General features: G+C 37.3%; 6 protein-coding genes and 2 long non-coding RNA genes across 11 annotated transcripts in view; 3 read left to right on the forward strand and 5 right to left on the reverse strand.

Annotated features, from left to right (window-relative positions):
• Nucleotides 1-231, reverse strand: part of LOC114253351 (uncharacterized) — a 22,309-nt gene extending 22,078 nt beyond the window's left edge. The window contains exon 1 of one of the 2 annotated variants that reach the window (XM_028188203.2): nucleotides 1-231. This exon is cut by the window's left edge and continues 197 nt beyond it. The gene's annotated coding sequence lies outside the window, so the exon portion shown is untranslated. The other variant, XM_028188204.2, reaches the window with a different exon arrangement.
• Nucleotides 232-20,136: 19,905 nt separating this feature from the next.
• On the forward strand, nucleotides 20,137-27,837 carry LOC114253342 (Golgi to ER traffic protein 4 homolog). The gene is made up of 4 exons (XM_028188188.2): nucleotides 20,137-20,412; nucleotides 20,495-20,777; nucleotides 25,449-25,759; nucleotides 27,103-27,837. Exons 1-4 carry the CDS (start codon nucleotides 20,300-20,302, stop codon nucleotides 27,344-27,346), a joined length of 951 nt encoding a protein of 316 aa, XP_028043989.2. The 5' UTR covers nucleotides 20,137-20,299; the 3' UTR covers nucleotides 27,347-27,837.
• Nucleotides 27,838-29,782: 1,945 nt separating this feature from the next.
• On the reverse strand, nucleotides 29,783-32,477 carry LOC114253380 (uncharacterized). Its single transcript, XM_028188246.2, has 4 exons — nucleotides 32,271-32,477; nucleotides 32,107-32,198; nucleotides 31,569-31,779; nucleotides 29,783-31,148 (listed from the first exon to the last, which is right to left on the reverse strand). The coding sequence occupies exons 1-4, from the start codon at nucleotides 32,371-32,373 to the stop codon at nucleotides 30,772-30,774; spliced, it is 783 nt and encodes a 260-aa protein (XP_028044047.1). The 5' UTR covers nucleotides 32,374-32,477; the 3' UTR covers nucleotides 29,783-30,771.
• Nucleotides 32,478-33,357: 880 nt separating this feature from the next.
• On the reverse strand, nucleotides 33,358-36,880 carry LOC149501121 (uncharacterized). The gene is made up of 3 exons (XM_089734457.1): nucleotides 36,791-36,880; nucleotides 34,382-35,452; nucleotides 33,358-33,519 (listed from the first exon to the last, which is right to left on the reverse strand). The coding sequence occupies exons 1-3, from the start codon at nucleotides 36,878-36,880 to the stop codon at nucleotides 33,358-33,360; spliced, it is 1,323 nt and encodes a 440-aa protein (XP_089590583.1).
• A 3,428-nt stretch (nucleotides 36,881-40,308) lies between these two features.
• On the forward strand, nucleotides 40,309-41,881 carry LOC149501122 (uncharacterized). The gene has a single exon (XM_089734458.1). The coding sequence runs from the start codon at nucleotides 40,376-40,378 to the stop codon at nucleotides 41,879-41,881; it is 1,506 nt and encodes a 501-aa protein (XP_089590584.1). The 5' UTR covers nucleotides 40,309-40,375.
• Nucleotides 41,882-41,892: 11 nt separating this feature from the next.
• Nucleotides 41,893-43,580, reverse strand: LOC149501123 (uncharacterized). The gene is made up of 2 exons (XR_016324537.1): nucleotides 42,920-43,580; nucleotides 41,893-42,475 (listed from the first exon to the last, which is right to left on the reverse strand). It is a non-coding gene; the product is annotated as an uncharacterized LOC149501123 (long non-coding RNA).
• A 2,140-nt stretch (nucleotides 43,581-45,720) lies between these two features.
• On the forward strand, nucleotides 45,721-50,566 carry LOC114253291 (uncharacterized). Of its 3 annotated transcripts, none has more exons than XM_028188108.2 (5): nucleotides 45,721-45,828; nucleotides 46,842-46,981; nucleotides 48,966-49,057; nucleotides 49,266-49,476; nucleotides 49,967-50,566. In XM_028188108.2, the coding sequence occupies exons 1-5, from the start codon at nucleotides 45,770-45,772 to the stop codon at nucleotides 50,344-50,346; spliced, it is 882 nt and encodes a 293-aa protein (XP_028043909.2). In that variant the 5' UTR covers nucleotides 45,721-45,769; the 3' UTR covers nucleotides 50,347-50,566. The 3 variants fall into 3 exon arrangements, with proteins under 3 accessions (XP_028043909.2, XP_089590631.1, XP_089590630.1); XM_089734504.1 differs by having other exon boundaries at nucleotides 45,733-45,828; nucleotides 46,845-46,981; XM_089734505.1 differs by lacking the exon at nucleotides 48,966-49,057 and having other exon boundaries at nucleotides 49,270-49,476.
• On the reverse strand, nucleotides 47,935-54,695 carry LOC149501124 (uncharacterized). The gene is made up of 2 exons (XR_016324536.1): nucleotides 53,895-54,695; nucleotides 47,935-50,637 (listed from the first exon to the last, which is right to left on the reverse strand). It is a non-coding gene; the product is annotated as an uncharacterized LOC149501124 (long non-coding RNA).
• Between the last annotated feature and the right edge of the window lie 1,351 nt (nucleotides 54,696-56,046).

Consider the following 56,046-nt stretch of genomic DNA (forward strand, 5'->3'; position numbering starts at 1 on the left):
GAGGCGGCTAGCGGGTCGAGGCGAGCTAGCAGGGAACGCGCAGGCGGCGGGCGTCGACGCCACCTGTCGCTGTCGGCGGGCCCAGTAGCGGCGTAAGGCGACAGCGGCGGCTCACTAGCGACTGAGTCCCGGGCACGTGGGGCTGCCGGCCTCCGCCCAGGTGCACCGGCACACTCGCGCAAGTCCCGCGCACACCCGCCCGAGCAGACGGAACTCACACAGCCATAAAGCCTAATGCATCTCGCCTGCAACTGTAAATGTAGACTTTAATTTAATAATATTATCTTTGAGATTATAGTAATACGTGCTTATTTAACCTCACCCAAATTTTAATTTAGTACATCTTAGCTTGTACTGAATTTATGTAAAACGATATTATATTTATCTTAAACCTTACAACGGTCGGGTTGAATTTATTTATCGAAATGACCGTAATATGTCTTCTAAGAAATGTGTGAGCTTCCTACGCTGTTGTACTTCAAATGTTAACACTTATTGAAATACTTTTACACTGAAAATTTGTCTTTTATACGTTTTCATTACTACGGTTGGCGATATTTACCTCCCACGAGACGGTGGAGCACAGGCTGGCGGTTTCGGTGGGTGCTTAAACAAGATTACAGCACACTTTTTGTTAAGTGGTTATCTATTAGAGCTTTCTGTGCCGATCATATTAGCTTTGGTATTCGATAGCGATGAGTCGTAGCTGAAGATGTTTAAATTCTGGATGTCGTAGGAAACGGTCGAGAGGACTGAGAGACAGAGATAGAAAGAGCTTTTCTCATTCAACACCGATTCGTCGCCGGCAGAATGAAAGATTTTTCGCGGAATTCCTCGTAGCTCGACTTGAACATCGAAGGGGGCTGGGAGGGTAGAAGGAAGAAATCTGCTCGTTATAATAGGTAGTAACAAGTGACAGAAAGCTTTCTTATTAAAAATGTTAGGGAACACAGCCGCTCTTCGTGACTACTGTTAGACGTATATTATTATTGTAATTGTTGTTGGCAGTAAGTACGTAGCTGTAACAAAAAAAAAAAAAACACTAATTGTCTACGTAATGTCAAAAATAATACGATTATTACTGACGATTAGGTATTATTATTAAATTTAAATCTATTAGTAAAGCTCAACTTACAGAGACGTATCATAAATACTTACCTACTACTAAGCTTATCATTGCTAAAACTCATTAATCTTACGGTTTCTAATTTTTTTATTGCTTAGATGGGTGGACGAGCTCACGGTCCACCTGGTGTTAAGTGGATACCGGAGGCCATACACGTAAATAATGTAAATGATGCCATCCATCTTGAGACATGAGTTCTAAGTCTCAGTTTTATGGAACTTTTTTTCCTACCTATTCGCTGATAGCCTAATAATAAAAGCTATGCGTGGACGGACAGGTGAGCTCACGGGCTCAACTTGAGAGGGTTTGGTAAGACTAGTCTTAGCAACAGTAGTGTCTCGCAGAATCTACCACCGGATCGCAATTGCGACCCACTGAGAATATCCAACGAGAACCACAGTGGGTTGTGTCGATGGGTTAAATTAAGGACGGTGATCGACGCTTGAGGTACCTAAAAGCACCGTTAATGGATCGGGAGGATCCGTAATGACGTGCTTAGGGCGACGTCGACTGTTTACCATTCGGTCCGCAGGATTGGGTATAATCGATTTCTGTACTCGCGGCATATTTACAGAACATATTATAGCATATATGGAGATTCAACTGTATCTATCCATGCATGTATCTTTGAACTCACAGACGTCCATTGCTGGACGTACTCGTAGGGCTACCCCAGGTGTCGCCACAACGATCAGTCCTACGCTGATTACTTACTTATATTTCGCATCTTTAGAATAGAAGTGGCTCCAATTCAGAATCCAAAATTCTTGTTTTTTTTATTATTGTAAACTCCAAAAATGTAAATGAGCTTTCGTTGAATTTTTTTCGGATTATATTTGGATATCGGATTAGTACGCTTGTCGAACGGTTCGCCGTTCGACGGTAACCGGTGCTTGGGAGCCTATAAGCGCCAAGAGTGGATCCGACAAGTCCTGTTTCAGGCAGCGGTGACTGGATCGGGCATGATTTATAGTACCTGCCACACTCTGCCATACCCTGCAAACTGAAACGCATTTCTGCTTACGGTAGAAGTAGGCAGGGTGGTGGTGCTACTCGTGCTACACACCCTACGACCATTACACGCCCTACCAACAGTTTTTAACGAAAATAAAATAGGATAAAACAAATTCATGAACTTTTATGAAAAATAAACAAATATAATAAAATTAATAATAATAAAAAATATAGTAGATATCTTCGTAGCGAAAATAAGGATAACAGATATTTTGTGAATGAAACTAATGAACTATAAAAATACGTCAAGTCTGTCAAACATTTTCCCATTAAATTATTCATGAGAGCAGTGATGAGAACACGATTGCACGTGGCGAGGCACGGCGATGAACAAACACAGAGCATTTAAATTTAACATTTATTCTACTTTCGAATAAAATAGAGAAATGAACAAATGGACTTTAAGTATTCTTCTAACGTTTTCACTTTTGCAAAGAAGGAATAACATAGAGTAATAACATTTAAATCCACAAAAATATTATTTTGCATAATTACTAGTGGTTGGTCGTCTTTTGACTTCGCATGGTTAGGAACCACCACACTGGCTGTTCGTGCAAAACAGGAATGCCTTTTGGTTTGAAGGGTGGGATAAGTATTGTTCAGGAATTACAGCGCAGTTGGCTTTAAAAAGAAAATTTGTATAAAATTCAGAACGTATATTTTTAACGTGTCACACAGCTCGTAACATATACTTAATAATAATAATAATAATCTTTTAATGTCACAGTGCTGAGTTTGAGCTGTAAAAACCACAGAATATGTTTAGGCACCTGAACAGGTATTATACAATACTATTGAGATTTAAATCTCATGTCTCAACGGATGCGGCGGATTTCACGTAGTGATGTCAATGGGCCCTGGTAATCACTTAACTCCAAAGCTGGCTATGAGCTCGATCCTTCTAAGTAATAAAAAATGCTCCTTATAATCGAGTCAATGAAGTCGTCGTGGCCTAAAAGATAAGACGTCCGATGCATTCGTGTTGAGCGATGCACCGATGTTCGAATCTCGGGCGGGTATCAATTTTTCTAATGAAATACGTACTCAACAAATGTTCACGATTGATTTCCACGGTGAAGGAATAACATCTATACTAATATTATAAAGAGGAAAGATTTGTTTGTTTGTTTGTTTCGAATAGGCTCCGAAACTACTGGACCGATTTGAAAAATTCTTTTTCCATTAGAAGCCGACACTGTCCCTGATGAACATAGGCTATTTTTTTTAATTTTTTTTTAATTTTTTTTTTTTGGTTTCATGTGTGTTTTAATGTTTCCGAAGCGAAGCGAGGGCGGATCGCTAGTCGTATAATAAAAAAAATCAAACCCGCAAAATTATATTATAATTGGCCGTAATTATTGGTGGTGGGACCTCTTGTGAGTCCGCGCGGGTAGGTACCACTACCCTACCTATTTCTGCCGTGAAGCAGTAATGCGTTTCGGTTCGAAGGGTGGGGCAGCCGTTGTAACTATACTTGAGACCTTAGAACTTATATCTCAAGGTCGGTGGCGTGTTTACGTTGTAGATTTCTATTGGCTCCAGTAACCATTTAACAGCAGGTGGGATGTGAGCTCGTCCACCCATCTAAGCAATAAAAAAAAAACATTTTACAAAATACATTGCGATTACGAACTCTGTGTTCGAGGTGCTAAACAAATCGGCTATTACACCGTTACTCACATTGGTTTGTAGAACACATGATAAAAACATATTATTATATATAAAGAATGAACGCTAAAAATGTATCCCTAAAACCCAAATATAGGTCAAACATTAAAATTTGTCCTTTTTTAGATGATTTTACTCACTGTAGCAACTTTGTTCACTGCGAACTGCGCGTATAATTTAAACGGGATCTTTAGATATTTTCATCAAATTTTGTCATTCTAAATGCGCTTAACAAAAATCTGATTACAAATTTACGACTACGATATTTACTGATTACGCATTTCAAGCCTATTATATTGATATTAAGTTTATTTTTGATAATTGAAAGCTAGTAGTATTTAATTCTTCTGAGCAACCCATTAAATCGCTGGCGCGAAGCGTCTACGTTGTGGTCTACGTGCACCGAATAATGTTTTAGATTAGCTGCGTACATTACTTTTATTATATCTCTAGTGGAAGGCAATATTATTTAAGTAGTAAGACCTGGCATAGTTACTTAAAATTGTTCAATATTATTTTTTCATTCGTATCTGATCGCATGCGTGCATTTCTAGGGAGATACGTGGTCATGAGTGTTATACCAGCGTCCAGTGTTTCTCTCAGAGCTTCTTTCTAGCAACCGCTAGAAATCTAGCCTGTGCGGCGTTGGCCTAGAATTGCACCACTCATCTCTTCCCGTGGGTATAAGAATATTAGAACATTATAGAATATTGCAATCGTTAACTACCATTTATTAGTGTTAGGGCCTATTGTAGCACCGCATGGGTAGATACCAAAATCCTGACTATTACTGCCACGACTAAGTTAAGGGTTCCGATTGAAAGAATGGGATTTGAATCACAATTTATCTCATTACACTAAGCTCCATTAAAATGCTTGTAGAATACTCATCTCTGTATACAAAAACATTTTGTGTTCTTTACTGTATACAATAAGCTAATAAAGTAATCCGTTCCAAAAAGGAATTTCTTCAATTACATTTACAACCCTTTGAATAGCAGTAGAGCTATGGGCAACAACAAACTCTACGACCGGGTCTGTGTTCATACGAAGGGGTGTGCAAAAGAATTTCATGATTATAAACAAACAAAAAAAATAGCTATATTCATATATACAATTTCACATTTACATAGATCGTAACTTTACGTTAACTTTGTAGAAACTTTATACCTTTGAATAGTTAGATAGATCTTTAGATGGAAGAAATATTAATATTTAATCGCTTTTGATCATCGCAGCTTATTTATAAATGAAATTACATGAATAATTATACATTTTCCAAAGAAAAAACATTTCGTAGGTACAAATTCTCTGGTAGTCTTTCTGAGAGTTTTTTTTTTGGAAAATTTATATAAAGATGTCTTTACTCTCGTTCTTAGAGTGGCGTGAACATAATATGTAGTCAATTTTGTTTCCACTTTTATATTGTCACTTTAGGGTGAAATGAAGAATTACGTGTTTTTGCCATTAGATTAGTTACATAATCTAGAATAGTTCGTGAAACTAATACAAATCTTAAATTTGAAAATAAAATTGAACAATGTAATAAGAATTAGAGCATTCCCAACAATTACTTTTCAAAACTACTGAGGTATATAAAATAGCGGTCGTAAATTTTGAGCGCCACGCTCTTTCTGTCTGCAGTTGGTAATAATGCTCTAAGGCTGTACTGTAAAATTTTCCAAGCGTACGTAGACTTTGGCCTTTGTTAGTCGTTTAAAGCTCTTCCACGTAAGAAAACTTAAGTACATTACTTATTTAATTCCATACAATTTTATTTCAGTCATTGTTAAATTTCATTCACTGTAATAGGATGTCGTATTGTGAACTTGCAATGGGCTGATCATTCTGCTATTTTTGCTGAGTCTACACTTCGTAGGCTAACCTCAAGCTTTTACAAAATACAATGTGAATGCCGCTACCGACTTTGGTACTTGCGACGGTACTTAAAAACCGCTTAAGATTTGCGGCAAAAATAGGCAAGATGTCAGTACCCTACCATGGCAAAGTCTTTAAGGGAGAATAACCTGCCTTACAGGCCTTATTCGTGTGCCATAGATGTCAATAATAATCTTAAAACTACGTCAAAATAATTAATTTATATATTGTAAGAAACTGACGAATTTAATTGATTCGGTAACTACTGTCAAAGTAAAAAAAAAATCTACTTATATAGAAAGATACAAAAAATTATCAATCTTACTAAGATTACTTTTATGATTTCCACACCAATAACAGATATTTTCTAGGATATAAATGAGAAAGGATAATAAGGTTGATTATTACGAATACGGATATAACTTGCGAACGCAAGGGTCCTGAATGTTCTGATTAATAATCTGATGAATTTTACGATATAAGATTCTCTTGCCCGGCTATTTTTGCGTCAAATAACTCATATATCATGTAACATGGTAGTACGTTCCCAAAACAATAGTTTTGACTATTACAGTTGCTCGCGGAACTATGTTTTTGAAAATACGCACTTTGATTCCAAAAACCAACGTTTGAAATTCTGTTACCATAACAAAATATAGTAGATGTTTGCTAAACTATAGCCGGTACCGAAATGTAAATAGCTACGAGAATATTGATCAGCTATGACTTACGCCATCCAAATTCGGAGAGCGTTGCTGAATTCCTTATTTATAAGTTCTGTAATAGTTATTTATACAAATTGTAGGAAGAAAATTATTATAGTACATACATTGTAATATGTTAGTCTGTTCACGTATTATATTATTATCATGTGATTGTTTATTGTTGCATATAGTTTCTTTATTAAATATAATTATATATTTTTTAGGTAGAAGAGTAACTAAATTGAATTTTAGGTTAGTTTTAGAAACATTGTTCTTAGCGTTAGCCAGTAACTAGGCTGTGCCTCTAAAATTACTGATCATAATGTGCGCCAGTAATCACTGTCCATCAAGTAGGCCATTAGTTTGTGATGGATGTTGGTAATTTCTTTTTGTTTTAGTAGTCATGCAAATTTATTTTATTATCTTCAAAGTATGCTCCTTCGGAAACGATACACTTACGCCAACGAATAATTCAATCATCAAAACATTTTTAAACGCTTTTTCCGGAACTGTGATCAGTTTTCGTTCGTTCCACGAAATAGTAAGTGAGGTGATTGCTCGATGGTATTTGTTGAGTTTTTGGTCAAAAATGGGACGGAATTGACTCGTTTTAGCTTCACCAACTCTTATGCGATTGATATTTTCGAGAAAGTTCAGGTCTTCTGGACTTTTTTAAAAAGGTAGGAATCTTCACTTTTGCGGACTTTGATTGCCTACCAGAGCGAAGAAAATCTTCCATCATATTCCGACCGCTTTTAAACGCTATGTACCACTCATAAGCACAATGACATGTTTATGATAAATTTGTTTCACCGTAAGCCTTCTGTAACATTTCCAGTGACTCCGAACACGAAATTCCATTGGCGATGAAAAATTGAAGACAAAATCTTTGTTCGATGTTTATCTATACTAATATTATAAAGAGGAAAGATTTGTTTGTTTGTTTGTTTCGAATAGGCTCCGAAACTACTGGACCGATTTGAAAAATTCTTTTTCCATTAGAAGCCGACATTGTCCCTAATGAACATAGGCTACTTTTTTTATTATTTATTTTATTTATTTTTTTGGTTTCATGTTTGTTTTAATGTTTCCGAAGCGAAGCGAGGGCGGGTCGCTAGTGCTCATTATAAAATTTTATAATACACACTAGATATGATACAACTAAAAATCGCACTGTATTTAATTTAAATAGGTATCGATGCTACTCAAACTCAACGTCAAAATTGGAAACACTTGTGCCAAATTTAATAACCAAAAAAAAAAGTTTTGAACCATAAACAGATTTATTTCCCGATGCATTCCCGAAAAAATTTGACTGAAAAAGTTATGATCTCTGAAATTTACAATTTTCATTTTTAAAACTTTTAAGGATGATATATTCTATGCCTGTACAAGAACACATCACATATAACATTTTTTTTTTAAATTAATTTAAAAACCTCATGATTGTTTGCTATTAACTGGACATCAGTCTTATTCAATTCTTTTAGTTTTTTTACACTATTCTATAGTAATTTATCCTTCCAAAGATTAAGCTTATTAGCTAAGCCCGTCAAGCGCTTTGTCTGATATTAATAACAATTTTTCAAAAGTTCATCACAAGTTCTTTCACAAGTTCCTAGTTACTTTTTTCAAATTAAAATTTCGGGCAAAACCCTAATATTTATTCTAAAACCAAATTTTCATCTATCTGCATAATATGAACTCTGGCATAGTCGCTTTGCTCAATCCGAGAACACCAGGCGTCTCTATTTAGTTTCTGAAACATGAAGAACTTTAATTTAAATCAAGAATCATATTGAAAAATGATCTATTCTTACAGGGTAAATTTTCATTCATATTATCCCATTTCCAACAAAAAAGAGGTTGTTTGTAGTAGCTTTTCCCGTACCTAGTTATTTTTTTCAGACAGCGACATCTTGGGACATAATTGTGAGCGGAGATTAACGATCCGAAAAATGTAAGGAGCTTGATTTATTTACACCATTCGTCAGCATTAGGGTATTTTTATATTCTACACCTCCAAGCTGTTAATAGCGCGGGGATCGACACTTTTCTTAAGGTTTTGTGAAACGATTCATTTAGGTATTTTTCTATGTAAAAGCTAGATTTGTTTTACGAGTCTTTTGCAATTTAAATGAGATTGGCTTAATGTCTACAAGTAAAAATTCTAAAAGAAATTTATTGAAGACTAGCGACCGCCCTCGCTTCGCTTCGGAAACATTAAAACACACATGAAACCAAAAAAAATAAATAAAAAAAAAAGAAAAAAAAGTAGCCTATGTTCATCAGGGACAATGTCGGCTTCTAATGGAAAAAGAATTTTTCAAATCGGTCCAGTAGTTTCGGAGCCTATTCGAAACAAACAAACAAACAAATCTTTCCTCTTTATAATATTAGTATAGATTAGTATAGATATACTTTAATATCATAATTAGAATAAAATAAGATATTTGCTTTAGTTCACAAGAACAATAGTGTTCATTGAATATGTATTTGGACGTCGCGATGGCACTCAACATTGTAATGAGGTGTTCACAAAAACGATGCCAACTTGCACCCACACTCTAGCACTTAAGCATAATTTAGTATGAGAGCTGTCGCTTAACTTACGTGAATTTATTATAGTAGAATTTCGAAGCGTTAAATTAAAACTCACAATTTAGACATGATAAGAGACAATAATTTATAAAATGACATACCATGCCGGAATTTTCATTTAATTCTACAACTACATAACTACTAGTACTAAGTGAAGCCTGTTATCGAAAAAATCTTTGTAGAAACAAAACACGAATCTAACATTAAATTCAGGCAATTCCAATTGAAATTTTTTTTAAATAAATTATTTAACAATAGTACTCATAGCTATGACTATTTGCTCTAAATTTTACAATAATTACAAACTATTTAATTTACAAAAATGTGATATTTTTGTTTAAAATGCTTTAAAAAGTTTTGGAAACAAAATCAACTATGCAAAACAGTTTTAGGCGGTATATTAACAATAAAATGTAAATACCATAATTACTTATTATTACTAATTTATTTATCTCGATGACTTAAATATTGTAGTTTGACGACAAAGCCAGCCTGAATGAATACCGACGTTTTTGCTACTGCGTATCTTAATACAAAGTTTGAAATCTCTATTACCCTCCCACGGCTACTACATTCAATCTAAGCGATTACTTTAAGATACGACCAATCAATAGCCTGCCAAAATCACCAAATTAAACCATTTAGGTTTTAAATTATGTTTTGTTTTAAAACGATTAATGACAAAATGAAATATATAAAAATATTAGTTTAAATTTAAAAGAAAACTTTTATTTCACAAAGCCATAATGACCTTCTTGTCGATAGGCATCTGAAGATGTGGACTATGTAATAATTGAATAAAATACATCCCATTCTCTTATTTTTGTAGTTCATTTTCGTCTAACAAAATTTCCGTTCATTCTTGGCCGTTCGAAGCGAAGCTGGGAGCCATATTTTATCATTCTGCGATTGTTGTTATCATGGTATAGCTGGTTGTTGACCAAATTCTATAAAAAAATTATATAACAGCCCCACAACCATAGCTTGTCACGTTTTCTGTATAGGTATTAACAGTTTTTGATTCGAAAACAACGTTTCTTGAAAAACGAACAAAAAGACTATAAGATATCTTACTTGTTTTTTTACATTACTGTGGGTCGAAAATGTGACTTTTTTAAGTAAAAACTCTCAGTTAATTAATACGACTTCCTGTTTATTTATTAAATTACCGACATTTAAGTGAATCACGTTTATCGTTAAATGAACCAAAATTTGTTGCCAAAACGTTTATCAATATGGATTTCGGTAAGCTATTTCAGTGCAGCATCGCAAAATTAAAATTCAATGTATTTTTTGTTCACACCAGAACCAATTGAATTTCTGTCTGAATATCGAACATATTCGACATCTGAATAATTACTTGTCAGCCGAAGTGAGTGCACAATACCAACAGGATTTCACTATCGGTAGGGATTTGCGATCAACAATGTGCGTTCATTAATGATTTTTTTAAAGTCTTAAATGTGTGCACGACTTTACGGCCAACCAGGTATTAACTGATCACCGGAGACCATAGATATCAATCACGTTTATGCCGTCGCCTATCTTAAGACATGAGTTAAACTTTTTACAGTACAACGACTGCCCACCCTTCAAAACGAAAACCATTAATTACTACTTCAGGGTAAAAATAAGTACCTAAATGTGAATTTTTATTTAATTTAATTTTCAAAGATTATCCTGTGTGTGCGAGTATTGTTAAGTTTTGTAAGTTTTTTTTTTTATCTTAAATTATATTGTGTTATTATTGTTATTATTAGTATTAGTATGGTTATTTCGAGAAAATTAGATGTACAAATTTACAATTAAATTAAAGTAAATGTAACATAATAAAATAATAAAGTCTAATTCATGCTGTTTTTAATGCTGTTTATAATTCAACACAAAACAGCAATCAGATGACGCCTGAAGAATGAGCCTGCACTCTTATACGAACCTGTCACCTTCTGCCTAAGATGCCGATTCAAACATTTCATACTTATTAAAATGACAGATATTTTCTTCGGTAAAAGTTACTAATATCACGTGGAAAAGAAAATAATAAAGATCCGCATTTAAGGGTAGGAGAGCCGTTATGTAATGTTTGAAATACGGCCTTGTGTTTCAAAGTCGGTGGAGACATTCAGGTCTTAATGTCTATAGGCTTCAATAACTACTTACAATGTTTGGGCCATTAACTCGTTGACCGATCTATGCAATAAAGTAAAGACTTTTTTTGATACATAGCTAGTAGAAATTCAAAGAGTTTTCTAGTATTCAGAATATTAAATATTGGTTTAGACATATTACAGTGATATGTAGTATCGAGCTTGCAACATTTTTGTCACACATTTTCCGATACTGGAACCGTGCCAAGATTCTGTAGGCAAATAAAGCTTTCATAAAACCACAAATACGATAAATAGATTTTGTATTTCTTATACGCTGTGATACGTGTATGAAATGCAAGATTATCTGGAGACGCGAAGCACGCTGCTTTAACTGATTAAAAAATTTGTGGCTTAAGATTAAAGTCTGTGCTAAACTTTCTTATTCATGATCACATGATCAATATGAACTACGGACTGTGTATTGATTAACTGTGTTTTACCAATGCATCAATCCCAGAATGCACCCTCAAGATGTCTGCTAAATGTCAGAATAGGGCCATCATGATTTAAATTAAATGTTCGTTAGGTTAGTTTAGGTATTAGTTGTGCATTAATTACAAAAAAAAAATTGTTTGAAATTAACAGACATTTGTGAAATATAACGAAACCTACTTAATACCAAATCCACACTGGTCTTGATGATTTTTTTTTTTGGTTAGGTGTGTCGACGACTTGAGGTGACCACTCAATACAAGGTGGGCACCTTGTATTGAGTGGTCACCGAACATCAACAACGTAAATGCCACTACCAAAAGCTTAAGTATAACTTAAGTATATTTTATAGTTTAACGGCTGCTCCACCCTTCAAAGCGAAACGCATTATTGTTTCGCGGCAGAAATGGGCAGGGTGATAGTACCTACTACTATACGTCATAAAACATACCAGTAATTAGCATTAGCAATAACGTATCAGTATTCTAACAAAGGAAAATTAAAATTTTTTGCAGTGTTAATTTTTACTACATGATATATTATTATGATGTATTAAGTATGTAATTTCATTATAAAAATTGATGTCTGACTGCAGGATTTAAACACCAGCACAGTCGCATTGTTGTATTTCTATTGTTGTCTTATCCTTTAGGCCAATTATTGGCATAATATAATCTGTGGTAATATATAACTTAACATACTTTTGCCTTATATAAACTTAACGTATTGTATCTGAAATACTCTTAACACTTAGCTCAGATGACAATTTTCAACAACAACTTACATATAAATCGGAATAATAAATGATGTTGATGCTTAACTTCCCATTGAAGTTCCTTCCTCCTAAGTCTGCTCTATATCATTTTAAGGGCTACTTGTTGCTGAGACTCGGTGGTATTCATTATAATTATCACTTTGATGCCAGTTAACGCAATTAAGACAACAGCGTGTAAGATTAAATGGATAACCGCTCGTAGACGGTACAATCTCAACACCACTGAGAAGAAACTAATTAATCACAATCAAAGTAATACCAATCCTTCTGTTATTATACCTGCAGGTATTATAGTGTGTGAAAGTTAGAATGGGTTAGAAGTGTGCAAGAACTTAGTATGTGAAATATAAATAGTTAAAGTTTTATTGACTTAGAAATATTTGCTTTTGTCGGCCCACGATCACGGCTTACTTGCTATTAAGCGATTACTGACCCATAAGCATCTTTTTTCATTCTAAAGATGGCTATTCAAATTTTCAAATTCAAATGCATAACTACTTTGCGGTAGATGTTAAATGAACGGTGGTACAGACTCAGACAGATTATTTCTTTACACTAGTGCCAGTAATGGGTTTAATTGATACAATAGGCTGAATGAAGATTATTATAATATAATACTAACAATGGTACTTAAACTATGCCTTTATGTCATTTTAACATAAAATTAAAACACTCATAGCTTATTCTTGAACATGTATCTGAACATATTATTATCGGCTTGCTATATTTCGTTATTTCTTATTTCCGCAACCAATTGTCAATTGTGGATATAGAATATTATCTATAACTATTTTTATAATTTTTTTATAATTTGGTATCTATGCAGAGTACAGGACCACATTTTAATTGAATCACTACAAATATTTAGCAATCATACTTGTGCTGGTATGTATTTCAAACTAAGCTAAAACATAAATCGCGCTTGCAATCAACACATCCACAAACTTCGATTGTACCTTATACGTTCTCAACGCCAACCGTCGGATTGTTTGATCTCAGTTGATTAGGGCGTAGTCTGCTGCGATAGTGTTTCGTTTTATTTATTTATTTATTGTATGTGCCGGTGAACGAGGTCACAACCGAAGCTTTTTGGAAAGCTGGATTTTGTACGCTTTAGATTACGAACCCGCAGAATTTCCAATTACTAAAACGTAACTTGGATTGAGGAGTATTGTTATCAGTTTAAGTTACATATTGTGATTTATTAAGATATTTTTGATTTTATTGATTTGACGATATTGATTTGGTAAGGTAACGTTAAGCCATGCCGGTAATTCGCGGGTAGTTTGACTCGGATCGGCTTCCACCATCTCTTTCAATTCATTGTCATTCAGATGTGTGGGCGGTCTTCCACGTGGTTAGTTCTTCAAATCAAAATTTCCATCACGAAAGCGTTTAAACCAAAATCGCACGGTGCGTTCATTAGCAGTCCCCTCTCCAAACGCAACATTGATATTGCGAGCTGTTTCTGCAGCGTTAGTTCCGCGTCGAAACTCGTATTAAAAATTTCCTCCAAAACTCCAATTTTCAAATTATTCATCTTTCTTGTCTAAGCTTTGAGAGTAGTAGATCCAAGTCTGCAGTTCGCTGTAGCACGTAGGTGGGCAGGATCGACCGGTGAAACACTACCCTCTCACAGAAAATCAGCGTGAAGTGGGGGCCTCCTAGAGGCCACCGCGTTTCGACTGGTGAGTGAGAGTCAAATTGTGAGGAGACGCAGATTTCCTCCCCGACTGACACTTCATATCTAAAGTACCCGGCCTATAGCCTGGAGCACTTTTTTGTGCCACGTGCCGGCGTGTGTGTGTACGTCAGGGAGGGAATTTGTTACCGTAGGCTCAGCAGTCTTGAAGGCAGAGACCTGTCGACCCTTTGGGTGCGCGTCGATTGTGAGGATCACATTCGCGTCTACGCGTGCCTTTACAGGTCTCATAGCGGAAATTCGGAAATTGACCGGCTCTTCCAGCACCTGCAGGTGTCCACTGACAGAATACTTGAGCATATTCCTACCGCAGAAATTGTGGTTTTGGGCGACTTTAATGCCAACCACTCTGACTGGCTTGGGTCAACACGTACTGACCATGCGGGAAGGTCTGCTCACGATTTTGCCATTGCCAATGGTCTGACGCAGATGGTACCTTCCCCCACACGTGTGCCGGATGTGGAAAACCATTCGCCTTCCTTATTGGAACTTCTGCTGACCTCTCGCCCCGAACCCATTCGGGTATGGGTCGATGCTCCTCTCGGGTCATCGGACCATTGCCTAGTTCGGAGCGTGGTGCCTCTCACCGTCTCGTCGCAACCACTTCCATCTGGTAGACGACGTGTTTGGCACTACAGGTCAGCAGACTGGGACGGGATGCGCTCTTTCTTTGCATCCTACCCATGGGGGCAGATTTGCTTCAAGTCAGAGGATCCTAGCACCTGCGCTGACTCGGCTGCCGGCGTCGTGCTGCAGGGCATGGAATTGTTTGTTCCTAGCTCAGCGGTGCCCGTCGGTGGCAGGTCTCGGCCCTGGTTTGGTGGGTCCTGCCATGACGCACATCGTCGCAAGCGGGAATGCTACCAGGCTTGGGCTAGGGCAAAGGCCGCTAAGGATTTAAACTCTGACTCACTCAAGAAGAAGTACAACTCTGCTTCCAGGTTCTTTAAGAGGCAAATTGCATTGGCAAAATCAAATTACGTTGGGAGAATTGGCGAGAGACTGGCACGCCTGCCATCTGGCTCTCGTGCGTTCTGGTCTCTCGCCAAGGCTGTCCAGGGTAATTTCTGTCGGTCGACGCTTCCACCTTTGCGCGGGGAGGATGGTTCATTGGCCTATTCCGCAAGGGAGAAAGCCGATCTTCTTGGCTCTATCTTTGCGGAAAACTCGACTCTGGACGACAGGGGGAACACTCCTCCTACCATCCCGAGGTGTGAAACCACAATGGCGGACGTCCGCTTCACACAGTGTGCTGTGCAGAAAGCACTATTCTCCCTGGGTGTCAACAAGTCGAGTGGGCCCGATGGAATATCTCCTATTGTGCTGAAGGTGTGTGCTCCAGAGCTGACACCGATTTTAACGCGCTTATTCAGACACTCTTATGTCCTCGGCGTTGTCCCACATTCATAGAAGACGACTCTAGTACACCCGATCCCTAAAAAAGGCGACCGCTCAGATCCGTCCAACTACAGGCCTATCGCTATCACCTCCTTACTCTCCAAAATTATGGAATCCATAATCAACCGCCAGCTCATGGGCTACCTGGAAGAGCACCGGCTGATCAGCGACCGCCAATATGGCTTCCGCAAAGGCCGATCAGCTGGTGATCTTCTGGCTTTACTAACTCACCGTTGGGCGCAGGCGGTTGAGAGTAGGGGTGAGGCACTAGGCGTTAGTTTGGACATTGCGAAAGCCTTCGATCGGATTTGGCATAAAGCCTTACTATCGAAGCTTCCTTCCTATGGGCTTCCTGAGAGACTTTGTAGGTGGATCGGCAGTTTCCTTGCGGAACGGAGAGTTAAAGTCGTCGTAGACGGCTCATGCTCGGACCCCCGGACCGTAAATGCTGGTGTTCCCCAAGGCTGCGGGTTATCCCCGACATTGTTCATTCTGCATATCAATGATTTGTTGCATACCAGTGGCATTCATTGCTATGCGGATGACAGTACCGTGGATGCACTGTATTTCGGCCACAGCAATATCTCTCGGGATCACGTCGATGAGTGTCGGAACAAACTTGTGTCTAAAATCGAATCATCCCTTGCGAAGATTTCCGATTGGGGGGGACTAAATCTAGTCCAGTTTAACCCTTCTAAGACTCAAGTTTGCGCGTTCACCGCTAAAAAAGCCCCCTTTGTCGCATCGCCACTCTTCGGAAACACTCACCTTTGTGCCGAGCCAAGCCGAACATTGGCATTCTGGGCGTAGACATTTCGAGTGTTGTCCAGTTTGGCGGTCATTTGGAGAGCAAGGCCAAAATGGCCTCCAAAAAACTCGAAGTGCTCAACAGGGCCAAACAGTACTTCAAGCCGGCTCACCGCCTTAAACTGTATAAGGCGCAGGTGCGGCCTCACATGGAGTATTGTTGCCACCTTTGGGCCGGGGCTCGGGTTATCAGCTATCTCCATTTGACCGAATCCAATGTAGGGCATCTCGGATTGTCGACGATCATGAACTTGCCGATCGGCTAGAACCTTTGGCACTGCGTAGGGATCTATCTTCCCTATGCATACTTTACAGAATTTACAATGGGGAGTGTTCCGAGGAGTTGTTCAATTCAATAGAAGCCGCTGATTTTCGCAACCGATCGTCTCGCCGGAACTATCATCCGCACCATCTGGATGGTTGGCGTTCCACTACAATGCGTTTTAAAAACAGTGGCAGACCACGCACAGTAAATCTCTGGAATTCGTTGCCAGCAGCGGTCTTCCCCAACAGCTGCGACATTGGGTTATTCAAGAAAAGAGCATATTATTACCTGAAGGGTAGGCAACGCACTGGCGTAAACGCTGGTGACCGTGGGCGGCGGTGAATCACTTACCATCAGGTGACCCGTCTTGCTCGTTCGTTTGCCTCTTAGTTGTTATAAAAAAAAAAAAAATCTAAATAAAAAACAACTGATATCTCAAACTATGAAGGTTCTATGTCAATTCGAAACACCTATTACAATAATACGGCAATTTCCTTCCTTATCCCCTAATAATAATATTTTGTTTAGAACTTGTGTAAATAGAATAAAAACTGAAATGATTAGGTAAAATAACAAATAATCGGCTGTCTAAAAACGTTGTTGATGATAAAATTATTATGTTCCGTACTTGTTGTTTTTTTATCATTACTTAATTTCATGATGCGAAATTATAATGAGTTGAAATAAATAAACAAATTACTCAACAAAATAAAGGATACCGTTCGTTACAAAAGCAAATTAATGCGGACTTTATTGTTTAATAAAAAGACCAAACAGCGATTTTTTAATTAGCGGCCTTGATTGAGAGAAGGCAAAAGCCTATATTTAAAAGTAATGAAACTGCTATTTTTAATAAAGATAATTTTATTTTATTTGCTGACGCAAAACCGCCTGCGTTACGAGCTGGTATTGTAAAAGAGATGAAGTTATACGCACAGCTGATCATAATTTTAAAGTATTATTCTGAGTCGTTTGCACTCTTGTCATCAGTTCGGGTGATGGTGCTTCATAAGACGTTCTTCTTCGCGTACCGCAGCCTTTTTGTGCACTCGTTGATGGGATCGTTTAGAGCTGCCTCTATTCGGTCGGTCTATCGTAACGGTAATCTGCCGCGCGGTCTTGTATCCTCAATCACGCCCTATCAAACGTATTATGGTCTAAATATTATAGAATAAAAATACTTTGGTTTTAAATCAGGGTTGTTACGGTAAGAGTATTAATACCGGTCTTAAAATGTGTTCTTATTACTAGCTTAGCTTAGAGTTGTTGACCCAGGCTAAAATACGCTTCGCCGGGACGTCTCCCTAGGACTTGGAAGCCGAGGCTATCGCTGCGGATTATGCGTTTTTTAATCTAAAATATCCCACTTGTCAAACGCTACATGTTAAAATGTTCAAGTAATTTTCGTGAAAATTTTTTTTTAAGGTCAATGATCGACGTTCTTTTATTATTGCAAAATGCTGTAAAAACAATTATAAAATTTAAACTTATTTAGTAATTACTTATAACATAACTAAAAAATTCGAATCATTTGAAATTGAAATACAGCTTCGGAGGTAACTTTATACTTAATATTCTTTCTTACCTTAAATTTACCTATATCTTGTAAATTTCCCTACCCATCTGCCCAGAGTTTACGACATGCAATGAATAAAATAAACACTTCATTGGGGACTGTGACTTCTCCCAGAACAATGTATTAAATTACTTTCCACCTATGTAAATCCTGACCGCATTTATTATTGACAAAGTTCACTATTACCTTCCTAGAATATTTTATTGTATCTACGTTTCAAATGGCAAACAATTATTGAAACCTGAAATGGTTTCGTAATAGTAAAAAAAATATTTCAAATGAAAAAAAATATTACAAAATCGACCTCTTCGTGTTAAACACCTAGCTTAGTGAAGGAATTTGAAAAAAATCAAAATCTTATCCGTTATGAATACTACTTAAACTTTTTAAATACTTTACTTTTATCCTCATGACGTATTTTAATTTTTTATAATACCACTACCAATGCCAATGTTTTAGCCTGTGACAGTGATAGCCGCGACAGCGAGACACTTTTTATACATAATGTACAAATGGTAAGGGAAATAAATCGTGTTAAATTTTTTTATTGCTTAAATGGGTGGACAAGCTCGCGGCCCACCTGGGGCTAAGTGCTTACTGAAGCCCATAGATATCTACAAACGTAAATGCTTCCACCAACATGAGACACGAGTTCTGAGACGGTATTCGAATCCCACAGGCTGGTACCAATTTTTCTAATGAAATATACTTAACAAATGTTCACGATTGACTTCCACGGTGAAGGATTAACATCGTGTAATAACAATGAAACCCACAAAATTATAATTTGCGTAATTACTGGTGGTAGGACCTCTTGTGAGTCCGCACGGGTAGGTACCACCACCCTGCCGATTCCTGCCGTGAAGCAGTAATGCGTTTCGGTTTGAAGGGTGGGGCAGCCGTTGTAGCCATATATCGTAAGTAGGTAGTTATTGTAGTAAGTTAGGAAATTACCAAGCAAAACATATTAAGCCGTGTACTACATAAGATACAATAGTGTTTATAAATGCTACTTTTGGAAAACTCGCCCAACTCGTTCACACAATAGTGCGGGCGCCCAGCGTCTCTCCCTGCGCAGCACCACATGTCTGCCTGTCCTACAAAGCGACTGACGACAACGGACGAATAAACGAATCAGCTGGAACAGCGCAGACTTTGAGTCCTGCAAAAGCTGAGACTGAAACTCTCCATTATTGGGGCGCCCAAGGTTGCCGCCTGTTTTGATGCAGGTTGTATGGGCACCATCAGCGATCTTTATCGAGCATCCATGTATAGCCGGGTCTCCAAGAGACACTCCATGTATAGCCGAGTCTCCACCACCGCAAAAAAAAACGCGTTCTACTGACAAATTAAAATTAAAAAAAATACAAGACAAATCACATGGTATGCTATAAAATTTTTTAAACATTCATTAAAGGGAACAGGCTCGGAGTACTTACTTATATGGACTGATTCTACTATTCCAAAGCTCAAATTTTCTTGCCGGCAGCGGGACCTGACAGAGTGCGCTTTCTGAGCTGCAGTCGGGCTAGGGATCTCACCCGAATCCTGCCCTCCAACGTGTTTCGGGCCCCCTTTGTATGCTGGCTTAAAGACCGGTAAAGTAAAGAGCAACTAGGAGACGGCTCTCCTGGCCCACTTTAGTTTTAGCCTAGCCACACTAGCCTTATTTGGTATCTTGGGAGTACGAGTTGGGGATGCTGTCTAGGTGAGCTTCGAACAATTCACTGAAAGAGAGGCTTGGCGATCGCGGAACCGCTTCAACGCCAACTGGGGTACGTACTTACGCGTACAAAATATTTCTATAATGAAATAATCTTTTCAGATACGGAATAAAAACAAAACCATCAAAACTTTATAATTTCACATGGTTCCTTGAGTTCTTAAAAAACTATTGTATTCGAAGAAAATGTAAATTAATTGACCGATTAATTAAGTTAATTTATTCCACCTTTCACTCAATAAGTAGAAAATACTTGGCTGAATAGGCTGTTCTCTTTTTACCTCGCATTTTTCGCTCAATCCAAACAAAAAATAACTTGACAGTAGTGTGAGTGACAGTACCATAGATTATACACTTAATTACTATATAGGTCTATGACTTAATATGACAGTACCATTGTCATCTATTTTATTGGTAAATTGGTTGTGATCACGAAATCGGAAGAAAACAGAATAATCTGGAAATTGTAATAAAAATATCATGGCCACGCGTGGAGAAAGAGGAGTTGTTAGGGTATTAGATAAGTTAGAAGCTTCAATTAATTCTGGCCAGTATTATGAAGCACATCAAATGTACAGAACTCTTTATTTCAGGTACCTTTAATGTAAATCTGCAATATATATTTTTAATAGTGTCTTATAGTAATTTTTCAAAAGATTTCATATTTTATTCCAGATACCTAACTCAGAAAAAATATCCAGAATTGTTAACTTTATTGTATAAAGGGTCTACACTTCTTTTGGAACGCGATCAACAAGGTAGTGGAGCTGATCTCGCCATACTCTTCGTAGAAGTTTTAACAAAATCGGAAACCAAACCTAATGAAGAATGGGTCTCGAAATTGGCAAAATTATTTGAATTAATCAGCTCCAGTGTCCCAGAGCGAGAAACCTTTCTAACAAATTCAATAAAATGGTCAATGGATAACAACAAAAAAGGTGACCCACTCCTACACAAGGTACAGTACTAATTTGTAGAATAGTTCATTCTTAAATGATATTTTGACACTCTTATTCGAAAATATCATAGCCCATTTTTCTAATTAATATTTATGACAAATGAAATCAACTCGTAGGTAGTGTGTTTTTGTGTGTTTGTATACACTATGAAGCAATGGAACAGTGTTCATGGCTAAATCATACAGAGATAAATTTTTCAAGACTTCCAAGATGAATGAATAATATCTTATAATAAAAATCAAACCTGGAACACTTGCATAATTACTATTAGTAGGATGTATGTAAGCCTATATAGTTAGATATCATAATATTGCTTACTTTTGCTGTGAAACAGTCATGCATTCCAGTTTAAAAGGAGGAACAGCCATAAGATTGTTTATCAACCTTAGCAATAAAAATTGTTGCAATGCTGTTCATATTATTGACTAATATGAGGTTGAGGTTGGTTTGACAAGTTATCACGGTGTCCCTGCGTATCTCCGTCGGCTGATCGGGTCCTACCTCGAGGACAGGTCGGTCATGTGCACCGGGCACGGTGGGGCGGTGCTCCGCTTCCCCGTCGAGCGCGGTGTCCCACAGGGGTCGGTCCTTGGCCCGCTCTTGTGGAACATCGGCTACGACTGGGTCTTGCGGGGTGCCCTTAACGCTCCTCTCCCGGGTCTGAGCGTAGTTTGTTACGCGGACGACACCTTGGTCGTGGCCCGGGGTAGGGACTTGCGCGAGTCTGCCCGTCTTTCCTGCGCGGGGGTGGCCTTCGTCGTCGGCAGGATCCGAAGGCTGGGTCTGGAGGTGGCGTTCGATAAATCCCAGGCCCTGTTGTTCCACGGGGCCCGGAGAGCGCCGCCTCAGGGGGCTCACCTCGTGATCGGAGGCGTTCGCGTCGAGATCGAGGCGACTGGGTTGCGGTACCTCGGCCTCGTACTGGACAGTCGTTGGAGCTTCCGTGCTCACTTCGAAAGATTGGGTCCCCGACTGATGGCAGCCGCCGGCTCGCTGAGTCGGCTGTTGCCGAACGTCGGGGGTCCCGACATGGTGGTGCGCCGCCTCTACACGGGGGTGGTGCGGTCAATGGCACTGTACGGGGCTCCCGTATGGTGCCACGCCCTGACCCGTGACAACGTCGCAGCGTTGCGACGTCCGCAGCGCGCGATTGCGGTCAGGGCGGTTCGTGGGTACCGCACCGTCTCGTTCGAGGCGGCGTGCGTGCTCGCCGGGACGCCTCCCTGGGACCTGGAAGCGGAGGCGCTCGCTGCGTATTACGCGTGGCGATGTGATCTCCGCTCCAGGGGGGAGCCGCGTCCCGGCGCGGCGGAAGTTCGAGCGCGGAAGCTTCAATCTCGGCGTGCCGTGCTCGAGGCGTGGTCTCGCCGCCTGGCGGACCCCGCCTACGGGCGACGGACCGTCGAGGCGATCCGCCCGGTCCTCTCGGACTGGGTGAATCGCGACCGAGGACGTCTCACCTTCCGAGCGACGCAGGTGCTCACGGGACACGGCTGTTTCGGTCGCTACCTGCACCTCGTCGCCCGGAGGGAGCCGACGCCGAAGTGCCACCATTGCAGTGGCTGCAACGAGGACACGGCGGAGCACACGCTCGCGTGCTGCCCCGCTTTCGCGGAGCAGCGCCGCGTCCTCGTTGCAAAAATAGGACCGGACTTGTCGCTTCCGACCGTCGTGGCTGCGATGCTCGGCAGCGATGAGTCCTGGCAGGGGATGCTCGACTTTTGCGAGTCCACCATCTCGCAGAAGGAGGCGGCGGAATGGGAGAGGGAGAACTCTTCCTCCCTCTCGGCGCCGTGCCGCCGCCGTCGAGCCGGGGGTCGGAGGAGGGCGTTTGTCCAGCTCCGGCCCCTATGAGGAGGCAGTCTCCTCCCGGTGATGGTCACGGGGCGACCTAAGGGGGTTGAGACTGCGCCGCACGCTACCGTCACTCTAGCGCGCTGGCACCAGGAGGACGGGACGACGCGTCGGCGGCTGCGGACTACGATGCGGTCCGCATTTTCGTCGTCGCTGTCGTCGCCGAACATACTGTGGAAGAGCAACCCGGTCGGCGGTGTATCGCGTTCCGACCCGGCAGGCTGGTTCTGGCCCAGCGGGGTATCCCAGAACACCAGCGGCATCGCCCGGGCGGCCTGAAGGGCCGCCGTACCGCGGAGACTGACGTCGTTGGTCGTCGACTATCGCCTCGACGACCCGTCGGTCGGGCGTCCTCGGGGTGGCGCCGCGTGTCTGGTTGTAGTGTTGACCGCGGGAACCCCCCTACTCTGACCGGGTTTTGACCCCGGACGGAGATCGGACGCCGGGTGTAAGAGTGCAGGGGAGTCGTTTAGTGGGTGGGCCCTAAATTCCTTGGGCCCGCGGTCTGCTCTCAACACCTGCAGATCGTTGAGTCTCACATACCCCGCGCGCCCCCTAGGCGCGGGGACCTCGTAGGAGGATCGGCGCTCGGCCCGAAAAAAAAAAAAAAAAAAAAAATGGTTTGACAAGTTTCTGACCTTAACATAACCATTTTCAATCATGAAAATAGCAGAACTCATCAAAAAATGCTTGTGAATGTAGTTAACTGTCTGTCTTTTGGCCATTACTCACCAAAATTTCATCCATTTTGAACAGGTACTTGTTACTTAAGAGTTGTTGGAGTGAGTTGATGTAACACACATCAACTCACTTATTTAAGAAAATGGAAAAAATAAGTATTGAGCTATCAGTTGGCAATTATAATCTATAGTTAAAACATACTCTGTACTGGTATGATTCAGCAATTTTTTACTTTGTATGGTTAACCATATGAAGACAAATAATCATAATAATGAAAATATTTGTTTAATGATAGTAAAGATCTAACACCAATATTTGATTTAGAAGTGCTAAAAGATATTGCAAAAGACAACTTTGATTATAATTCGGTCACTTCAAGTCGTGGTTCTGAAATTATAATACCAAAGAGATCATTGATGAGATTTAGTGAAATTGAAAGCGCAGATTAGTTGGAAGACTTGATGAAGGGTGCAATGTCATAGAAGAATTTGATTTCTGGATAGAATACATGTTAGGGCATTGCCAAAGGTCACTGAAAATGTACCTGAGTTGCTGGTAAGAAGTGGTACAAAAAGTACAGAGCACTGTTAGTTAAAAGGCAATACACCTATGCCAAGATGAATTGGACTATGTGTATGGGAACTCTACACCATAATTAACTAATGAAATTTTGGGCCACTGAGTTTAAATGAATGATAATTGATTTCCATGAAAGCTTGGGACATGATGCACATTGGGGACATCCAAAAAGAGCAACTATATTAATAACATCGCTAAAATCATCAAATGGTGCTTGACCACCCCCTGAATTAAAGTGAGAGAACATACATAGTAGAGGCTATGAAAATGTCCATATGTTTTGTCCATATGAATTAGTGATGAGAAAAATAGCTGTCTGCACGTTGAGTGTCACATATAGTCACAAAAACAAAAAAAAGTGTTTGAATGTTTCCAATTCTGTTGGTGCAGTTTAGGTTTAGCAATAAATCAGAGTTTTGATGCCAATTAATTTAGTATAGATGAAACATGGATATACCATTATACATCCGAAAATACATACATCCATGTTCTGAGGAATTGTTCGAGATGATACCGGCATCTCGTTTTTACCATCGCACCGCCCGCCACCGGAGTAGAGTTCTTCCATACTACCTGGAGCCAGTGCGTTTCCAGAGGCCTTTTTTGCCACGTACCATCTGGCTATGGAATGAGCTCCCCTCCACGGTGTTTCCCGAGCGCTATGATATGTCCTTCTTCAAACGAGGCTTGTGGAGAGTATTAAACGGTAGGCAGCGGCCTGGATCTGCCCCTGGCATTGCTGAAGTCCATGGGCGACGGTAACCACTCAACTCACCATCAGGTGGGCCGTATGCTCGTCTGCCTACAAGGGCAATAAAAAAAAAAAAAAGACTGCAAAGGGAGAACCAGCTCAAAAAAAAGAATTTTTTTTTTTCCGTTGGGGAGTGATGATGACTGTTTTTTGGGATAGTCATAGAGTTATCTTCATTGATTTCATTAAAAAATGAAAACCATTACAGGAGCGTACTACGCATCAATACTTGACAAATCAAAAACAAAAAAATGGTTACTTGTGCAGAAAAAGAAAATCCTATTTCATCAAGACAATGCGCCATCTCAGACCTCTGTGGTTACCATAACAAAAATCCACGAATTACACTTTGAACTGCTGACCATCCTTATCTTGACTTTACTCACCAAATCTGGCCCCAAGCTACTTCTTTTTGTTTCCTCATCAAAAAATTGCGCTCGGAGGACAGTTTTTTGTTATAATTATGTGGAGACAATTACCTTCATGAATAATTATTTTGTAGAGAAAAACGGCGTATATTGTTTGGACGGGATAGAGATGTGGGAGCATCATTGGATGAAGAATTACAAGGCGACTTGTTGAGGCGAATATATAGAAAAATAAAAAACAAACATAAAAAAGTCTTGTGTCTGTGTTAGATCGGAAAGTTTTCAGACCCCACCCATAAAAAATCTAAACCTATTAATTTGTTAAAAGTGTTCATATATTTATTAGTCTAGAAAAATATGTTTATGAATTGCTAAAGATCATAGAATTAATTTTAACTAATGGACATAAATAATGGATAAATTGTAATTGATTTTAGAAAATAGCAGAAGTATTTTGGAAGGAAAAAAAGTACACAGCTGCTCATAGACACTTTTTACACTCATCGGATGGTTCAGCATATGCTAACATGCTTATAGAGCTACACACAACTAAAGGTCTCAAATCAGAAATAGATTTGTTCATAGCACAAGCTGTGTTGCAAATACTTTGTTTGAGAAATGTAAGGATGGCAACTGAAACATTTTTGAGGTATACAGAAACGCATCCCAAAATAAAGAATAGCAAAGGACCTCCATATATATTCCCACTATTGAATTTTTTGTGGTTCTTGCTGAGAGCTGTCGAACAGTAAGTTAATTTTCTTTTTATGTCATCCATAAACATAATCTTGTATAGTGTGCTTAGTGTGAATTTTTTAACGTTCTGGATAGCGTAAAAGCTAACTCAAATTTGTATGGAGGTGGAGCGTTTGCCTACATTTGCCGCTAGGGGCGCTGTTCCAACTGCATACAAATTTGAGTTAATTTTTACGCTATCGAGAACGTTAAAAAACTTGCACTAAGCACACTGATAGATGTAAGATAACTATTTCTGAAAACGCAGATAGTAGTAATTTTTGACTAAATAGAAATTTAATTATGATTTTGCACAGGAACGTAAAGTAAAAGTAAAAATCATATTATAATGCATGATGTCTATGTTTATGAATGCTGCGGGGGTTTCCACCATCTGCCTTTCATTTTTATTGCAGGTTTATCACCTAGTATTATGTAAAAAAACGATTAGGGGGCGTCCATTAATTACGTGAGGTGTTCTAGGGGAGATGGGTTCAAACTAAATCTCACTTAGGATGGAGGAGGGGGTCTTAGCAAATATCTCACTTTTTAGCAGAAAACGGTGTAAAATTGCCTGAACAATTATTTTTAGAATAAAATATGGCCAAATCAGACACCATTTTTTTTCTACCTGACACAATAGCGTTTCTCGTATTCGTCAGGACCTCACAGAGCAGGAAAGTACCGCTCGATTGTGCGCTGTCGACCAGCTGTATTGACACGTGCGACTTGACGAACGCTATTTAATTTTATGATTGTTATTTTAAATTACGGTAATATTCACAAATGCTAGTCTTTGGTAGTCTTCAATGAAAGTAATAGAACAAGTAGCTGTTTTTTTTCTCAATCCTATATATTTACAGCCAAAACATAAGTTTTGAAGAATCTCGTGTAAGATTAGGGGTGAGGGGAGGGAGTTGAGGAAAATCTTATGAAGTCTCACCAAGGTGGGAGGGAGGGTCGAAAGATTTACAAAAATACCTCACGTGATTAATGGACGTCCCTTTAGTAATATAGGTAGGTTATATAAAATAGTAATAATTTTATATCTATTACATTACAAAATAGCCGAAACACTCAAAATAGCACAATTCAATTCATTTATTTGCAGATAACCTTAAAAGTTTAATAATAAATCAAAGAATTCTTTGTTCACGATAATATGTAGATCTTATAAAATTACATATTGAAAAAAAAAAAGGTTTTTATCGTGGTAAACAATTTATTTGACGAATTTGGTGAATTTCATAATATATTTAGCCAGTCAAAATAGCAAAATAGGTACGACTAGAAATATTAAGTATTTTAAGTTAAATAATCAATACAGTTTTTTTTTTAATATGTATTTAATTTCAGGAGACATGTACGACAGTTTATGGTACTAAAGAATTGGTATGCAATTAGTATTAAAAGGGATCCAAACTACTCCATTTTTTTAGACAATATAGGCCGCATTTGGTTTGATATAGAAATACCTTCGGAAAATAGAAATCCAAACTCTATGTTCGGAGGTCTAATAAAATCTATTATTGGTGATATAGATAGTTCTGATGATGATGGTGAAAGCAAGACGTCGGCCACAGCTCCTGATTTGGACTAAGCTCTTAATTAACAGATTAATTATATTATTTTTTTACTGACATATCAGCTCAGTCAACATTTGATAATATATTTTTATTAATTTCTAATATAATTTTGTAATTTCGTAAGAAAGCTCTTTTATATTATTTTAAACTTAACTTGGAATTATTACCATTGATTTAAGAGATGGACTGTGTTTGTCATTTTATTTTTAATTAAGATGCCAATTAATTTTAATATTAATGGGGAAATTTCATAATCATTTAAGAATTTTGGTTGAGCTGCAGTAATCATGTTAGGAATAAAAAGTTGTAAAGGGTATGAAAAAAATTAAAAGTTTTGTGGTGTACCTATGTCAAGAGCGCAGTAATGTTTTAGCTACATAATTAAATTTATGGTGAATATAATTACATGTTTAGGATTTCAAATTGTTTTTCATAACGTTGCTTTTTAATTAAGTAATATATTTTGAACAGTGTTGTAAAATTAAATTTTAGATGTTGTTATGAAGTTTTATTCACATTAATTGGAATTGTATTTCACAAAGTACCCACATCTCCACAATCGATATAGGTAATGTTTAATCCTGATTATGTGGGTCCGTGAGAGAAGAGGTCTCTCTTCCTAGTGGTTTTCCTTCCCTATCCCTTGCTAGATGAAGGTAGATTCATAAGGGCCGAGTCACACCGGAATGGCAGCGGCCCACGGCGTCGCCGCTGGTGGCCTCGCGCGGCCTCCAGACTGCACGCGCCTAGTCTCCTCTTGACTAGTTTAGTTTCTTCATTCAGCAATGATCGTGTAATAAAAATGAAACCCGCAAAATTATAATTTGTGTAAATTACTGGTGGTAGGACCTCTTGTGAGCCCGCGCAGGTAGGTACCACCCTGCCTATTTCTGCCGTGAAGCAGTAATGCGTTTCGGTTCGAAGGGTGGGGCAGCCATTGTAACTATATTTGAGACCTTAGAACCTATATCTCAAGTTGGGTGGCGCATTTAGGTTGTGGATGTCTATGGGCTCCAGTAACCACTTAACACCAGGTGGACTGTGAGCTCGTCCACCCATATAAGCAATAAAAAACGTATGTTTAGAGTGAACATGATGGAATTGGTTATTATATATGACCGCGGTACCGCGAGCGGCCTCGTGTCGCCGCTGGCAGCCGCGGGCAGAACCACCGACAAGACGCACGTGGCGCGCGGCTGCTCGCTTCACGGCGGGCAGGCGGCGGCTGTGTCGCGACCTTTTCGAGCTTTGCAAGCGATACTGATCTTTTAAGTATATATAGATAAAGTTTAAAGGAATAAATAAGATAAGTTTAGGGAGAGATGGCGCGACATCGTGAGACGCATCAAGTCTGCCCCTTCCAACACTATATGACGATCACGACCACTCTGTCAAGAGTGACACGACTGAGAAGAAGAAAGATAAAGTTTAAAATTATTTCACACGGAAAGTGCTCGCCGCGACGCTGCCATTCCGGTGTAACTCGGCCCTAAAAGTCGATTGAGGACTTTCATGACTATCTCAGACTATAATGATAGTTGTGCATCATGCTTATGGTCGTCGAAGGCGGCCACATGTATTATTCATTTAGAGTATTTTCATGCGTTAATTTCCCAGAGTATAGACTAAGTATGGGTTTCCTTCCCTATCGTTTACTAGGTGAAGATAGATTCATAAAAGTCGATTGTAGACTTCCATGACTATCTCTGACTATAATGATAGGTGTGCATCATGTTTATGGTTGTCGAAGATGGCAACATATATTATGTATTCATTTAGAGTATTTTCATGCGTTAATTTCCCAGAATATAGCACACATGGTAATTTTCTATTCGATCGTTGGTAGCCTAAGTGCCTATTCCAACTACGCGCGGGTTTTTTTAGGTGAGCTCATGGGGCTCAACCTGGGAGGACTTGCTAACACTAGCTCTAGCAAGAGTAGTGCTTCACTGAATCTACCTCGCCAAGGTTTCAAACGATCCATAAAATCCAAAACTTTGAAAAAAAAGAGCTGTCTTTTGTATACAGTCAACTGAAAGGTAGGTATTTAGGAGCCGCAACTCAAAGATGGGCGCAGAATTATTTTTCTAGTAACTCTGCTCTATTGCTGACTCAGCGGCTAGATGCTAATTTGATATTACTTTCAAATGACTCCAGTAGGGGCGCCGCGAAATGCGAATATCATTACCAATCAGGATGCGTATGTGGTGCATACGGAAACGGCATCCAGCAGCATGGACCGCAGTTGCATCACTACTTTCCCTCCATGTAAGGCCTTTAAAACATTTCACAGAATCGACTGAGTAGTTTCTATTACAGTGACTCCAACAGGATGCTAAGATACTGCCAAATACGTCCCAAACCTGATTCATATACTGACAAAAAATATAAAGGTAATTTTCAGGTTATGAAAAAGTTATGAAAATTATTTATCAATTAAACAGCAGAACTCATGTGCACAATGGTTTATGGGATAGATCGAAATATAAAACAATTATTTACACCAAGTAAAATGGTTTACATATATACATTGTATATCACAGAAATATGTTTACATCTTGATATTTTTAGTACCCAGTAACTAATGCAAAGCGCTAAAAACACTATTTTTAGTATAGGTACCTACATATTTTGCTTCATATAGCAGAGGATTACATCCCACTAGCTGTATTGTCCATCTACATATTGTAGCTTATATTAATTACTTTTAAAAAATATATTTATAGTATAACCTGGTTGGGTACTCTTACTAAGAAATGAACATTCTAGCTACTTAAATATTTATTATACTCTATCGACTAATAGTCAAGTAATGACCACCGAATATTCTTTATATTCTCTATTATACATATTTATTTACACATTCTTAGTCTTTCACCATTAAATAATAGTAACGCCTTTCGATGGAACTGAGATGACCACAATGGTTTTATATGTTAAAAGAATTCAATAGCTTTATCAATAAAGTATAATGTAGCAATTCATTAAAGTTCATCTACCCTACACATTTTGGTTATGTAAAATTGAAATTTGATTGCTGCATTTGATCCTGCTGCATTGATTGCTGCGGATGATTGGTTCTATTGTTATTATCAATGGTACATTACAATTACAGCTTAGTAAGAGTTTTGCAACAATTCTAGGTACAGGTCTAAGTTACAAAATATATGTAGTCACAGAAAAGTTTAATAAAAATTTATCATTTGTCAATGTGGACATTGCAAGATCATGACTTAATATACTTTTACGTATATAATAATTGTGAGCTTCTTGTAAGCTAATATCTTCATTCTGTTTTTAAAAAACCTTATTGAATGTAGAGATCCTAAAATTGGCTGCTTATTTACACTATTTAAAAATAATTACAATCCTAAGAGGTAAACTTGTTGTTCTCTGGCCTTTTTGCTTTTGTTGTCAATATTTATTCTGACGAAATGTATTATTCCTCTGAATCTTCTAAAACTAGATTTGTTATTTCTTTCGACCAGTTTGAAAATTTAAGTGTTTTTGTGTACAGGTTTAGTTTTAGCTTCCTTTCACGGAGTTCCAGAGCTTGACTCACTATTGAACGGTTAAATTCGTGTACATTTGGATGATTAAGATACTCATCAACATCCATCCACTGACAGGCTGCTATTTCAATTTCTGATTTGTTGATAGTATCAGAAATCGCTTTTAGCATAACTACTATGTAAATATCCGAATTTCCAAACATAGAATTGTGACTGTGCCTCAAAGTTACAATTGAATCAAAAGATGCCTCAATTCCAGTTTCCTCCATCACTTCTCTTATAACAGCATCTTTGATGTCTTCACCTAAAACAATACACAAGTTTTTTAACTTTGGTAAAAAAAAAAGGATTAGCCTAGTTGAGAGCCTAAAACACAAAGTGAAGAATTCTTGACATGGCATATTTTAAGAGGTTTCCCCAGAGTTCTGACCAACTGATAGATTCGGTACCACCACTAGGAAAATGTCTATGTTATGTAGCATTTTTATTATTTTTTTATTATTTTAGTAATTGGAACATGGAATATCGTTGGATTTTCAAAAAGAGCCATTCAACAACAATAATCTATTCTTAAAACAAATATTAAAATTGTATACTTCTAAATTTACTAGAACAAATTGAAAAGTATGGTATCTTACTAAACAAATTTACAACAAATACCTCAAGATTTAATTTAATAAGTCAGGCCTAAAAAGCTGGATTCAGTATTTAGATTTTTTATTACCTCTTTCAACATAACCTCCTGGTAGTTTCCAATGAACAATATCGGTATGTTGTTCAACCACAACTAGTATTTGGTTTTGGCTATTAAAGACCATACCTCCTACACCAAGATTTGTATGGCATGCTGGTGGCAAATTGGCTTTGCTGTTTGTAGGCAACCATTTGTACATCATAACAAAACTGTCCCTGGAGTGATGGAAATCAAATCCAGCCTGTAAAAAAAGATTACTCTCCTTGTTTCAGAGCTATGTCTAATCTTTTTCTAATAATTCAATTCATAAAATTGAACAAGTATTTCATGTATACATTCATGAAAATTAACAATGCTTTTTACTTTGCCCTACGTAATACTTGATGGCCTAAGGGGCTATTTCAATTACACACGGTTTGGTGAGCTCATGAGGCACCTGGTAAGACTTGCCAGACCAGCCCTAGCTAGCGGTGAGCTTTTAACTATTACTTGAAGCCTTAATCAATTTTTTACAAAGTTTTCTAATTTACTATTTAAGCATCTAATACTTTAGTTAAATAATTATTACCTTGGCAAGTATGGGCACCCAGTCTGCATGTTTTATATTCACTTTAAACCATATGCAGCGCTTATTTTGCTCGGACCATTTTTTTAAAGAGTCTAAAATAGAAACAAAAATTACAGTAAAAATTTAAGCATTCAATAACCAAAATATTCTGTAGGTGTACTTACTATTTAAAATACTAAGAAAATCGTTCTCAGTATATTCTATTTGGGAATCAACTGTAATTCCATTGTATCTATCTCCTGCGCCCTTAAAGATTTCTTCAGTCATTTTAGGTGTTTTTTTCCTGAAATAATTTCACACACACTTAATAAATATGTGTGATTCACACATATTATTAAGTGTATAATCTATGATTATTATTTTTTAAAGGGATTTTGTGATCTGGTAACTAAGACTTTTAAGCCGTCTTATTTTAATTTATTTTCATAATTTTATGAAAAATGATGATATGGAGTGAAATGAAATCAAATGAAATGAAGATGATTAATTTAAGATATTAATCAATTGGGATTAAATGTGTTGGGGCGTGAATCGAAACATAGTGGAACGTGTATTTAAGACTTTTATTGGGTTTAATAACATATAGTTAAAGAAAACAGATTTCTACGTATATAGCACAGGAGTGATACGAGCCGGTGACGGCGTACGACTAACTTATGCAGTAATCATCAATCTCAACCAAACAACACTATACCAGCACGGCTCATGATCTTCGCCTATTTTAACACCTCCCCTCTAAGTCATAAGCCGATCAGTTATACATTACATACTCATCATGCCTAAGTTATGTATGCACTCATAATGTTTTGTTCCACTCAAACCTTTTGTTAAAACGTCAGCTGGCATTCTATTTGTACATAAATATTTCAGATCTATTACACCCTCTTCGCACATATCACGGATAAAGTGGTGCCTCACATCAATATGTTTTGTTCTTAAACGATAATTCCTGTTTTGAGCTAATTTCATTGCACTTTGGTTGTCATTAAACAACGCTACAGACTCACAATTTATACCAACACTATTCAAAATACCACTCAGATACATGGCTTTCTTAGTAGCTTTGGAGAGAACCATATATTCGGCCTCTGTGCTTGACATGGCAATAGTCCTCTGTTTTCGTGCCTCCCAACTAATAGGTGCGCCACCCAATATAAATGCGAAACCAGAATACGACTTTCTATCAATCACATTTGCACCTCAGTCAGCATCAACCACACCAAATAATGGTAAACCAGTCCTCTCATACATTTACCCATAGCTCAACGTACCTTTTAGATACCGCAGCACACGTTTTGCTGCTTTCCAATGTTCAACATCATAATTGGTATTGAATTGACTTAAGAAGTTCACTACATACGCAATGTCCGGTCGAGTAGACACTGCTAAAAACATCAGTGCTCCTATGAGACTCTGATACGGATATTGACGCATCACACTTCCATTAACACACTGAGGTTTCGCTAATTTTGCATTCACGTCAATAGGCGTTAGCGCTGACTTACACTCACTCATACCAAAGCGTTCAAGAACTTTTTCAATGTACATACCTACTCTGATTCATACATACTCTGTTCTCATCATCCCTAGTAAACTGGATTCCTAAACAATTTGTTATTTTTCCTTAGTCTTTCATCTCAAATGATTCAGTTAACTGTCTCTTTACATCACTCAACCACATACTATCATTAGTAGCAATGATTAAGTCGTCGACATAAATAGCAATCAACATAATTCGTTCACTCTTATGTGCTATCAACAAACACTGATCTTGAGGCAGAGCCTCAAAGCTTATGTTAGCTAATATTTTAATTAACTCTTTATGCCATTGTACCCCTGACTGACGTGAACCATACAAAGACTTTTTCAATAGACACGTACTATCATTACATTCATCCAATACTATTTCCTTCCAGCGTTTAGCTGTCTCAATTATTTTTTTATCTTTAACTATGCTTTTCGATGACCCAATCTTCTCGACATTAACTATTTTTTCTAAAGTCTCATATAATTGGTCAGGTACGTTCATGTACACTTCTTCTTCCAATTGACCGTTAAGATAAGCGGTAACGACATCCATTTGATGTATCTCTAACTCAAGTTCTGCTGCTATTGCAGCTAGTAATCTTACTGACGTTGAACGAACTACTGGAGAGTATGTTTCATGAAAATCCTCCCCTGGCCGCTGTGAGCTACCTTTTGCGACAAGCCTAACCTTTTTATGCTCATGTCCATTTATATTCTTCATACTAAATACGAATCGACTTCCAATCACTTTTCGATCATGGGGCCTAGACACTATCTGCCAAGTCCTGTTCTTTATTTGTGCTAAAAATTCATCTTCCATGGCACATCTCCGTTTATCAACATCGCTTGTCTTTTCTGCTTCGATCCATGACATTGGTTCAATAGTCACAACTCCGGCAACTATGTCACTGTCTTCCTTTGTCTCGTTCTCGTCATTACTTTCTTCTTTTGCATGTATAAATTCTTTTCGTGGTCTTCCCGGCATTCCAGTTCTAATAATTCTTGGTCTTCCTCTTCCTCTTTTAGGAGGTCCTATAAGTTTTTCCCACGATACAGTTGCATTTCGTTTTCTCGATATACTACATCTATCATCTTCTTCATTATCATTATTTAAGTTTTCGAGTGATTTTCTCATTCTCATTCCGTCTCTTCTTGCTCGTATAGGTGCTTTCCTAGTGTCTTCACGATCGTCACTTAGCTGATATAAATCTACTAGTATTTCATCATTTTCATAATTTCCTTCTTCATCAAGTATTTCTTTATATTCATTTCTAAAAGCTGTTTCATTCATAAACTTAACATCACGACTCACAACTATCCTTTTTGTTTTAGGATTGTGGATCCGATATGCCTTTGACTGCACATCATAGCCCATGAAAATACCTTCTTCACAGACTGACTCAAATTTTCCTTTCAATTTATTTGCACCTTTATCTTTGTAATATACCTTTGATCCGAATACTTGCATATATATAACGGTAGGCTTCTTCCCTTTCCATATTGTAAATGGAATATCTCCTTTTAATACGGCGGTTGGGCAACGGTTTCGTATATAATTTGCAGTATTTATGGCTTCAGCCCAAAACGATGGTGGGCTCCCAGCTTGACGCATCATGCATCGGGCCATCTCTACAAGAGTTCTGTTCTTTCTTTCAGCAATCCCGTTTTGTTGAGGTGTATGTGGTACAGACAATCTTCTAGCAATTCCATTCTTCTTTAAGAAATCTTCGAATTGATTATTTATATACTCTCGTCCATTATCTGATTGTAAAAACTTAATCTTCTTTCCAGTGAAATTTTCTACTTCATTTTTATAGTTCTTAAAAATATTTAATACATCACACTTGCTTTTTATAAAATAAACTTCACACCATCGAGATTTATCATCGATAAATGTAACGAAGTATCTTTTACCAGCATACGGTTCATGCCTCATTGGCCCACATATATCCGTATGGACGACTTCAAGAAAATCACTTGTTCTGTTCTCACTACCCGTAGGAAAAGGTTTGCAAGGATACTTCTCACTGATACATACCTCACACTCCACACGGATTTCCTCCCGGATTAGGAGGAGGAATCTCACACCCCCGATTACTCTCTTTAGACAACCCATACCCTGGGCCAGGAAGGTCAAGTACCTGGGCGTTACCCTGGATGCATCGATGACATTCCGCCCGCATATAAAATCAGTCCGTGACCGTGCCGCGTTTATTCTCGGTAGACTCTACCCCATGATCTGTAAGCGGAGTAAAATGTCCCTTCGGAACAAGGTGACACTTTACAAAACTTGCATAAGGCCCGTCATGACTTACGCGAGTGTGGTGTTCGCTCACGCGGCCCGCACACACATAGACACCCTCCAATCCCTACAATCCCGCTTTTGCAGGTTAGCTGTCGGGGCTCCGTGGTTCGTGAGGAACGTTGACCTACACGACGACCTGGGCCTCGAATCAATTCGGAAATACATGAAGTCAGCGTCGGAACGATACTTCGATAAGGCTATGCGTCATGATAATCGCCTTATCGTTGCCGCCGCTGACTACTCCCCGAATCCTGATCATGCAGGAGCCAGTCACCGTCGACGCCCTAGACACGTCCTTACGGATCCATCAGATCCAATAACCTTTGCATTAGATGCCTTCAGCTCTAATACTAGGGGCAGGCTTAGGGACCCCGGTAACCGTACTCGTCGAACTCGACAAAGAGGTCGACGTGCAACCTAACCCATGCATCAGCCCGCTGAGTTTCTCGCCGGATCTTCTCAGCGGGTCGCGATTCCGATCCGGTAGTAGATTCATTCGCGAAACAATTGCTCTTGAGTTGTTAGGTCTCCTTCGGAGGCGCTCGGGCAGTTGTTAGCAAATCCCACCCCTCTTGGCTGAGCCTTTGCTCGCCCACCTGTCCTGGTGAAACTGGAAAGGCCTTCGGGCCACCAGTAAAGTTTCAATCATAAAAAATAAAAAACCTCACACTCTAGCATTTTATCACCCCTTTTTATTGACAGTCCATGAACTAGGCCATTATTCGCCATTGCCAATAAATCACGCTCATTTAGGTGTCCAAGTCGGTCATGCCATATATTTATAGGATTTTTCCTCTCTTCATTATTCTTGGCCTCAGACTGGCTCATCCTTACATAATACAAATTACTCACACGGTCCGCACGCATGTGTATCTTCTTGTCACCATCCATCACAATTGCATCATTTTTCCGGAATCTTACTTCAAATCCACGATCGGTCATTTTAGCTACTGACAATAAATGTGTACGTAAATCTGACACATAGTATACCTTTTCGATATCCACACGGCGCTCTTCGCAACCAGTATCAACAGAAATGCTCACTTTACCCGTACCAGTAATACGGGTTCTCTCATTAGTCGCTAAATTCAACTCACTATCCATATCCGTAAATTCTTGAAAGTTTTCTTTTTCATTACACATGTGACCGGTGCACCCACTGTCAATGCACCACACGGATGTCTTGTGATCACTTAACATCAGCTCTTTGGTGGTGCTCAGCATAGTAGTATAACTACTTCCCTGTTTATGCTCTGTATTCACTCGTTCCGTTTGCCGTATATTTTGTTTTAATTTTATATCTATTTTAGTTTTACAATTTCTCGCAATGTGGCCATAGCGACCACAACGGTAACATTCGCTTTTATTCTTTGGTTTATTCATATTATAATTTTTCGTTCAAGTGTTTCTTTTGTGTATTGCGCTTAATATACATTGCCACTTGGTCGACATCTTTAGATATCCGTCCCTCATAGTCCTCAATAATTTTAACTTTGAGTACATCAGTTGATGGTAAATCATCACGCGATTCCATTGCTGTTCGAAACATTGAGAACGAATCCGGTAAACTATAAAGTAATAAAATAGCAAGCAACTCATCTATCACTATTAATCAGATTTCTTTAAGGTTCTTAACACAGTCGAAAAAGTCAGAAATATGTTTTCGTAAGTCTCCATCTTCTGGCATACAGTTCAATACAAGTTTCTTTAATAATGACGCTTTTCGCGCTGGCCCGCTTGACTCATACATAGATTTCAACTTGTCCCATATTGCTTTAGAGGAGTCTAAGCCATCCAGTGCAATTAACTCGCTCGGGCTGACAGCTAACAATATGTCCGATTCGGCTTTTCCGTCCATTTTAATCCATTCAGAATATTTAGAATCCGAATGTATTGGTTTCGGTATTTTTCCTGATACGTATCCCCACAAATCATTCTTCTTCAGAATAGATCGCATGTGAATCTTCCAGGTGTCATAGTTATCACCCGTAAGTCGATCAATCTTAATATTAGAAGTCATTTCGTAGTTTCTTCAACACGAAAATAATATTAATAACGTAAACAGATGGCACGGCGCGGCGGTGATCTTCTCGCTCGATCTAACATTAAGTATGTACCTACATACATACAGCCGGTAGCTGCATTCACAGTTCACATTGATCGAACGACACTCATTAGAATGACTTTCAATATTTTGTTTACGCAAAGTTTTTATCATTATATTTAAGATGATTCACTTTATTTTTCGATTCTCTGGGCCCATAACCTGTTGGGGCGTGAATCGAATCACAGTGGAACGTGTATTTAAGACTTTTATTGGGTTTAATAACATATAGTTAAAGAAAACAGATTTCTACGTATATAGCACAGGAATGATACGAGCCGGTGACGGCGTGCGACTAACTTATGCAGTAATCATCAATCTCAACCAAACAACACTATACCAGCACGGCTCATGATCTTCGCCTATTTTAACAAAATGAAATGAAATGAGAGGAAATGATATGGGATGAAATATAATTTCAGTAAAATGGTGGTCATTTACTGAGATTTTTTCGGTGGACTTTTTGGAGGATCCCGAAAAGTTACATTCGGCACCTTGGTTTCATTTTCCCATATTTGTACACTTTCACAGATATTAAACAATCGATAGACCACCGTTATTACACATTTAAACATAAAGGAACACTAAATAGACAAAATAAAACAAATCACACAACTTCACTCCTTAGGTGAATGAAGTTAGCCCCTCAAAAAAATTTTTTTTTCCTATTTTATACTTATTTTCTATTAATTCGTTTGTTCATCATTTGTTCATGATTGTTCACTGTTAATAATTGTTTGTTCTGCATTTATTTATTTAAAAAAAATATTTAAAAATATACCTACAAGTTAGCCCCTCTAATGCAATTTTTAATACTTTTTCATCCTTAATGACTCGTAAATATTCATTTTCGATTGTTCTTATATAAAACATGTTTGTTCTCTTTCGAAATTACTCGTTTTTTGTTTAATTTACTATTTTTATTAGTTGAATAAATGTATGCAAAATATGTGTACTGCGCATGCGTTAACTATAATGCCTAAACTTTCCACACGGTTTTAATCGTGAAAAAAAAACAAATATAAATCCTGAAGGAGCAATTAATTGGTATACAGTTTAATAAAAAAAATTTAAAAATAAATAAATGAAGTAATGTGCATTGGCGTTAAGTTAGACCAAATATATTTTTTCCATCCTCCTACTTATTGTTATGAAGGTATAAAAAAGATAGGGAGTTCACATAGGTAATATAAACAAATAAGTAAATATGTTCATTATTTATCTTTCAAGAGATAATATAGGTATACATTATAATAACTTTTTTACACAGTCGAAATTATATTCCTAACATTAGTAAAATAACATTTTAATACGATAGGTAAGAGGATGGAAAAAATGTATTTGGTCTAACTTAACGCCAATGAACATTACTTCATTTATTTATTTTAAATTTTTTTTAATTAAACTGTATACCAATTAATTGCTCCTTCAGGATTTATATTTGTTTTTTTTTCACGATTAAAACCGTGTAGAAAGTTTAGGCATTATAATTGACGCATGCGCAGTACACATATTTTGCATACATTTATTCAACTAATAAAAATAGTAAATTAAACAAAAAACGAGTAATTTCGAAAGAGAACAAACATGTTTTATATAAGAACAATCGAAAATGAATATTTACGAGTCATTCAGGATGAAAAAGTATTAAAAATTGCATTAGAGGGGCTAACTTGTAGGTATATTTTTAAATTTTTTTTTTAAATAAATAAATGCAGAACAAACAATTATTAACAGTGAACAATCATGAACAAATGATGAACAAACGAATTAATAGAGAATAAGTATAAAATAGGAAAAAAAAAATGTTTTGAGGGGCTAACTTCATTCACCTTCACTCCTTGCGTTCCCGCCAAAAATCTTGTCTATGGTGTATTGGTTTGAATCAAAAAGTCCACTGAAAAAATCTCAGTAAATGATCACCATTTTACTGAGATTATATTTCATCCCATATCATTTCATTTAATTTCATCTAAGTTGATTAATGTCTCAAATTAATCATTTTCATTTCATTTCACTCAATATTATAATTTATCATAAAAATAAGAATATAAATTTAAATAAGACATGGCCTAAAAGTCTTAGTTACCAGGTCATAAAATCCCTTAAAAAAACAATTGGATTCAATTCAATCAATTTTTAACAAATCTCGAAAAAGCGCGGGAAACGTTCGAACTTGGCGGGCGCGGTTTTTAAATTTTTTTCAAATTAAATTGTAGATTTATTGTAATTAGTAATCAGAATAGTTCTAAGTTGTGAATTTTAGATTAGTGTTATTCCTATATTTATTATTTATCTTTTCTACGTAGGGTAAGTTTTTTCTGAATACTTTTATGAACGAGCCGCCAGACCCAGGGGGCACAGTGCCCCCTGTGGGAGCATTTGTTACAATTTCAAACGAATCTGGAATGGATTCCGACTGTTCGTCGGTATCCAAACGAAAATTAAAACGAAATTATCTTCATAGGATATGCAAGCAATGTAATAAGAGGAAAAGGAAACATAATAATGATGCATTAAAAAACACTGATTGTCATTGTAATGATGAGTTTATAAAGGTCCCCATGAATAATTTACCATCTTCTACTCCCGATAACGTAAATTCTCCTTCCCACGCTCCCACACAAATAGGCAGGACTAATTATGATTGCAATGATCGTGGCCCTTACATTGTGCATGTTCATAAAATACAGTCTGCGGAAGACGACGGCACCAATCTGCACCCTATTGTGTTCGGCAGGTTTTTAAAAAAAAATTCTTTTAAAAAAATTGTAAATGGCAGTTTGAAAAGGATAGGAAGAAACAAAATGTCTCTTTCTTTTCATAATTATTTAGACGCCAACAGCTTTCTCCAGTCAAATTGTTTATCTGAAAATAAGTTGAAAGCATATATACCCACCTTTAATATTACTAGAATGGGATTAGTAAGGGGAGTTCCAACTGAGTGGTCTCCCGAAGATATAAAGGAAAATACTAATATGCCTATGGGATGTGGTGATATAATTAAAGTCAGACGTTTAAATTATAAGGTAATTGTAAATAATGAACCAACTTGGAAACCCTCTCAAACAGTTGTATTGACATTTGACGGCCAAGTATTACCTAAACGTGTTTTTATGTGTTTTAACTCTTTACCTGTACAACTATATACTTACCCAACTATACAGTGCTATAACTGTTGTCATTTTGGCCACACAAAAACAAAATGCAGGTCCAAACCAAGATGCTATAAATGTGGACAAGGTCACACCGGTGATAGCTGTAATATTGAGGAAGATCAGGGCTCTTGCTGCTTATGTTCTGGGCTACATTTTGCGTCAAGCAAAAAATGCCCAGAATATTTTAGGCAAAAAGAAATAAAAACTACCATGGCTGAAAACAACCTATCATACATGGAAGCATCAAAACTTCACCCAATAATAAATAAAACATATGCTGATGTCTTAACATCCATTCCAAAGAAAACTTTACAAACAGACAATACTATTGTACCCGGCTCACCCCCATCACGCATATTATCGTATAAAAAAACTGTTGTTACTAAACCACGAACCCCACCTAAACCTAATAAAGGTTATGACAGTGAAGCTCACAATTCAATTGTAAAGGATTACAACATGCCCGCACCCTCTAATGGTTGTGTATTACAAACCTCACCCAATGCTGACAAACAGAGTGAACAGAACTTAATAGACTTAATTACAACTTTAATTAAATTGTTATCTCAATCAAATTTAACCATACCGACCAACGCTGCTACTTTATTCAACCCTAACAATAATAATAATAGTCATAATGGACAGGATAGTTCAATGGAACTGCAGAAGTATCATAAGTAAAAAACATGAACTTGTACATATTGTAAATACTTTTAAACCTTTTATTCTTTCTTTATCTGAAACCTGGCTTAAGCCGAATTATACATTTAAAATCCCTGGCTATTCCTGTTTAAGGAATGACAGGGCTGATGGGTATGGCGGTGTGTGCCTTCTTGTCAGAAACTCTCATCTTATATCTCCTCTTCCTCTTCCTTCACACAGTGATGATTTTTCTATCATTGCTGCTATTGTTAATAATATTTGTTATGTTTCCGTTTATATTCCACATCCTTCTTTAAGAGTCTTTAGTGAAATTAGAAATATAATTTCACTTCTTCCTCATCCTTTCATGATTTTGGGTGATTTTAACTCTCATCACACATCTTGGGGTAGTTCCTTTTCTAATTGTTATGGAAATGAATTGTTGGATATTTTAGACTCATATGATCTGTGTATCTTAAATACCGGATCCCGTACCCGGCTCAATAGGCCTGATGAAGCAATCAGTGCTATAGACCTGTCTATTTGTACTTCTAATTTAGCGTCTTTATTAACTTGGTCTACTTTGTCATCCACATTCAATAGTGATCACTATCCCATTGTTATTTCCTTTCCCTATAATAAACAAAATGAAGCATTAACATCAAAGCCGCGATTAAAACATAAAATCATTGATTCTCATTGGGACAAATATACTACATTAGTAGAAGAAACATTTCTTCAAGATACAAATACTTGTGATACGGACTATTTTAAATCTGTTTTATTACAAGCTGCTGATACTGTTTTTCCTAAGCGAAAGCCGCGCCATAATAAATTGTCATCACCACCATGGTGGGATGAAGAATGCACTAATGCTATATCTAGGCGGAGACTTGCTGAGAGGAACTATCGCATTAACATGTCATTGGAGAATTATGATGCACTGTTGGAGATAATGAAAGAGACAAGGAAGTTGTTTAAGAAAAAGAAGTTTGAGGGTTGGAGGAATTTTTGCAGTTCCTTGTCTCCTGAAACACATTCGTCAGTTCTTTGGCGAAACATCAAGAGATTTAGAACCGCTATAAATCCTTCGAGTGCGCTTCTCCTTCCTATTGTATTAGCCGATCAATTCCTCGACCGTTTGGCTCCTGCTTCTGTACCACACCAAGATTTAATTATCCGTTCCCTACCCGTTAAAACCAATAGCTTTTCTTCTTTAAATCTTCCTATTACTATGATCGAGCTGAAAGGAGTGTTAAACCACGTAAAGGACAGTGCTCCTGGGGAAGACGGGATACCATATTCCTTTTTATCACACATTGGTGAAAATGGCTTAGGTCACTTTTTAAATTTAATAAACAAAGTAGTTTTGTCAGGTGACATTCCTTTATCTTGGCGAAGGCAAATAGTGCTGCCCTTTTTGAAACCAAATAAAACACAGTCTAATGTTGAGTCTTTTCGCCCAATAGTTTTATCATCGGTAATTACTAAAGTAGTTGAACATGTTATTAAAAATCGTCTTGAATGGTTCATTGAGAATAGTGAGCATCTCTCTCAGACACAGTTTGGTTTTAGAAAGGGGAAAAGTGTGGCAGATAGCTTGGGGATTTTTACTACTGATATACGTAATGCATTTTTAGACAAAAAATCCACAGTCGCTGCTTTCTTGGATATTAATTCTGCATACGATAACATTTTACTCCCCATTCTTAAACAAAAGCTGAATAATTTAAATGTCCCACACCTTTTAACTAACTTTATTTTTAATCTTCTTTCCGAGAGACAAATTATTCTGGACGTTGGAGTCCCGTATACACCAAGTAGATTGGTCTGGAAGGGGTTGCCGCAAGGTTCTGTACTAAGCCCTTTATTGTACAACATATATACACACGACTTAGAAAGGTCTGTTGGTGACAATGTTAGTATCCTACAGTATGCGGACGACTTGGTCATATACGCCTCTGATGAATCTGTGACAAATGCTTGTGAGCATATTTCTTCATCTTTATCTTCTTTAAAAACTTGGATGGATACTAATGGCCTAGATTTATCTCCGTCAAAGAGTAGCTGCGTTATTTTTACCAAATCTCGAAATCCTCCCACACCTATTATTACTTATGATAATACACCTTTACCAAGCAAAAATCAAGTAAAGTTTTTAGGGGTTGTACTTGATGCAAAACTAACAGGTCTAGCCCATTGTGAGCTTGTAGTTTCAAAATGTGAACGGAATTTGAATATGCTCAGATGCCTACGTGGTGTCTGGTGGGGTGCTCATCCAGCTACTATGAAGTTGGTTTATAACGCCGCTATTAGAAGTATTTTAGATTTTGGTACTTTCTTTTTAGATCCTGGGAATGTGACAGGTTTTAAGAAATTGGACCTGATTCATTCTAAGGCATTAAGACTCATTACAGGTGCAATGAAATCCACTCCCGTTAATGCACTTCAAATAGAATGTTGCGATCCCCCTTTAAGATTTAGACGCCAGTATCTCTCTGACAGATTTATTTTCCGAATTGTTCAATTTTATAATCATCCTTTACCTTCCAAACTTGAATTATTGTCAGAGAAATTGTCTTCTACTAATAAGCCCTTTCCATGCCTAGTAAAAAGTTTTCAGAAATATAAATCGTTACAAGCTCCTACACATTCCTTTAAAGTCCTTCCTTTATTTAAAACTTCATATGATTCTCTTCTTTTCTCTCCTACTATTTGTTTTTCTCTCAACATAGATAGGTCCGATTGTAATGTAAACACTACTTTTAACCATATTGTAAATACTAAATGGCCAAATTGGCATTACATATATACTGATGCATCCAAACATCGCACAGGGTGTGTTGGAGTAGGTGTATTTCATAATCAATATAATATAGTCCAAAAAATAAAATTACCACCAGAAACATCTATATTTACGGGAGAATGCTTCGGTCTTCTGAAAGCAATAGAATATGTTATAATTTTTAAACTCAATAAAAGTGTTATATTTACAGATTCACTTAGTTCTTTACAAAGCTTAGAAAAATTTTCCTTAAAACTGAATCCTTTCTTCCACATAACATTTGAATGTAAGAGAAAGTTGTTGCATTGCCAATTAAACAACTACACAGTCACTTTCTGCTGGATACCTAGCCACTGTGGCATCATAGGAAATGTGAGAGCTGACAGTTTGGCAAACGAGGCAACTGTGAGTGGCGATTTATACCCATACACGATTTTCGGACACGACCTGAATGCTTTACCTAGCATATATCTCCGTGATACATGGGATTTGAGCTGGAGAGAGAGCAGTCAGGTCAAGGGTCGCTTCCTCTACGCTATACAACCTTTAATCCCAAGAAAACCATGGTTTGCCAAACTATGTTTTAATAAAATTGCCACTTCGTCTTTAATCCGCATGCGTCTTGGACATATTTGCCTTCCGGTACATCTGCATAAACTTGGCATAGTATCTAGTGCTGCCTGTGAATGTGGTGAGAGTTACTGCGATATGAATCATGTTTTCTTTTCCTGTCCTTTATATGACCACTCTTTCCTATATGAATCTCTAATATCTCTCTCTATTCCTCTTCCTTCTAATATTTACTTACTTCTTAGAGATAATAGACCCTGTGTATATAGTGCATTAAATAAATTTATTATAAATAACAAGATTAAATTGTAGTTTAATATTATTTGTTTTCTTTTCTTATATATATTTTTTAGATATGAAATTATTCTGATTTGTTTTTGTATAATTCCCGGTACGATTTAATTATTTTAATTCGCGTTATACGTTTCCCTCGCTTTGTTGACAAAATGTAAAATACTTGACACTGGCCAAATGCACGAATGGTGCCGAGCCAAAATTAAGAAGAAGAAGAAGAACAAATCTCAAATATATTAAGTGTATAATCTATGTCTCAGATTTAAAACACAAAAGTCATGTTTCATTTTCGCCAATTTTTCTTCAAAAAGAATGCTAAAACTACTGCTATGTTAAGGTACGAAGGATAAATTATATAAAGTTTATTAGATAAATTAAAAAGCTACAGTAAATTTGTATACTGAAAACGTATAAATTTACGTGGTTTCTGTTTTCGAGCTTACACACATAAAGTTTTTTGTACTGCATGGAATAATAATATACTACACTTCTGACTGTGACCCTTCATAGAATATGATTTAAAGTTGACAAGGGAAGTCCAACCGTTGCCTATATTAAAAAATAGGGTTATAACTATTTTCATTCAATCCCATTCCTTTCTATACCTTTAAATAAACATAATTTACATTAAAAAATAAACGTTTACTAATATTTAATGGAGGATGAAGAATGTATACATTTAATGTCATTTGAACTTTTACTACTAAGAATTTGTTAATATTTTCTACGCAATTACACTAATGATAGATTTTAATTTATTATTATTATTTTTGATGCCTAATTCATAAAAAAGAAATAAATTTTGCCAATCTGAGCCTCTTAATGTAAGTTATTTAATTTTAATATGACTTAAAGGAATATGTATGTATATATGGTTGGTTGTATGTACTTATATTATGTATTTAAATTGTGTATTTAGTTAGATTGTAATTGGTAGTAAATATTTACAGTTAAAGACACCATTTGCATAGTTGATATTCTTTCCATCACCAATTGTTGGTAAATAAATGCTCTTAATGATAAGACCACCATTTGTGCGGTATTTTAATAATTCACTTCAAAACTATTTTATTTGTTTTTGTGTACAATAAGTGTAAGTAAACAAAACTTGTACTTCTAATACTGAGTCTTCGGCCCCATAAGACAATTTGGTGGCATTCTCTTGTAAGGTTTCATAATAGTAGGTGGCTGTGAGGCTTGCCAAATTGAGACAAAAGGGGGTGCTGGTTATTTTTATTCAAAACTAATAATCATCAATAAATCTTAATGGTTATTGAAAATCAGCAAAGAATCAATTGTCTTTAGAAATAATTTGTCATGAAAATGAAGTGTAAAAGTTTTTTTTTTCAGAAGTTATCTTTGTAAATATTCACATAATACAATACAAGAATCCAAAATGCTTTTCATAGCCACTGAAGACAGATATAATGGCCTTACAATTGAGGACACAGAAAAATCAACAGAAATTGAATTTAACGCTAAGCTAGACTGTAAGTAGACAATATTATGTTGATTGAGATATCCTGTTTTGGAGCGTTGCTTTTCAGCTTTACTTCACTTTGCACATTCACACAAAATGAACTTTCCAAAATTAAATACATCATACATCCCATCTGACAGTGAGTGGTCACTTGCTTGTGGATATCATCAACGTCCCAGGCACAGCTGAACCTGTTTTGTAATACATCTTCTTAGTCGAATACGTCATTGCTGAAGGTCGTGTCCTTGAAAGCCCTTCGAGACTCTTTGTACCCTTAGCTTCCATTTGCTTCGGTTTTCGGCTTCTCTCAGGGTGTTCGCAACAGAGAGTCCAGTGAGCGCAGTTATCTGATCCGACCAACAGTTTGGTGGCCGCCGAGCAATGTGACGAAAGTAACCAAGAACCTTCTGGTAGCAAATCGTATTTTGTAATACTATAATATGTACCTATATACTATATTGTTGTAATTGAGGAATAGAAATAAAATATGCCTGTCACAAAACACCCATAAGTGAATCGTGAAATTCAAGTGGTGTATGAAATTTACATATTATTATACAGTAAAAGTCCTTTGCGGTTACGGCTCTTACGGCTCACGGGTCATATCATCATTGTCAAACCAAAATCTGCTATGTGCAAAAACTCTATTTTGAATTAACGAGTAAAACCATTTTTGTATAAAATTTTAATGAAAGTGAATTTTTAAGAACTATTTCAAACGAAAGCTATAGACAAATATTAAAGCTATAGACACATAACAGTTTTTTTTATACGGTAGATAGGGCTGTGAACTATACGAAAAGGTCAAAAAGTAAAAATCTCAAAGTGCACATAGCAAGTTTTGACAACGATAATATTATGTTCCATAAATATGTCGCGAATAGAGACACCGTGAATGCGGAATGGTAATTTATGAGGAATTATAAGGGATACATTCGTAGGTGACAAAAAAACGATTAAGCCTTTCTATTTTCTAGCGATTTATTTCGTGTCTAAACTCGTGACTCATTTTTTTAGTGACATTATAAATTAGAAAAAGAGCGGTAGAGACCTGGTACTCGATCACAATTTTTGTAACGAATGTGAAATGTGAAAGACGATTAGAGTTAGGCGAAACAATAAAACACACAAAGCTGCTCTTACGATAGAACGGAGCAGGCAGCAACCATTTAAAAACATACCATAATGCTGTTTGTTTACATTCTCAAGACACCAATCGCGGCGAAGGCGGCTTATGTCAAAGTCCTCGGCGATATCATTTAACGACATACTTTATGCGAAGTTGTAATAAGATCTATTTTACTTTTTTTATTAGTCCATTTCACGGCACATACAAAGGATGCTGGATTGGATACCTATTGGAATCCTTTTATTATTATGTATGTGCTCATTAGATCCGCGAATAAAAAAATATTAGCCGCGAATTGGGTCGCATTTTTATCCGCGAATAGTGAAATCGCGAATAAGGAGCTTTTACTGTATATATTTTTTTGGACAAGATTTTAATGTCATCATCATGGCATCATTATTAAGAATATAGAATAAACATTCATACCTAAAAACAATAATAAATGAAGAAATGGGACTTGGATATCTGCAAATTAATGTTCGACTGAAGTAATTTACTCTCCTTAACTAGAAAATTTGTTACAATGTAGCTATTGTCACCCCATATAATCATCTAATAGGTGATCACCCAGTTCACCCACTGGTCTTGCTCATTTCTATTCTTAATGTTTAGCCCATGACTTCTTGTGAGTCCACACGGATAGGTACCACCACTGTGCCTATTTCTGCCGTTGTAACTGTATACTGAGACCTTACAACTTATATCTCGAGGTAAGTAGCGGCATTTACGTTGTAGATGTCTATGAGCTACGATAACCACTTAGCATATTAACACTAGGTGGGCTGCGAGCTCGTCCACCCATCTATTTAATAAAAAGTAAATAAAAAAGGTAACTTAAATCTTAAAAATAATACATGTATTTCAGATTCCATAAGTAAATGGAAATCAGAAGGCCGAAAATGTTTATGGTTTAAAATAAATATAAAAAATTCCGTTTATGTTCCATTGTTAGCACAAGTAAGTTAATAAAGTAACATTTAATTCAAAGTTAATTGTCAAAGTACCACTGACATATATTTTTAAGTATCGCAGACTATTAAAGAAAAAAATAGTTTGAAATGAGTTTTACCATCTTGACCATTTATGCTGGGAATAAATAATGCATTTCTGTCTGATTTAAAAAAAAAAGAACAAGAAACGTATTTCATGAAAGCGTTATTCTTAGAAAGGTTTTAATTTTCATCATGCCAGAGATGACTTTGTGATGATGTACAAATGGTTACCTGATGACTCCGAACCAAATCTACCTCCTGCCTGTCACACAAATTTGGGTGTTGGTGCTTTAGTCTTTAACAGAAAAAACCAGATGTTGGCTATTTCAGAAAAACATTACGAATACCCACATTGGAAATTACCTGGAGGATATGTTGAGAAAGGTAAGAAGAATTATTCAAATTTTTAATTAAAACTTCCGAGTGACATATTACTCCCTTATTTTCCTATAGGTACATAGGATATTGTTTAAGACCGATATTTCCTCGAAAAGTTGGCATTTGTATTTACATTTTGCTATTATAACAATTTATTAAAGATCCTGTACACCTTTGGGTATTATATTAATAGATGATGACCGCTTTTTTTTTATAACGCCATCTTGTGTCTTTAAAGGAATAAAAATAGTATTATTATTCGCCAATAGATGTCGGGAAGAGTCATAAACTTGATTATCGTTAAAGTTGATTATTGAAAACACGAATAAAACAACATTTTCTGAAAATAAATCGTACTAGATCGATTTATCGCCCCCGAAATCCCCTGTATACTAAATTTTATGAAAATCGTTGGACTCGTTTCCGAGATTCAGATTATATATATACGAGAATTGCTCGTTTAAAGGTATAAGATATAGATCTTGTGTTTATTCAGGGGAAGATATTGTAGACGCAGCGATCAGAGAAGTCAAAGAAGAAACTGGTGTAGACGTGTCATTTTTGTCTTTGATTACACTTCGACACTCGCATAATATGATGTACGGAAACTCGGACATTTACTTACTGCTCATGATGAACGCAATCTCAGATGAGATTACTCTATCTCAGAGAGAAGTCAAAGATTGTAAGTGGATGGACATTAAAGAATACACCACTCATCCTCATGTACACGAATTTAATAGGTTGATTGTGAGAAAAGCCCTCGATTACAAAACAAGAAATATAAAACTCGATATACAGAAGCGTACAGTGAAATGGTCACAGTTTGTTAGAGAAATGAATATATTGTCCCTCGAGGACTATAATTACCATTGACGTCATCAAGACTTACATCAAGATGTTAACAATTTAAATAAAATAATACTGGATTTTTGGGGCTTCAGAATTTAATTAGAAAATTTTTGTATGGTACCTACACTTAAAGTTATAGGTTTATTACATTTATATTGTGATATATTAGTTAATATAATGTTATTTATTAGTATAAGCCGTACTGTTTACTTCTGGACAATAAAAGTTTTTTGGCAGGAACAAATGCGGTATTTTCTTCCATGACACCATGAATGACTTCGCCTTTTGTTTTGTTGGGTCAGCATCTTCTTTAGTCTGTAAAAAAAAACAATTCTTCACTGAGTTCAATCTATACTTTTAAGTTACAACCTTTATCTTATCGTAAATTCAAACAGTAGTCAATTTTAAGTGGTAACTATTTCTGAATCTACACAGCTTAACAAGAGTTCAATTTCCTGTGATATGCTATTTTCCTGCTTTACAATCCGTTATGTGCGTCTGTTCGTGCGTTTTGTTAAAACAAATTATATTTATTAAGTATTTTTTGAACTGTGGATTAATTACATAAGGATTCTTTTATAAAAGTAGTGTTCTTGTTCGAATCGATATTTGCAAAGTAAAGTGCTTAAGGATATAGCAATCATGTGTGCTAACTTTATATTAAAGAGAGGTCCTAGTTTTAAAGCTTGCCATCCTTAAAAAATATCGGTTAGCTATATTTTAGTCTCCATAGCCTCAACATGTGGAATGACGCGGTATAATAAAACCCGGTGCATACAATTTTGTCTGTAACGTTAAGTGCTCAAAATTGTTGTTGATTGTAATTGACGTTTTGTATTAATTGGATAACGAACTTCAAAGACATCATATCAAAATTACAGCCACCCACTCTGGAATATAAGATTAAAGTCGTAACTAGTACGACCGTTTTATCCTTCAAACCGAAATGCATCATGGTAAAAACAAGCAAAATGATGGCACCCATCGGTGCGGTATGCGACCTTTAATTCTTAAAACAAGCATTAAGACAATAGCTCGAAAATGTTGGGATCATATTTTATTTTTAATGAGATGTTGTCGGATAATAACCCAAAACTTCGACTATAAGAATCATTTTAGCACTTGTAATTTCTGCTCTTCAGCCTCGGACACCCGGATATGAGTATGTAGTAAGATCAAGAGAAGATCAGTCAACAACTACGTGATCCATGCAGAATTTGCAAGATGGGTCAACGTCAAATTCATTTTGTACTGATAGTTTTTATTTTATTTTTTATGATTGAATATTTAATGGTGGCCCGGAGGCCTTTCCAGTTAAACTAGGACAGGTGGCGAGCAAAGGCTCAGTCAGGAGGGGTGGGATTAGCTAACAGCTGCCCGAGTGCCTCCGAATGAGACCTAACAACTCGAGAGCAGCTGCTTCGAGGATGAATCTATGTACTGATTTTAAAAACGTTAATTTCGTAATCAATTTGCCGTGATATTTTTGCCTTCCAAACTGAGTTTAGTTTTAGAACAATCCTTCACTCATTAAGGACTATCCTTAATTGAATTCTCAAGTATGGTTCAGGGCCTATGCCCCTATAGATACAACTTACTGAGTTTCCCGCCGGATCATCTCAGTGGGTCGTTATTCCGATCCGAAGTACTGCTCTTATTAGGTCCTGTGTTAGCAATTCTCTCAGGTTGTGCCCGTGACCTCATCTCAGCTCAGTTGAGATGATCTCATCTCTTTTCTATGAGCACACTACTACACTATGGTGGTAGGACTTCTTGTGAGTCCGCGCCGGTAGGTGCCACCACCCCGCCTATTTCTGCCGTGAAGCAGTAATGTAAATTTCGGTTTGAAGGGTGGGGTGCCGTTGTAACTATACCTACTTGAGACCTTAGAACTTATATCTCAAGGTGGGTGGCGCATTTACGTTGTAGATGTCTATGGGCTCCATAGTAAACACCAGGTTGGCTGTGAGCTCGTCCACACATCTAAGCATTAAAAAAAAACTGTCGAAGTCGAGTTCATCCCTGGTATTTGGAACCGCATCGGTTTTCTATGGTAAAAAAAAATACAGAGGCTCCTTCTGCGCACCGTCCGATTTTCGTTTTTGTAAGATCGGAAACATTGCTCTCAGAAAACGACCGCAGGAGCGTGCACTGGTCATTCGGCCGTATTTAAGAGAATAAGGCATGTTATGGCAGAACATGATAATAAATTACGCAAAATAAGCAAGTATGTAAGCAAGTAAATAAAAATATGAACAATTTTTTTCTATTAATGCACTTATTTTGGGCTCTATCATCTCCAAATTACGCATTCAAAACTTGTGAACAAATAATTCATTCCGCGATAAGATAATTGCACTGATTAACTATCTATTTAAGCGATAATAGTCTATTGGTAATAAGTGTCTGTGATTTTTATATACATATATTTGTATTTTATTGTAACTTTATTTTCTTATTCAAACACATATTTAAATGTTTAACTAGTACTTATTAAAAAAACCTTGCTGATGTTAGAAGTCTTTCGTTGTTCAATTTTTCCGGTACATTAAATGACTAAATATGGTAGTTTTAATTTGAAGTTTACAGGATGATATCACAGCAATTTCATGAAAATGCTATGTGGCTTTTTCTGCGTTTTAAATAACATAAACATTTTTATACACGTTGAAAATAATACAGAATAGAAATAGGCTAACAGTAAGTACGATGTGTTCACAATTGTGTTTTTAGTTAATATAAACGGAGGGTTAGTTATCAAATAAAATAATAGCTTTTTGTAGAAACGTGTCTCCAATATTAAATATACCTATTAAGCTATCCGTATTGCTAAGGCAAATAAAAATTTTAAACTTTACAATGATGTAGGTACTGTATTTTAAAAATGACTTTGATCTTTGATGATTTCGAAAGAAACTCAGTACTTACACTATCGTGAAATGAAAGTCAAATCATACTTATTTATAAAGTACTAGCGACCCGCCTTCGCTTCGCTCCGGAAACTGTAATTTATTATTGATTTCTCCACTATTTAATGGATGTTAATATACATATAAACCTTCCTCTTCAATCACTCTATCTATTAAAAAAAAACGCATCAAAATCCATTGCGTAGCTTTAAAGATTTAAGCATACATAGGGACAGACAAACAGGGACAGAGAAAGCGACTTTGTTTTATACTATGTAGTGATGCATATAAAATTAGTTAGGTATTCATAACTTAATTAAACTAAAGACATAATGCTGATCGAAAATCTTAAAAATAAATACAGGTACAACACTAATTGAATTTTGTTATCATTCTCGTATTATCCAGGTACCTAATATTCGTAATACATAATATGTATAATTATAATCTTTCTATTTGTACTTACAACTTCTTAAAATATTCGCAGCCCAAACAGCAAAGCAAATATGCAATATCTACAATTATCATTAAAACTACAAAAAAAAAAAACTTGTGACTAACGCCACATTTACAATCAAACAAAAAAATGGATATCAGCTGCTTGAGTTACGAAATTCAACCTTAAAACTAAATACTTATTGTTGGTTTTAACAAAGTACTCACCTTCAAAGCCTTTGTATTTTTCAAAGTGAAATACAATGAAAAACTCAAAAACAGTAGTTTCATAGTTATAGCCACTGAGACAACAATTAAAAATGCATAAGTCATTTTCGTGTCTGTAATATTTATAATTTAAGAATTGAGTTTTAAACTTGTAAACACAATGTTGCGCGGTCTCCCTGTCACATTCCAATAGAAACTGCATGAGAGAGAACAACCTACCTACTTACAACATCTTGAACGCTTGTGTTTTTTTTTATCGAAGTCAACTTCAATGCTGCGCTCATAGACTTATCAATGTATAGATAGGACAAATAGTTTATTATTAAACTTTCATAGGCATTGTAAAGAATGGAGAACGAAATCCTAGGTATAGTAACTAATAATATTTTAATAAATAGCTAGTCGTAGATGTCCAAAAAGTTAATAGTTTTAGCTATAACCAGTAGAAGTAGAAATTGGAGTAAACTGTCTTGCAGCGAGGGCAACTCCTGAGGCGTGCCTTAGATTTTTATAGAGCCAGAATGCTCTTTTATTTAAACTTCGAGTCGACTAAGAAGAAGCTAACGGTAAATCACTACAAATATAAATATTTTAATTAAAGGTAAAAAGCAGTTCATATAATATTGTCCAATTATTGCATCAACATAAAAACCTGTGTCATAAAAAAATCCATTCTAGAATTCGTTTAAGTTTCAGTAATGTCAATTAATTAAAAGAAAAGGTCATCAAATATGTTATTTCTTTTTGTGAGGTTTCCTACTTCAATACCGTATCTTTTGTTTCTACTAAACATAATTATATAACTACTCAATATTTTTTCGCGATGATGTTAAAAAAAATTATGCCAAATCTGCAACACATATTTAACTAAACAAACAAAATAAGCTTAGGATAATCGATTAGTCCATATACATTACAATCTGGTGCGATATTTAAATTTCATTCATTTTGTACATATCTGTGTCTTCATAGGAATGTGACTTTCACTTAACTCGATAGGTAGTGTCGAATTGTGTTGATTCATGCTGCCGTACGAGTGGGGCTCAAACAATTTTCAATGAATGTTTTGTCTTGGTGTCATTGAAGAAGAGTAAACACGGGCCAACTGTTTGAAAAAGGTCGCTGGCGCTCATGGATGTCGGTAATACCAGGGTCCGTTACCTACCACGAAAATCTTCTTAAGCCTCGTTTGAACAAAGGCATGCGATGCGACATTGAGCTTTTTTTTTTTTTTTTTTTTTTTTTTTTTTTTTTTTTTTTTTTATGTCAGGAGGAAATCGCCGGACTTCCGCCCTTCACTGGGGATGGAGGGCGGGGCATGTCGGAGTCGAACCGACTAAAACCTCCTGTCTCTCAACAACCAACGTCCAAACCTCGCATGAGACAAAACTCATGAAAAGGCAAAGGGGGGAAAGTGAAGCGTTTAGTGCGGAGCACATCTCTCCCATCACCCTCCCCCTCGGGACGCCGGACTGGCGGTCGTCGGCGCCACGACCACCAGCCCTCTCGGTCGGCAGGCTATCCGAAGCCCGCCTAGATGGCGCCGGTTAGAATGGTCTATCCTACGGAATACCCCGCTGGGTCAGAACCAGCGTGGGTCGAGGATAGCCGGCCTTCCATCACCCGGATGCTCATGCATAAAACGCGTGCAGAGCAGCTTGCACGTCGTCTTCTTAGGCCCCCTTCGCCGGTCCCCAGGCCGACATGTGAGGGGACCCGAAACACTTAGAGGGCCAGGGCTTGGGCGATATCCGCCTCCCTGGCCCCCGCTCGACGGCGGCGGGCCTGTGCGTCTCTCACGCGCCCCGCCGCCTCCTTCTGCGAGATGGTGCACTCGCAGAAGTCGAGCATCGCCTTCCACAACTCGTCGTCACCGAGCATCGATGCCACAACACTCGGCAACGACAAGTCGTTTCCTATTTTTGCGACGAGGACACGGCGCCACCCCTCCCATGCGGGGCAGGCGACGAGCGTGTGCTCCACCGTGTCCAAGTCGCAACCACAATGGTGGCACTCTGCCGTCGGCTCGGCTCCGATCCGGTGCAGGAACTCACCGAAGCAACCATGCCCAGTGAGCACCTGCGTGAGCCGGAAAGTGAGGCGTCCTCTGTCACGATTCACCCAGTTCACAAGAACCGGGCGAATCGCCTCG

The sequence above is a fragment of the Bombyx mandarina genome, chromosome 17 (assembly GCF_030267445.1).
Source record: "Bombyx mandarina strain Sakado chromosome 17, ASM3026744v2".
NCBI classification, from domain to species: domain Eukaryota; kingdom Metazoa; phylum Arthropoda; class Insecta; order Lepidoptera; family Bombycidae; genus Bombyx; species Bombyx mandarina.

Excerpts from the sequence above, each read along its gene's own strand:
- LOC114253342 (XM_028188188.2), top strand. The coding sequence starts at position 20,300 with ATGGCCACGCGTGGAGAAAGAGGAGTTGTTAGGGTATTAGATAAGTTA. Across the intron at positions 20,778-25,448 it reads GTGACCCACTCCTACACAAG|AAAATAGCAGAAGTATTTTG; the intron begins GTACAGTACTAA and ends AATTGATTTTAG. Across the intron at positions 25,760-27,102 it reads TTGCTGAGAGCTGTCGAACA|GAGACATGTACGACAGTTTA; the intron begins GTAAGTTAATTT and ends ATTTAATTTCAG.
- LOC114253291 (XM_028188108.2), top strand. The coding sequence starts at position 45,770 with ATGTTTCATTTTCGCCAATTTTTCTTCAAAAAGAATGCTAAAACTACT. Across the intron at positions 45,829-46,841 it reads AAAACTACTGCTATGTTAAG|AAGTTATCTTTGTAAATATT; the intron begins GTACGAAGGATA and ends TTTTTTTTTCAG. Across the intron at positions 49,058-49,265 it reads ATGTTCCATTGTTAGCACAA|AAAGGTTTTAATTTTCATCA; the intron begins GTAAGTTAATAA and ends CGTTATTCTTAG.
- LOC149501121 (XM_089734457.1), bottom strand. The coding sequence starts at position 36,880 with ATGACCGATCGTGGATTTGAAGTAAGATTCCGGAAAAATGATGCAATT. Across the intron at positions 35,453-36,790 it reads TACACATGCGTGCGGACCGT|AACTATAAAAATGAAGTAGA; the intron begins GTGAGTAATTTG and ends AATATTTTTAAG. Across the intron at positions 33,520-34,381 it reads CTAGGCCCCATGATCGAAAA|AGTCTCATAGGAGCACTGAT; the intron begins GTGATTGGAAGT and ends TATCCGTATCAG.
- LOC114253380 (XM_028188246.2), bottom strand. The coding sequence starts at position 32,373 with ATGACTGAAGAAATCTTTAAGGGCGCAGGAGATAGATACAATGGAATT. Across the intron at positions 31,780-32,106 it reads GGGTGCCCATACTTGCCAAG|GCTGGATTTGATTTCCATCA; the intron begins GTAATAATTATT and ends CTTTTTTTACAG. Across the intron at positions 31,149-31,568 it reads AGGAGGTTATGTTGAAAGAG|GTGAAGACATCAAAGATGCT; the intron begins GTAATAAAAAAT and ends GTATTGTTTTAG.
- LOC149501122 (XM_089734458.1), top strand. The coding sequence starts at position 40,376 with ATGAACGAGCCGCCAGACCCAGGGGGCACAGTGCCCCCTGTGGGAGCA.